Raw genomic sequence first — 68,314 nt, forward strand, 5'->3', positions numbered from 1 at the left:
GGAGCGTACGTGTGAGGGCGCGGGTTAGCGTCAGCGTACGGGTTACGATTAGGGGACGGGAGAGGGTCAGGCTTAGGGGAAGGTTTAGGGTTAGGGTTCGGGCTAGGGTTAGGGTTAGGGGACGGGGACGGTTTAGGGTCCAGGTGCGGGTACGACAACGCTTTAGGGGGAGCGTACGTGTGAGGGCGCGGGTTAGCGTCAGCGTACGGGTTAGGATTAGGGGACGGGTGAGGGTCAGGCTTCGGGGAAGGGTTAGGGTTAGGGTTCGGGCTAGGGTTAGGGTTAGGGGACGGGGACGGTTTAGGGTCCAGGTGAGGGTACGACAACGCTTTAGGGGGAGCGTACGTGTGAGGGCGCGGGTTAGGGTCAGCGTACGGGTTAGGATTAGGGGACAGGTGAGGGTCAGGCTTCGGGGAAGTGTTAGGGTTAGGGTTCGGGCTAGGGTTAGGGTTAGGGGACGGGGACGGTTTAGGGTCCAGGTGAGGGTACGACAACGCTTTAGGGGGAGCGTACGTGTGAGGGCGCGGGTTAGCGTCAGCGTACGGGTTACGATTAGGGGACGGGAGAGGGTCAGGCTTCGGGGAAGGGTTAGGGTTAGGGTTCGGGCTAGGGTTAGGGTTAGGGGACGGGGACGGTTTAGGGTCCAGGTGAGCGTACGACAACGCTTTAGGGGGAGCGTACGTGTGAGGGCGCGGGTTAGCGTCAGCGTACGCGTTAGGATTAGGGGACGGGTGAGGGTCAGGCTTCGGTGAAGGTTTAGGGTTAGGGTTCGGGCTAGGGTTAGGGTTAGGGTTCGGGGACGGTTTAGGCCCCAGGTGAGGGTACGGCAACGCTTTAGGGGGAGCGTACGTGTGAGGGCGCGGGTTAGCGTCAGCGTACGGGTTAGGATTAGGGGACGGATGAGGGTCAGGCTTCGGGGAAGGGTTAGGGTTAGGGTTCGGGCTAGGGTTAGGGTTAGGGGACGGGGACGGTTTAGGGTCCAGATGAGGGTACGACAACGCTTTAGGGGGAGCGTACGTGTGAGGGCGCGGGTTAGTGTCAGCGTACGGGTTAGGATTAGGGGACGGGTGAGGGTCAGGCTTCGGGGAAGGGTTAGGGTTCGGGTTCGGGCTAGGGTTAGGGTTAGGGGACGGGGACGGTTTAGGGTCCAGGTGAGGGTACGACAACGCTTTAGGGGGAGCGTACGTGTGAGGGCGCGGGTTAGTGTCAGCGCACGGGTTAGGATTAGGGGACGGGTGAGGGTCAGGCTTCGGGGAAAGGTTAGGGTTAGGGTTCGGGCTAGGGTTAGGGTTAGGGGACGGGGACGGTTTCGGGTCCAGGTGAGGGTACGACAACGCTTTAGGGGGAGCGTACGTGTGAGGGCGCGGCTTAGTGTCAGCGTACGGGTTAGGATTAGGGGACGGGTGAGGGTCAGGCTTCGGGGAAGGGTTAGGGTTAGGGTTCGGGCTAGGGTTAGGGTTAGGGGACGGGGACGGTTTAGGGTCCAGGTGAGGGTACGACAACGCTTTAGGGGGAGCGTACGTGTGAGGGCGCGGCTTAGTGTCAGCGTACGGGTTAGGATTAGGGGACGGGTGAGGGTCAGGCTTCGGGGAAGGGTTAGGGTTAGGGTTCGGGCTAGGGTTAGGGTTAGGGGACGGGGACGGTTTAGGGTCCAGGTGAGGGTACGACAACGCTTTAGGGGGAGCGTACGTGTGAGGGCGCGGGTTAGGGTCAGCGTACGGGTTAGGATTAGGGGACAGGTGAGGGTCAGGCTTCGGGGAAGTGTTAGGGTTAGGGTTCGGGCTAGGGTTAGGGTTAGGGGACGGGGACGGTTTAGGGTCCAGGTGAGGGTATGACAACGCTTTAGGGGGAGCGTACGTGTGAGGGCGCGGGTTAGCGTCAGCGTACGGGTTACGATTAGGGGACGGGAGAGGGTCAGGCTTCGGGGAAGTGTTAGGTTTAGGGTTCGGGCTAGGGTTAGGGTTAGGGGACGGGGACGGTTTAGGGTCCAGGTGAGCGTACGACAACGCTTTAGGGGGAGCGTACGTGTGAGGGCGCGGGTTAGCGTCAGCGTACGCGTTAGGATTAGGGGACGAGTGAGGGTCAGGCTTCGGGGAAGGGTTAGGGTTAGGGTTCGGGCTAGGGTTAGGGTTAGGGTTCGGGGACGGTTTAGGGCCCAGGTGAGGGTACGGCAACGCTTTAGGGGGAGCGTACGTGTGAGGGCGCGGGTTAGCGTCAGCGTACGGGTTAGGATTAGGGGACGAATGAGGGTCAGGCTTCGGGGAAGGGTTAGGGTTAGGGTTCGGGCTAGGGTTAGGGTTAGGGGACGGGGACGGTTTAGGGTCCAGATGAGGGTACGACAACGCTTTAGGGGGAGCGTACGTGTGAGGGCGCGGGTTAGCGTCAGCGTACGGGTTACGATTAGGGGACGGGAGAGGGTCAGGCTTCGGGGAAGGGTTAGGGTTAGGGTTCGGGCTAGGGTTAGGGTTAGGGGACGGGGACGGTTTAGGGTCCAGGTGAGGGTACGACAACGCTTTAGGGGGAGCGTACGTGTGAGGGCGTGGTTTAGCGTCAGCGTACGGGTTAGGATTAGGGGACGGGTGAGGGTCAGGCTTCGGGGAAGGGTTAGGGTTAGGGTTCGGGCTAGGGTTAGGGTTAGGGGACGGGGACGGTTTAGGGCCCAGGTGAGGGTACGACAACGCTTTAGGGGGAGCGTACGTGTGAGGGTGCAGGTTAGCGTCAGCGTACGGGTTAGGATTAGGGGACGGGTGAGGGTCAGGCTTCGGGGAAGTGTTAGGGTTAGGGTTCGGGCTAGGGTTAGGGTTAGGGGACGGGGACGGTTTAGGGTCCAGGTGAGGGTACGAAAACGCTTTAGGGGGAGCGTACGTGTGAGGGCGCGGGTTAGTGTCAGCGTACGGGTTAGGATTAGGGGACGGGTGAGGGTCAGGCTTCGGGGAAGGGTTAGGGTTAGGGTTCGGGCTAGGGTTAGCGTTAGGGGACGGGGACGGTTTAGGGTCCAGGTGAGGGTACGACAACGCTTTAGGGGGAGCGTACGTGTGAGGGCGCGGGTTAGTGTCAGCGTACGGGTTAGGATTAGTGGACGGGTGAGGGTCAGGCTTCGGGGAAGGGTTAGGGTTCGGGTTCGGGCTAGGGTTAGGGTTAGGGGACGGGGACGGTTTAGGGTCCAGGTGAGGGTACGACAACGCTTCAGGGGGAACGTACGTGTGAGGGCACGGGTTAGTGTCAGCGCACGGGTTAGGATTAGGGGACGGGTGAGGTCAGGCTTCGGGGAAGGGTTAGGGTTAGGGTTCTTGCTAGGGTTAGGGTTAGGGGACGGGGACGGTTTAGGGTCCAGGTGAGGGTACGACAACGCTTTAGGGGGAGCGTACGTGTGAGGGCGCGGGTTAGTGTCAGCGTACGGGTTAGGATTAGGGGACGGGTGAGGGTCAGGCTTCGGGAAAGGGTTAGGGTTAGGGTTCGGGCTAGGGTTAGGGTTAGGGGACGGGGACGGTTTAGGGTCCAGGTGAGGGTACGACAACGCTTTAGGGGGAGCGTACGTGTGAGGGCGCGGCTTAGTGTCAGCGTACGGGTTAGGATTAGGGGACGTGTGAGGGTCAGGCTTCGGGGATGGGTTAGGGTTAGGTTTCGGGCTAGGGTTAGGGTTAGGGGACGGGGACGGTTTAGGGTCCAGGTGAGGGTACGACAACGCTTTAGGGGGAGCGTACGTGTGAGGGCGCGGGTTAGGGTCAGCGTACGGGTTAGGATTAGGGGACGGGTGAGGGTCAGGCTTCGGGGAAGTGTTAGGGTTAGGGTTCGGGCTAGGGTTAGGGTTAGGGGACGGGGACGGTTTAGGGTCCAGGTGAGGGTACAACAACGCTTTAGGGGGAGCGTACGTGTGAGTGCGCGGGTTAGCGTCAGCGTACGGGTTACGATTAGGGGACGGGAGAGGGTCAGGCTTCGGGGAAGGGTTAGGGTTAGGGTTCGGGCTAGGGTTAGGGTTAGGGGACGGGGACGGTTTAGGGTCCAGGTGAGGGTACGACAACGCTTTAGGGGGAGCCTACGTGTGAGGGCGCGGGTTAGCGTCAGCGTACGGGTTAGGATTAGGGGACGGGTGAGGGTCAGGCTTCGGGGAAGGGTTAGGGTTAGGGTTCGGGCTAGGGTTAGGGTTAGGGGACGGGGACGGTTTAGGGTCCAGGTGAGGGTACGACAACGCTTTAGGGGGAGCGTACGTGTGAGGGCGTGGGTTAGGGTCAGCGTACGGGTTAGGATTAGGGGACAGGTGAGGGTCAGGCTTCGGGGAAGTGTTAGGGTTAGGGTTCGGGCTAGGGTTAGGGTTAGGGGACGGGGACGGTTTAGGGTCCAGGTGAGGGTACGACAACGCTTTAGGGGGAGCGTACGTGTGAGGGCGCGGGTTAGCGTCAGCGTACGGGTTACGATTAGGGGACGGGAGAGGGTCAGGCTTCGGGGAAGGGTTAGGTTTAGGGTTCGGGCTAGGGTTAGTGTTAGGGGACGGGGACGGTTTAGGGTCCAGGTGAGCGTACGACAACGCTTTAGGGGGAGCGTACGTGTGAGGGCGCGGGTTAGCGTCAGCGTACGCGTTAGGATTAGGGGACGGGTGAGGGTCAGGCTTCGGGGAAGGGTTAGGGTTAGGGTTCGGGCTAGGGTTAGGGTTAGGGTTCGGGGACGGTTTAGGGCCCAGGTGAGGGTACGGCAACGCTTTAGGGGGAGCGTACGTGTGAGGGCGCGGGTTAGCGTCAGCGTACGTGTTAGGATTAGGGGACGAATGAGGGTCAGGCTTCGGGGAAGGGTTAGGGTTAGGGTTCGGGCTAGGGTTAGGGTTAGGGGACGGGGACGGTTTAGGGTCCAGATGAGGGTACGACAACGCTTTAGGGGGAGCGTACGTGTGAGGGCGCGGGTTAGCGTCAGCGTACGGGTTACGATTAGGGGACGGGTGAGGGTCAGGCTTCGGGGAAGGTTTAGGGTTAGGTTTCGGGCTAGGGTTAGGGTTAGGGGACGGGGACTGTTTAGGGTCCAGGTGAGGGTACGACAACGCTTTAGGGGGAGCGTACGTGTGAGGGCGCGGGTTAGTGTCAGCGTACGGGTTAGGATTAGGGGACGGGTGAGGGTCAGGCTTCAGGGAATGGTTAGGGTTAGGGTTCGGGCTAGGGTTAGGGTTAGGGGACGGGGACGGTTTAGGGTCCAGGTGAGGGAACGACAACGCTTTAGGGGGAGCGTACGTGTGAGGGCGCGGGTTAGGGTCAGCGTACGGGTTAGGATTAGGGGACGGGTGAGGGTCAGGCTTCGGGGAAGGGTTAGGGTTAGGGTTCGGGCTAGGGTTAGGGTTAGGGGACGGGGACGGTTTAGGGTCCAGGTGAGGGTACGACAACGCTTTAGGGGGAGCGTACATGTGAGGGCGCGGTTTAGGGTCAGCGTACGGGTTAGGATTAGGGGACAGGTGAGGGTCAGGCTTCGGGGAAGTGTTAGGGTTAGGGTTCGGGTTAGGGTTAGGGTTAGGGGACGGGGACGGTTTAGGGTCCAGGTGAGGGTACGACAACGCTTTAGGGGGAGCGTACGTGTGAGGGCGCGGGTTAGCGTCAGCGTACGGGTTACGATTAGGGGACGGGAGAGGGTCAGGCTTCGGGGAAGGGTTAGGGTTAGGGTTCGGGCTAGGGTTAGGGTTAGGGGACGGGGACGGTTTAGGGTCCATGTGAGCGTACGACAACGCTTTAGGGGGAGCGTACGTGTGAGGGCGCGGGTTAGCGTCAGCGTACGGGTTAGGATTAGGGGACGGGTGAGGGTCAGGCTTCGGGGAAGTGTTAGGGTTAGGGTTCGGGCTAGGGTTAGGGTTAGGGGACGGGGACGGTTTAGGGCCCAGGTGAGGGTACGGCAACGCTTTAGGGGGAGCGTACGTGTGAGGGGGCGGGTTAGCGTCAGCGTACGGGTTAGGATTAGGGGACGGATGAGGGTCCGGCTTCGGGGAAGGGTTAGGGTTAGGGTTCGGGCTAGGGTTAGGGTTAGGGGACGGGGACGGTTTAGGGTCCAGATGAGGGTACGACAACGCTTTAGGGGGAGCGTACGTGTGAGGGCGCGGGTTAGCGTCAGCGTACGGGTTACGATTAGGGGACGGGAGAGGGTCAGGCTTCGGGGAAGGGTTAGGGTTAGGGTTCGGGCTAGGGTTTGGGTTAGGGGACGGGGACGGTTTAGGGTCCAGGTGAGGGTACGACAACGCTTTAGGGGGAGCGTACGTGTGAGGGCGTGGTTTAGCGTCAGCGTACGGGTTAGGATTAGGGGACGGGTGAGGGTCAGGCTTCGGGGAAGGGTTAGGGTTAGGGTTCGGGCTAGGGTTAGGGTTAGGGGACGGGGACGGTTTAGGGCCCAGGTGAGGGTACGACAACGCTTTAGGGGGAGCGTACGTGTGAGGGCGCGGGTTAGCGTCAGCGTACGGGTTAGGATTAGGGGACGGGTGAGGGTCAGGCTTCGGGGAAGGGTTAGGGTTAGGGTTCGGGCTAGGGTTAGGGTTAGGGGACGGGGACGGTTTAGGGTCCAGGTGAGGGTACGACAACGCTTTAGGGGGAGCGTACGTGTGAGGGCGCGGGTTAGTGTCAGCGTACGGGTTAGGATTAGGGGACGGGTGAGGGTCAGGCTTCGGGGAAGGGTTAGGGTTAGGGTTCGGGCTAGGGTTAGGGTTAGGGGACGGGTGAGGGTCACGCTTCGGGGAAAGGTTAGGGTTAGGGTTCGGGCTAGGGTTAGGGTTAGGGGACGGGGACGGTTTAGGGTCCAGGTGAGGGTACGACAACGCTTTAGGGGGAGCGTACGTGTGAGGGCGCGGGTTAGCGGCAGCGTACGGGTTAGGATTAGGGGACGGGTGAGGGTCAGGCTTCGTGGAAGGGTTAGGGTTAGGTTTCGGGCTAGGGTTAGGATTAGGGGACGGGGACGGTTTAGGGTCCAGGTGAGGGTACGACTACGCTTTAGGGGGAGCGTACGTGTGAGGGCGCGGGTTAGTGTCAGCGTACGGGTTAGGATTAGGGGACGGGTGAGGGTCAGGCTTCGGGGAAGGGTTAGGGTTAGGGTTCGGGCTAGGGTTAGGGTTAGGGGACGGGGACGGTTTAGGGTCCAGGTGACGGTACGACAACGCTTTAGGGGGAGCGTACGTGTGAGGGCGCGGCTTAGTGTCAGCGTACGGGTTAGGATTAGGGGACGGGTGAGGGTCAGGCTTCGGGGAAGGGTTAGGGTTAGGGTTCGGGCTAGGGTTAGGGGACGGGGACGGTTTAGGGTCCAGGTGAGGGTACGACAACGCTTTAGGGGGAGCGTACGTGTGAGGGCGCGGGTTAGTGTCAGCGTACGGGTTAGGATTAGGGGACGGGTGAGGGTCAGGCTTCGGGGAAGCGTTAGGGTTAGGGTTCGGGCTAGGGTTAGGGTTAGGGGACGGGGACGGTTTAGGGTCCAGGTGAGGGTACGACACCGCTTTAGGGGGAGCGTACGTGTGAGGGCGCGGGTTAGCGTCAGCGTACGGGTTAGGATTAGGGGACGGGTGAGGGTCAGGCTTCGGGGAAGGGTTAGGGTTAGGGTTCGGGCTAGGGTTAGGGTTAGGGGACGGGGACGGTTTAGGGTCCAGGTGAGGGTACGACAACGCTTTAGGGGGAGCGTTCCTGTGAGGGCGCGGGTTAGTGTCAGCGTACGGGTTAGGATTAGGGGACGGGTGAGGGTCAGGCTTCGGGGAAGCGTTAGGGTTAGGGTTCGGGCTAGGGTTAGGGTTAGGGGACGGGGACGGTTTAGGGTCCAGGTGAGGGTACGACAACGCTTTAGGGGGAGAGTACGTGTGAGGGCGCGGGTTAGCGTCAGCGTACGGGTTAGGATTAGGGGACGGGTGAGGGTCAGGCTTCGGGGAAGGGTTAGGGTTAGGGTTCGGGCTAGGGTTAGGGTTAGGGGACGGGGACGGTTTAGGGTCCAGGTGAGGGTACGACAACGCTTTAGGGGGAGCGTTCCTGTGAGGGCGCGGGTTAGTGTCAGCGTCCGGGTTAGGATTAGGAGACGGGTGAGGGTCAGGCTTCGGGGAAGGGTTAGGGTTAGGGTTCGGGCTAGGGTTAGGGTTAGGGGACGGGGACGGTTTAGGGTCCAGGTGAGGGTACGACAACGCTTTAGGGGGAGCGTACGTGTGAGGGCGCGGCTTAGTGTCAGCGTACGGGTTAGGATTAGGGGACGGGTGAGGGTCAGGCTTCGGGGAAGGGTTAGGGTTAGTGTTCGGGCTAGGGTTAGGGGACGGGGACGGTTTAGGGTCCAGGTGAGGGTACGACAACGCTTTAGGGGGAGCGTACGTGTGAGGGCGCGGGTTAGTGTCAGCGTACGGGTTAGGATTATGGGACGGGTGAGGGTCAGGCTACGGGGAAGCGTTAGGGTTAGGGTTCGGGCTAGGGTTAGGGTTAGGGGACGGGGACGGTTTAGGGTCCAGGTGAGGGTACGACAACGCTTTAGGGGGAGCGTACGTGTGAGGGCGCTGGTTAGCGTCAGCGTACGGGTTAGGATTAGGGGACGGGTGAGGGTCAGGCTTCGGGGAAGGGTTAGGGTTAGGGTTCGGGCTAGGGTTAGGGTTAGGGGACGGGGACGGTTTAGGGTCCAGGTGAGGGTACGACAACGCTTTAGGGGGAGCGTTCCTGTGAGGGCGCGGGTTAGTGTCAGCGTCCGGGTTAGGATTAGGAGACGGGTGAGGGTCAGGCTTCGGGGAAGGGTTAGGGTTAGGGTTCGGGCTAGGGTTAGGGTTAGGGGACGGGGACGGTTTAGGGTCCAGGTGAGGGTACGACAACGCTTTAGGGGGAGCGTACGTGTGAGGGCGCGGGTTAGTGTCAGCGTACGGGTTAGGATTAGGGGACGGGTGAGGGTCAGGCTTCGGGGAAGGGTTAGGGTTCGGGTTCGGGCTAGGGTTAGGGTTAGGGGACGGGGACGGTTTAGGGTCCAGGTGAGGGTACGACAACGCTTTAGGGGGAGCGTACGTGTGAGGGCGCGGGTTAGTGTCAGCGTACGGGTTAGGATTAGGGGACGGGTGAGGGTCAGGCTTCGGGGAAGGGTTAGGGTTAGGGTTCGGGCTAGGGTTAGGGTTAGGGGACGGGGACGGTTTAGGGTCCAGGTGAGGGTACGACAACGCTTTAGGGGGAGCGTACGTGTGAGGGCGCGGGTTAGCGTCAGCGTACGGGTTAGGATTAGGGGACGGGTGAGGGTCAGGCTTCGGGGAAGGGTTACGGTTAGGGTTCGGGCTAGGGTTAGGGTTAGGGGACGGGGACGGTTTAGGGCCCAGGTGAGGGTACGACAACGCTTTAGGGGGAGCGTACGTGTGAGGGCGCGGGTTAGCGTCAGCGTACGGGTTAGGATTAGGGGACGGGTGAGGGTCAGGCTTCGGGGAAGGTTTAGGGTTAGGGTTCGGGCTAGGGTTAGGGGACGGGGACGGTTTAGGGCCCAGGTGAGGGTACGACAACGCTTTAGAGGGAGCGTACGTGTGACGGCGCGGGTTAGTGTCAGCGTACGGGTTAGGATTAGGGGACGGGTGAGGGTCAGGCTTCGGGGAAGGGTTAGGGTTAGGGTTCGGGCTAGGGTTAGGGTTAGGGGACGGGGACGGTTTAGGGTCCAGGTGAGGGTACGACAACGCTTTAGGGGGAGTGTACGTGTGAGGGCTCGGGTTAGTGTCAGCGTACGGGTTAGGATTAGGTGACGGGTGAGGGTGAGGCTTCGGGGAAGGGTTAGGGTTAGGGTTCGGGCTAGGGTTAGGGTTAGGGGACGGGGACGGTTTAGGGTCCAGGTGAGGGTACGACAACGCTTTAGGGGGAGCGTACGTGTGAGGGCGCGGGTTAGTGTCAGCGTACGGGTTAGGATTAGGGGACGGGTGAGGGTCAGGCTTCCGGGAAGGGTTAGGGTTAGGGTTCGGGCTAGGGTTAGGGTTAGGGGACGGGGACGGTTTAGGGTCCAGGTGAGGGTACGACAACGCTTTAGGGGGAGCGTACGTGTGAGGGCGCGGCTTAGTGTCAGCGTACGGGTTAGGATTAGGGGACGGGTGAGGGTCAGGCTTCGGGGAAGGGTTAGGGTTAGGGTTCGGGCTAGGGTTAGGGTTAGGTGACGGGGACGGTTTAGGTTCCAGGTGAGGGTACGACAACGCTTTAGGGGGAGCGTACGTGTGAGGGCGCGGGTTAGTGTCAGCGTACGGGTTAGGATTAGGGGACGGGTGAGGGTCAGGCTTCGGGGAAGGGTTAGGGTTAGGGTTCGGGCTAGGGTTAGGGTTAGGGGACGGGGACGGTTTAGGGTCCAGGTGAGGGTACGACAACGCTTTAGGGGGAGCGTACGTGTGAGGGCGCGGGTTAGCGTCAGCGTACGTGTTAGGATTAGGGGACGGGTGAGGGTCAGGCTTCGGGGAAGGGTTAGGGTTAGGGTTCGGGCTAGGGTTAGGGTTAGGGGACGGGGACGGTTTAGGGTCCAGGTGAGGGTACGACAACGCTTTAGGGGGAGCGTACGTGTGAGGGCGCGGCTTAGTGTCAGCGTACGGGTTAGGATTAGGGGACGGGTGAGGGTCAGGCTTCGGGGAAGGGTTAGGGTTAGGTTTCGGGCTAGGGTTAGGGTTAGGGGACGGGGACGGTATAGGGTCCAGGTGAGGGTACGACAACGCTTTAGGGGGAGCGTACGTGTGAGGGCGGGGGTAAGCGTCAGCGTACGGGTTAGGATTAGGGGACGGGTGAGGGTCAGGCTTCGGGGAAGGGTTAGGGTTAGGGTTCGGGCTAGGGTTAGGGTTAGGGGACGGGGACGGTTTAGGGTCCAGGTGAGGGTACGACAACGCTATACGGGGAGCGTACGTGTGAGGGCGCGGGTTAGTGTCAGCGTACGGTTTAGGATTAGGGGACAGGTGAGGGTCAGGCTTCGGGGAAGGGTTAGGGTTAGGGTTCGGGCTAGGGTTAGGGTTAGGGGACGGGGACGGTTTAGGGTCCAGGTGAGGGTACGACAACGCTTTAGGGGGAGCGTACGTGTGAGGGCGCGGGTTAGCGTCAGCGTACGGGTTAGGATTAGGGGACGGGTGAGGGTCAGGCTTCGGGGAAGGGTTAGGGTTAGGGTTCGGGCTACGGTTAGGGTTAGGGGACGGGGACGGTTTAGGGTCCAGGTGAGGGTACGACAACGCTTTAGGGGGAGCGTACGTGTGAGGGCGCGGCTTAGTGTCAGCGTACGGGTTAGGATTAGGGGACGAGTGAGGGTCAGGCTTCGGGGAAGGGTTAGGGTTAGGGTTCGGGCTAGGGTTAGGGTTAGGGGACGGGGACGGTTTAGGGTCCAGGTGAAGGTACGACAACGCTATACGGGGAGCGTACGTGTGAGGGCGCGGGTTAGTGTCAGCGTACGGGTTAGGATTAGGGGACAGGTGAGGGTCAGGCTTCGGGGAAGGGTTAGGGTTAGGGTTCGGGCTAGGGTTAGGGTTAGGGGACGGGGACGGTTTAGGGTCCAGGTGAGGGTACGACAACGCTTTAAGGGGAGCGTACGTGTGAGGGCGCGAGGTAGTGTCAGCCTACGGGTTAGGATTAGGGGACGGGTGAGGGTCAGGCTTCGGGGAAGGGTTAGGGTTAGGGTTCGGGCTAGGGTTAAAGTTAGGGGACGGGGACGGTTTAGGGTCCAGGTGAGGGTACGACAACGCTTTAGGGGGAGCGTACGTGTGAGGGCGTGGCTTAGTGTGAGCGTGCGGGTTAGGATTAGGGGACGGGTGAGGGTCAGGCTTCGGGGAAGGGTTAGGGTTAGGGTTCGGGCTAGGGTTAGGGTTAGGGGACGGGGACGGTTTAGGGTCCAGGTGAGGGTACGACAACGCTTTAGGGGGAGCGTACGTGTGAGGGCGCGGCTTAGTGTCAGCGTACGGGTTAGGATTAGGGGACGGGTGAGGGTCAGGCTTCGGGGAAGGGTTAGGGTTAGGGTTCGGGATAGGGTTAGGGTTAGGGGACGGGGACGGTTTAGGGCCCAGGTGAGGGTACGACAACGCTTTAGGGGGAGCGTACGTGTGAGGGCGCGGGTTAGTGTCAGCGTACGGATTAGGATTAGGGGACGGGTGAGGGTCAGGCTTCGGGGAAGTGTTAGGGTTAGGGTTCGGGCTAGGGTTAGGGTTAGGGGACGGGGACGGTTTAGGGTCCAGGTGAGGGTACGACAACGCTTTAGGGGGAGCGTACGTGTGAGGGCGCGGGTTAGTGTCAGCGTACGGGTTAGGATTAGGGGACGGGTGAGGGTCAGGCTTCCGGGAAGGGTTAGGGTTAGGGTTCGGGCTAGGGTTAGGGTTAGGGGACGGGGACGGTTTAGGGTCCAGGTGAGGGTACGACAACGCTTTAGGGGGAGCGTACGTGTGAGGGCGCGGCTTAGTGTCAGCGTACGGGTTAGGATTAGGGGACGGGTGAGGGTCAGGCTTCGGGGAAGGGTTAGGGTTAGGGTTCGGGCTAGGGTTAGGGTTAGGTGACGGGGACGGTTTAGGTTCCAGGTGAGGGTACGACAACGCTTTAGGGGGAGCGTACGTGTGAGGGCGCGGGTTAGTGTCAGCGTACGGGTTAGGATTAGGGGACGGGTGAGGGTCAGGCTTCGGGGAAGGGTTAGGGTTAGGGTTCGGGCTAGGGTTAGGGTTAGGGGACGGGGACGGTTTAGGGTCCAGGTGAGGGTACGACAACGCTTTAGGGGGAGCGTACGTGTGAGGGCGCGGGTTAGCGTCAGCGTACGTGTTAGGATTAGGGGACGGGTGAGGGTCAGGCTTCGGGGAAGGGTTAGGGTTAGGGTTCGGGCTAGGGTTAGGGTTAGGGGACGGGGACGGTTTAGGGTCCAGGTGAGGGTACGACAACGCTTTAGGGGGAGCGTACGTGTGAGGGCGCGGCTTAGTGTCAGCGTACGGGTTAGGATTAGGGGACGGGTGAGGGTCAGGCTTCGGGGAAGGGTTAGGGTTAGGGTTCGGGCTAGGGTTAGGGTTAGGGGACGGGGACGGTATAGGGTCCAGGTGAGGGTACGACAACGCTTTAGGGGGAGCGTACGTGTGAGGGCGGGGGTAAGCGTCAGCGTACGGGTTAGGATTAGGGGACGGGTGAGGGTCAGGCTTCGGGGAAGGGTTAGGGTTAGGGTTCGGGCTAGGGTTAGGGTTAGGGGACGGGGACGGTTTAGGGTCCAGGTGAGGGTACGACAACGCTATACGGGGAGCGTACGTGTGAGGGCGCGGGTTAGTGTCAGCGTACGGTTTAGGATTAGGGGACGGGTGAGGGTCAGGCTTCGGGGAAGGGTTAGGGTTAGGGTTCGGGCTAGGGTTAGGGTTGGGGACGGGGACGGTTTAGGGTCCAGGTGAGGGTACGACAACGCTTTAGGGGGAGCGTACGTGTGAGGGCGCGGCTTAGTGTCAGCGTACGGGTTAGGATTAGGGGACGGGTGAGGGTCAGGCTTCGGGGAAGTGTTAGGGTTAGGGTTCGGGCTAGGGTTAGGGTTAGGTGACGGGGACGGTTTAGGTTCCAGGTGAGGGTACGACAACGCTTTAGGGGGAGCGTACGTGTGAGGGCGCGGGATAGTGTCAGCGTACGGGTTAGGATTAGGGGACGGGTGAGGATCAGGCTTCGGGGAAGGGTTAGTGTTAGGGTTCGGGCTAGGGTTAGGGTTAGGGGACGGGGACGGTTTAGGGTCCAGGTGAGGGTATGACAACGCTTTAGGGGGAGCGTACGTGTGAGGGCGCGGGTTAGCGTCAGCGTACGGGTTAGGATTAGGGGACGGGTGAGGGTCAGGCTTCGGGGAAGGGTTAGGGTTAGGGTTCGGGCTAGGGTTAGGGTTAGGGGACGGGGACGGTTTAGGGTCCAGGTGAGGTACGACAACGCTTTAGGGGGAGCGTACGTGTGAGGGCGCGGCTTAGTGTCAGCGTACGGGTTAGGATTAGGGGACGGGTGAGGGTCAGGCTTCGGGGAAGGGTTAGGGTTAGGGTTCGGGCTAGGGTTAGGTTTAGGGGACGGGGACGGTATAGGGTCCAGGTGAGGGTACGACAACGCTTTAGGGGGAGCGTACGTGTGAGGGCGCGGGTTAGCGTCAGCGTACAGGTTAGGATTAGGGGACGGGTGAGGGTCAGGCTTCGGGGAAGGGTTAGGGTTAGGGTTCGGGCTAGGGTTAGGGTTAGGGGACGGGGACGGTTTAGGGTCCAGGTGAGGGTACGACAACGCTATACGGGGAGCGTACGTGTGAGGGCGTGGGTTAGTGTCAGCGTTCGGGTTAGGATTAGGGGACGGGTGAGGGTCAGGCTTCGGGGAAGGGTTAGGGTTAGGGTTCGGGCTAGGGTTAGGGTTAGGGGACGGGGACGGTTTAGGGTCCAGGTGAGGGTACGACAACGCTTTAGGGGGAGCGTACGTGTGAGGGCGCGAGTTAGTGTCAGCCTACGGGTTAGGATTAGGGGACGGGTGAGGGTCAGGCTTCGGGGAAGGGTTAGGGTTAGGGTTCGGGCTAGGGTTAGGGTTAGGGGACGGGGACGGTTTAGGGTCCAGGTGAGGGTACGACAACGCTTTAGGGGGAGCGTACGTGTGAGGGCGCGGCTTAGTGTCAGCGTACGGGTTAGGATTAGTGGACGGGTGAGGGTCAGGCTTCAGGGAAGGGTTAGGGTTAGGGTTCGGGCTAGGGTAAGGGTTAGGGGACGGGGACGGTTTAGGGTCCAGGTGAGGGTACGACAACGCTTTAGGGGGAGCGTACGTGTGAGGGCGCGGCTTAGTGTCAGCGTACGGGTTAGGATTAGGGGACGGGTGAGGGTCAGGCTTCGGGGAAGGGTTAGGTTTAGGGTTCGGGCTAGGGTTAGGGTTAGGGGACGGGGACGGTTTAGGGCCCAGGTGAGGGTACGACAACGATTTAGGGGGAGCGTACATGTGAGGGCTCGGGTTAGTGTCAGCGTACGGATTAGGATTAGGGGACGGGTGAGGGTCAGGCTTCGGGGAAGGGTTAGGGTTAGGGTTCGGGCTAGGGTTAGGGTTAGGGGACGGGGACGGTTTAGGGTCCAGGTGAGGGTACGACAACGCTTTAGGGGGAGCGTACGTGTGAGGGCGCGGGTTAGTGTCAGCGTACGGGTTAGGATTAGGGGACGGGTGAGGGTCAGGCTTCGGGGAAGGGTTAGGGTTAGGGTTCGGGCTAGGGTTAGGGTTAGGGGACGGGGACGGTTTAGGGTCCAGGTGAGGGTACGACAACGCTTTAGGGGGAGCGTACGTGTGAGGGCGCGGCTTAGTGTCAGTGTACGGGTTAGGATTAGGGGACGGGTGAGGGTCAGGCTTCGGGGAAGGGTTAGGGTTAGGGTTCGGGCTAGGGTTAGGGTTAGGGGACGGGGACGGTATAGGGTCCAGGTGAGGGTACGACAACGCTTTAGGGGGAGCGTACGTGTGAGGGCGCGGGTTAGCGTCAGCGTACAGGTTAGGATTAGGGGACGGGTGAGGGTCAGGCTTCGGGGAAGGGTTAGTGTTAGGGTTCGGGCTAGGGTTAGGGTTAGGGGACAGGGACGGTTTAGGGTCCAGGTGAGGGTACGACAACGCTATACGGGGAGCGTACGTGTGAGGGCGCGGGTTAGTGTCAGCGTACGGGTTAGGATTAGGGGACGGGTGAGGGTCAGGCTTCGGGGAAGGGTTAGGGTTAGGGTTCGGGCTAGGGTAAGGGTTAGGGGACGGGGACGGTTTAGGGTCCAGGTGAGGGTACGACAACGCTTTAGGGGGAGCGTACGTGTGAGGGCGCGAGTTAGTGTCAGCCTACGGGTTAGGATTAGGGGACGGGTGAGGGTCAGGCTTCGGGGAAGGGTTAGGGTTAGGGTTCGGGCTAGGGTTAGGGTTAGGGGACGGGGACGGTTTAGGGTCCAGGTGAGGGTACGACAACGCTTTAGGGGGAGCGTACGTGTGAGGGCGCGGCTTAGTGTCAGCGTACGGGTTAGGTTTAGGGAAAGGGTGAGGGTCAGGCGTCGGGGAAGGGTTAGGGTTAGGGTTCCGGCTAGGGTTAGGGTTAGGGGACGGGGACGGTTTAGGGTCCAGGTGAGGGTACGACAACGCTTTAGGGGGAGCGTACGTGTGAGGGTGCGGCTTAGTGTCAGCGTACGGGTTAGGATTAGGGGACGGGTGAGTGTCAGGCTTCGGGGAAGGGTTAGTGTTAGGGTTCGGGCTAGGGTTAGGGTTAGGGGACGGGGACGGTTTAGGGTCCAGGTGAGGGTACGACAACGCTTTAGGGGGAGCGTACGTGTGAGGGCGCGGGTTAGTGTCAGCGTACGGGTTAGGAATAGGGGACGGGTGAGGGTCAGGCTTCGGGGAAGGGTTAGGGTTAGGGTTCGGGCTAGGGTTAGGGTTAGGGGACGGGGACGGTTTAGGGTCCAGGTGAGGGTACGACAACGCTTTAGGGGGAGTGTACGTGTGAGAGCGTGGGTTAGTGTCAGCGTACGGGTTAGGATTAGGGGACGGGTGAGGGTCAGGCTTCGGGGAAGGGTTAGGGTTAGGGTTCGGGCTAGGGTTAGTGTTAGGGGACGGGGACAGTTTAGGGTCCAGGTGAGGGAACGACAACGCTTTAGGGTGAGCGTACGTGTGAGGGCGTGGGTTAGCGTCAGCGTACGGGTTAGGATTAGGGGACGGGTGAGGGTCAGGCTTCGGGGAAGGGTTAGGGTTAGGGTTCGGGCTAGGGTTAGGGTTAGGGGACGGGGACGGTTTAGGGTCCAGGTGAGGGTACGACAACGCTTTAGGGGGAGCGTACGTGTGAGGTCGCGGGTTAGCGTCATCGTACGGGTTAGGATTAGGGGACGGGTGAGGGTCAGGCTTCGGGGAAGGGTTAGGGTTAGGGTTCGGGCTAGGGTTATGGTTAGGGGACGGGGACGGTTTAGGGTCCAGGTGAGGGTACGACAATGCTTTAGGGGGAGCGTACGTGTGAGGGCGCGGGTTAGTGTCAGCGTACGGGTTAGGATTAGGGGACGGGTCAGGGTCAGGCTTCGGGGAAGGGTTAGGGTTATGGTTCGGGCTAGGGTTAGGGTTAGGGGACGGGGACGGTTTAGGGTCCAGGTGAGGGTACGACAACGCTTTAGGGGGAGCGTACGTGTGAGGGCGCGGGTTAGTGTCAGCGAACGGGTTAGGATTAGGGGACGGGTGAGTGTCAGGCTTCGGGGAAGGGTTAGGGTTAGGGTTCGGGCTAGGGTTAGGGTTAGGGGACGGGGACGGTTTAGGGTCCAGGTGAGGGTACGACAACGCTTTAGGGGGAGCGTACGTGTGAGGGCGCGGGTTAGTGTCAGCGTACGGGTTAGGAATAGGGGACGGGTGAGGGTCAGGCTTCGGGGAAGGGTTAGGGTTCGGGTTCGGGCTAGGGTTAGGGTTAGGGGACGGGGACGGTTTAGGGTCCAGTTGAGGGTACGACAACGCTTTAGGGGGAGCATACGTGTGAGGGCGCGGGTTAGTGTCAGCGTACGGGTTAGGATTAGGGGACGGGTGAGGGTCAGGCTTCGGGGAAGGGTTAGGGTTAGGGTTCGGGCTAGGGTTAGGGTTAGGGGACGGGGACGGTTTAGGGTCCAGGTGAGGGTACGACAACGCTTTAGGGGTAGTATACGTTTGAGAGCGCGGGTTAGTGTCAGCGTACGGGTTAGGATTAGGGGACGGGTGAGGATCAGGCTTCGGGGAAGGGTTAGGGTTAGGGTTCGGGCTAGGGTTAGGGTTAGGGGACGGGGACGGTTTAGGGTCCAGGTGAGGGAACGACAACGCTTTAGGGTGAGCGTACGTGTGAGGGCGCGGGTTAGCGTCAGCGTACGGGTTAGGATTAGGGGACGGGTGAGGGTCAGGCTTCGGGGAAGGGTTAGGGTTAGGGTTCGGGCTAGGGTTAGGGTTAGGGGACGGGGACGGTTTAGGGTACAGATGAGGGTACGACAACGCTTTAGGGGGAGCGTACGTGTGAGGGCGCGGGTTAGCGTCAGCATACGGGTTAGGATTAGGGGACGGGTGAGGGTCAGGCTTCGGGGAAGGGTTAGGGTTAGGGTTCGGGCTAGTGTTAGGGTTAGGGGACGGGGACGGTTTAGGGCCCAGGTGAGGGTACGACAACGCTTTAGGGGGAGCGTACGTGTGAGGGCGTGGGTTAGCGTCAGCGTATGGGTTAGGATTAGGGGACGGGTGAGGGTCAGGCTTCGGGGAAGGGTTAGGGTTAGGGTTCGGGCTAGAGTTAGGGTTAGGGGACGGGGACGGTTTAGGGCCCAGGTGAGGGTACGACAACGCTTTAGGGGGAGCGTACGTGTGAGGGCGCGGGTTAGCGTCAGCGTATTGGTTAGGATTAGGGGACGGGTGAGGGTCTGGCTTCGGGGAAGGGTTAGTGTTAGGGTTCGGGCTAGGGTTTGGGTTAAGGGACGGGGACGGTTTAGGGCACAGGTGAGGGTACGACAACACTTTAGGGGGAGCGTACGTGTGAGGGCGTGGGTTAGCGTCAGCGTACGGGTTAGGATTAGGGGACGGGTGAGGGTCAGGCTTCGGGGAAGGGTTAGGGTTAGGGTTCGGGCTAGAGTTAGGGTTAGGGGACGGGGACGGTTTAGGGCCCAGGTGAGGGTACGACAACGCTTTAGGGGGAGCGTACGTGTGAGGGCGCGGGTTAGCGTCTGCGTACAGGTTAGGATTAGGGGACGGGTGAGGGTCAGGCTTCGGGGAAGGGTTAGGGTTAGGGTTCGGGCTAGGGTTTGGGTTAAGGGACGGGGACGGTTTAGGGCCCAGGTGAGGGTACGACAACGCTTTAGGGGGAGCGTACGTGTGAGGGCGCGGGTTAGCCTCAGCGTACTGGTTAGGATTAGGGGACGGGTGAGGGTCAGGCTTCGGGGAAGGGTTATTGTTAGGGTTCGGGCTAGGGTTTGGGTTAAGGGACGGGGACGGTTTAGGGCACAGGTGAGGGTACGACAACGCTTTAGGGGGAGCGTACGTGTGAGGGCGTGGGTTAGCGTAAGCGTACGGGTTAGGATTAGGGGACGGGTGAGGGTCAGGCTTCGGGGAAGGGTTAGGGTTAGGGTTCGGGCTAGAGTTAGGGTTAGGGGACGGGGACGGTTTAGGGCCCAGGTGAGGGTACGACAACGCTTTAGGGGGAGCATACGTGTCAGGGCGCGGGTTAGTGTCAGCGTACGGGTTAGGATTAGGGGACGGGTGAGGGTCAGGCTTCGGGGAAGGGTTAGGGTTAGGGTTCGGGCTAGGGTTAGGGTTAGGGGACGGGGACGGTTTAGGGTCCAGGTGAGGGTACGACAACGCTTTAGGGGGAGCATACGTGTCAGGGCGCGGCTTAGTGTCAGCGTACGGGTTAGGATTAGGGGACGGGTGAGGGTCAGGCTTCGGGGAAGGGTTAGGGTTAGGGTTCGGGCTAGGGTTAGGGTTAGGGGACGGGGACGGTTTAGGGTCCAGGTGAGGGTACGACAACGCTTTAGGGGGAGCGTACGTGTGAGGGCGCGGCTTAGTGTCAGCGTACGGGTTAGGATTAGGGGACGGGTGAGGGTCAGGCTTCGGGGAAGGGTTAGGGTTAGGGTTCGGGCTAGGGTTAGGGTTAGGGGACGGGGACGGTATAGGGTCCAGGTGAGGGTACGACAACGCTTTAGGGGGAGCGTACGTGTGAGGGCGCGGGTTAGCGTCAGCGTACAGGTTAGGATTAGGGGACGGGTGAGGGTCAGGCTTCGGGGAAGGGTTAGGGTTAGGGTTCGGGCTAGGGTTAGGGTTAGGGGACGGGGACGGTTTAGGGTCCAGGTGAGGGTACGACAACGCTATACGGGGAGCGTACGTGTGAGGGCGCGGGTTAGTGTCAGCGTACGGGTTAGGATTAGGGGACGGGTGAGGGTCAGGCTTCGGGGAAGGGTTAGGGTTAGGGTTCGGGCTAGGGTTAGGGTTAGGGGACGGGGACGGTTTAGGGTCCAGGTGAGGGTACGACAACGCTTTAGGGGGAGCGTACGTGTGAGGGCGCGGGTTAGGGTCAGCGTACGGGTTAGGATTAGGGGACATGTGAGGGTCAGGCTTCGGGGAAGTGTTAGGGTTAGGGTTCGGGCTAGGGTTAGGGTTAGGGGACGGGGACGGTTTAGGGTCCAGGTGAGGGTACGACAACGCTTTAGGGGGAGCGTACGTGTGAGGGCGCGGCTTAGTGTCAGCGTACGGGTTAGGATTAGGGGACGGGTGAGGGTTAGGCTTCGGGGAAGGGTTAGGGTTAGGGTTCGGGCTAGGGTTAGGGTTAGGGGACGGGGACGGTTTAGGGTCCAGGTGAGGGTACGACAACGCTTTAGGGGGAGCGTACGTGTGAGGGCGCGAGTTAGTGTCAGCCTACGGGTTAGGATTAGGGGACGGGTGAGGGTCAGGCTTCGGGGAAGGGTTAGGGTTAGGGTTCGGGCTAGGGTTAGGGTTAGGGGACGGGGACGGTTTAGGGTCCAGGTGAGGGTACGACAACGCTTTAGGGGGAGCGTACGTGTGAGGGCGCGGGTTAGTGTCAGCGTACGGGTTAGGATTAGGGGACGGGTGAGGGTCAGGCTTCGGGGAAGGGTTAGGGTTAGGGTTCGGGCTAGGGTTAGGGTTAGGGGACGGGGACGGTTTAGGGTCCAGGTGAGGGTACGACAACGCTTTAGGGGGAGCGTACGTGTGAGGGCGCGGCTTAGTGTCAGCGTACGGGTTAGGATTAGGGGACGGGTGAGGGTCAGGCTTCGGGGAAGGGTTAGGGTTAGGGTTCGGGCTAGGGTTAGGGTTAGGTGACGGGGACGGTTTAGGGTCCAGGTGAGGGTACGACAACGCTTTAGGGGGAGCGTACGTGTGAGGGCGTGGGTTAGCGTCAGCTTACGGGTTAGGATTAGGGGACGGGTGAGGGTCAGGCTTCGGGGAAGGGTTAGGGTTAGGGTTCGGGCTAGGGTTAGGGTTAGGGGACGGGGACGGTTTAGGGTCCAGGTGAGGGTACGACAACGCTTTAGGGGGAGCGTACGTGTGAGGGCGCGGGTTAGCGTCAGCGTACGGGTTAGGATTAGGGGACGGGTGAGGGTCAGGCTTCGGGGAAGTGTTAGGGTTAGGGTTCGGGCTAGGGTTAGGGTTAGGGGACGGGGACGGTTTAGGGTCCAGGTGAGGGTACGACAACGCTTTAGGGGGAGCGTACGTGTGAGGGCGCGGCTTAGTGTCAGCGTACGGGTTAGGATTAGGGGACGGGTGAGGGTCAGGCTTCGGGGAAGGGTTAGGGTTAGGGTTCGGGCTAGGGTTAGGGTTAGGGGACGGGGACGGTATAGGGTCCAGATGAGGGTACGACAACGCTTTAGGGGGAGCGTACGTGTGAGGGCGCGGGTTAGCGTCAGCGTACAGGTTAGGATTAGGGGACGGGTGAGGGTCAGGCTTCGGGGAAGTGTTAGGGTTAGGGTTCGGGCTAGGGTTAGGGTTAGGGGACGGGGACGGTTTAGGGTCCAGGTGAGGGTACGACAACGCTATACGGGGAGCGTACGTGTGAGGGCGCGGGTTAGTGTCAGCGTACGGGTTAGGATTAGGGGACGGGTGAGGGTCAGGCTTCGGGGAAGGGTTAGGGTTAGGGTTCGGGCTAGGGTTAGGGTTAGGGGACGGGGACGGTTTAGGGTCCAGGTGAGGGTACGACAACGCTTTAGGGGGAGCGTACGTGTGAGGGCGCGGGTTAGGGACAGCGTACGGGTTAGGATTATGGGACATGTGAGGGTCAGGCTTCGGGGAAGTGTTAGGGTTAGGGTTCGGGCTAGGGTTAGGGTTAGGGGACGGGGACGGTTTAGGTTCCAGGTGAGGGTACGACAACGCTTTAGGGGGAGCGTACGTGTGAGGGCGCGGCTTAGTGTCAGCGTACGGGTTAGGATTAGGGGACGGGTGAGGGTCAGGCTTCGGGGAAGGGTTAGGGTTAGGGTTCGGGCTAGGGTTAGGGTTAGGGGACGGGGACGGTTTAGGGTCCAGTTGAGGGTACGACAACGCTTTAGGGGGAGCGTACGTGTGAGGGCGCGGGTTAGTGTCAGCGAACGGGTTAGGATTAGGGGACGGGTGAGGGTCAGGCTTCGGGGAAGGGTTAGGGTTAGGGTTCGGGCTAGGGTTAGGGTTAGGGGACGGGGACGGTTTAGGGTCCAGGTGAGGGTACGACAACGCTTTAGGGGGAGTGTACGTGTGAGAGCGCGGGTTAGTGTCAGCGTACGGGTTAGGATTAGGGGACGGGTGAGGGTCAGGCTTCGGGGAAGGGTTAGGGTTAGGGTTCGGGCTAGGGTTAGGGTTAGGGGACGGGGACGGTTTAGGGTACAGATGAGGGTACGACAACGCTTTAGGGGGAGCGTACGTGTGAGGGCGCGGGTTAGCGTCAGCGTACGGGTTAGGATTAGGGGACGGGTGAGGGTCAGGCTTCGGGGAAGGGTTAGTGTTAGGGTTCGGGCTAGGGTTTGGGTTAAGGGACGGGGACGGTTTAGGGCACAGGTGAGGGTACGACAACGCTTTAGGGGGAGCGTACGTGTGAGGGCGTGGGTTAGCGTCAGCGTACGGGTTAGGATTAGGGGACGGGTGAGGGTCAGGCTTCGGGGAAGGGTTAGGGTTAGGGTTCGGGCTAGAGTTAAGTTTAGGGGACGGGGACGGTTTAGGGCCCAGGTGAGGGTACGACAACGCTTTAGGGGGAGCGTACGTGTGAGGGCGCGGGTTAGCGTCTGCGTACAGGTTAGGATTAGGGGACGGGTGAGGGTCAGGCTTCGGGGAAGGGTTAGGGTTAGGGTTCGGGCTAGGGTTTGGGTTAAGGGACGGGGACGGTTTAGGGCACAGGTGAGGGTACGACAACGCTTTAGGGGGAGCGTACGTGTGAGGGCGCGGGTTAGCGTCAGCGTACGGGTTAGGATTAGGGGACGGTTGAGGGTCAGGCTTCTGGGAAGGGTTAGGGTTAGGGGTCGGGCTAGGGTTAGGGTTAGGGGACGGGGACGGTTTAGGGCCCAGGTGAGGGTACAACAACGCTTTAGGGGGAGCGTACGTGTGAGGGCGCGGGTTAGTGTCAGCGTACGGATTAGGATTAGGGGAAGGGTGAGGGTCAGGCTTCGGGGAAGGGTTAGGGTTAGTGTTCGGGCTAGGGTTAGGGTTAGGGGACGGGGACGGTTTAGGGTCCAGGTGAGGGTACGACAACGCTTTAGGGGGAGCGTATGTGTGAGGGCGCGGGTTAGTGTCAGCGTACGGGTTAGGATTAGGGGACGGGTGAGGGTCAGGCTTCGGGGAAGGGTTAGGGTTAGGGTTCGGGCTAGGGTTAGGGTTAGGGGACGGAGACGGTTTAGGGTCCAGGTGAGGGTACGACAACGCTTTAGGGGGAGCGTACGTGTGAGGGCGTGGGTTAGCGTCAGCGTACGGGTTAGGATTTGGGGACGGGTGAGGGTCAGGCTTCGGGGAAGGGTTAGGGTTAGGGTTCGGGCTAGAGTTAGGGTTAGGGGACGGGGACGGTTTAGGGCCCAGGTGAGGGTACGACAACGCTTTAGGGGGAGCGTACGTGTGAGGGCGCGGGTTAGCGTCTGCGTACAGGTTAGGATTAGGGGACGGGTGAGGGTCAGGCTTCGGGGAAGGGTTAGGGTTAGGGTTCGGGCTAGGGTTTGGGTTAAGGGACGGGGACGGTTTAGGGCACAGGTGAGGGTACGACAACGCTTTAGGGGGAGCGTACGTGTGAGGGCGTGGGTTAGCGTCAGCGTACGGGTTAGGATTAGGGGACGGGTGAGGGTCAGGCTTCGGGGAAGTGTTAGGGTTAGGGTTCGGGCTAGAGTTAGGGTTAGGGGACGGGGACGGTTTAGGGCCCAGGTGAGGGTACGACAACGCTTTAGGGGGAGCGTACGTGTGAGGGTGCGGGTTAGCGTCTGCGTACAGGTTAGGATTAGGGGACGGGTGAGGGTCAGGCTTCGGGGAAGGGTTAGGGTTAGGGTTCGGGCTAGGGTTTGGGTTAAGGGACGGGGACGGTTTAGGGCACAGGTGAGGGTACGACAACGCTTTAGGGGGAGCGTACGTGTGAGGGCGCGGGTTAGCGTCAGCGTACGGGTTAGGATTAGGGGACGGGTGAGGGTCAGGCTTCGGGGAAGGGTTAGGGTTAGGGATCGGGCTAGGGTTAGGGTTAGGGGACGGGGACGGTTTAGGACCCAGGTGAGGGTACGACAACGCTTTAGGGAGAGCGTACGTGTGAGGGTGCGGGTTAGTGTCAGCGTACGGATTAGGATTAGGGGACGGGTGAGGGTCAGGCTTCGGGGAAGGGTTAGGGTTAGGGTTTGGGCTAGGGTTAGGGTTAGGGGACGGGGACGGTTTAGGGTCCAGGTGAGGGTACGACAACGCTTTAGGGGGAGCGTACGTGTGAGGGAGCGGGTTAGTGTCAGCGTACGGGTTAGGATTAGGGGACGGGTGAGGGTCAGGCTTCGGGGAAGTGTTAGGGTTAGGGTTTGGGCTAGGGTTAGGGTTAGGGGACGGGGACGGTTTAGGGTCCAGGTGAGGGTACGACAACGCTTTAGGGGGAGCGTACGTGTGAGGGCGCAGCTTAGTGTCAGCGTACGGGTTAGGATTAGGGGACGGGTGAGGGTCAGGCTTCGGGGAAGGGTTAGGGTTAGGGTTCGGGCTAGGGTTAGGGTTAGGTGACGGGGACGGTTTAGGGTCCAGGTGAGGGTACGACAACGCTTTAGGGGGAGCGTACGTGTGAGGGTGCGGGTTAGTGTCAGAGTACGGGTTAGGATTAGGGGACGGGTGAGGGTCAGGCTTCGGGGAAGGTTTAGGGTTAGGGTTCGGGCTAGGGTTAGGGTTAGGGGACCGGGACGGTTTAGGGTCCAGGTGAGGGTACGACAACGCTTTAGGGGGAGCGTACGTGTGAGGGGGCGGGTTAGCGTCAGCGTACGGGTTAGGATTAGGGGACGGGTGAGGGTCAGGCTTCGGGGAAGGGTTAGGGTTAGGGTTCGGGCTAGGGTTAGGGTTAGGGGACGGGGACGGTTTAGGGTCCAGGTGAGGGTACGACAACGCTTTAGGGGGAGCGTACGTGTGAGGGCGCGGCTTAGTGTCAGCGTACGGGTTAGGATTAGGGGACGGGTGAGGGTCAGGCTTCGGGGAAGGGTTAGGGTTAGGGTTCGGGCTAGGGTTAGGGTTAGGGGACGGGGACGGTATAGGGTCCAGGTGAGGGTACGACAACGCTTTAGGGGGAGTGTACGTGTGAGGGCGCGGGTTAGCGTCAGCGTACAGGTTAGGATTAGGGGACGGGTGAGGGTCAGGCTTCGGGGAAGGGTTAGGGTTAGGGTTCGGGCTAGGGTTAGGGTTAGGGGACAGGGACGGTTTAGGGTCCAGGTGAGGGTACGACAACGCTATACGGGGAGCGTACGTGTGAGGGCGCGGGTTAGTGTCAGCGTACGGGTTAGGATTAGGGGACGGGTGAGGGTCAGGCTTCGGGGAAGTGTTAGGGTTAGGGTTCGGGCTAGGGTTAGGGTTAGGGGACGGGGACGGTTTAGGGTCCAGGTGAGGGTACGACAACGCTTTAGGGGGAGCGTACGTGTGAGGGCGCGAGTTAGTGTCAGCCTACGGGTTAGGATTAGGGGACGGGTGAGGGTCAGGCTTCGGGGAAGGGTTAGGGTTAGGGTTCGGGCTAGGGTTAGGGTTAGGGGACGGGGACGGTTTAGGGTCCAGGTGAGGGTACGACAACGCTTTAGGGGGAGCGTACGTGTGAGGGCGCGGCTTAGTGTCAGCGTACGGGTTAGGATTAGGGGACGGGTGAGGGTCAGGCTTCGGGGAAGGGTTAGGGTTAGGGTTCGGGCTAGGGTTAGGGTTAGGGGACGGGGACGGTTTAGGGTCCAAGTGAGGGTACGACAACGCTTTAGGGGGAGCGTACGTGTGAGGGCGCGGGTTAGTGTCAGCGTACGGGTTAGGATTAGGGGACGGGTGAGTGTCAGGCTTCGAGGAAGGGTTAGGGTTAGGGTTCGGGCTAGGGTTAGGGTTAGGGGACGGGGACGGTTTAGGGTCCAGGTGAGGGTACGACAACGCTTTAGGGGGAGCGTACGTGTGAGGTCGCGGGTTAGCGTCATCGTACGGGTTAGGATTAGGGGACGGGTGAGGGTCAGGCTTCGGGGAAGGGTTAGGGTTAGGGTTCGAGCTAGGGTTAGGGTTAGGGGACGGGGACGGTTTAGGGTCCAGGTGAGGGTACGACAATGCTTTAGGGGGAGCGTACGTGTGAGGGCGCGGCTTAGTGTCAGCGTACGGGTTAGGATTAGGGGACGGGTCAGGGTCAGGCTTCGGGGAAGGGTTAGGGTTAGGGTTCGGGCTAGGGTTAGGGTTAGGGGACGGGGACGGTTTAGGGTCCAGGTGAGTGTACGACAACGCTTTAGGGGGAGCGTACGTGTGAGGGCGCGGGTTAGTGTCAGCGAACGGGTTAGGATTAGGGGACGGGTGAGGGTCAGGCTTCGGGGAAGGGTTAGGGTTAGGGTTCGGGCTAGGGTTAGGGTTAGGGGACGGGGACGGTTTAGGGTCCAGGTGAGGGTACGACAACGCTTTAGGGGGAGCGTACGTGTGAGGGCGCGGGTTAGTGTCAGCGTACGGGTTAGGAATAGGGGACGGGTGAGGGTCAGGCTTCGGGGAAGGGTTAGGGTTAGGGTTCGGGCTAGGGTTAGGGTTAGGGGACGGGGACGGTTTAGGGTCCAGGTGAGGGTACGACAACGCTTTAGGGGGAGCGTACGTGTGAGGGCGCGGGTTAGTGTCAGCGTACGGGTTAGGATTAGGGGACGGGTGAGGGTCAGGCTTCGGGGAAGTGTTAGGGTTAGGGTTTGGGCTAGGGTTAGGGTTAGGGGACGGGGACGGTTTAGGGTCCAGGTGAGGGTACGACAACGCTTTAGGGGGAGTGTACGTGTGAGAGCGCGGGTTAGTGTCAGCGTACGGGTTAGGATTAGGGGACGGGTGAGGGTCAGGCTTCGGGGAAGGGTTAGTGTTAGGGTTCGGGCTAGGGTTAGTGTTAGGGGACGGGGACAGTTTAGGGTCCAGGTGAGGAAACGACAACGCTTTAGGGTGAGCGTACGTGTGAGGGCGCGGGTTAGCGTCAGCGTACGGGTTAGGATTAGGGGACGGGTGAGGGTCAGGCTTCGGGGAAGGGTTAGGGTCAGGGTTCGGGCTAGGGTTAGGGTTAGGGGACGGGGACGGTTTAGGGTACAGATGAGGGTACGACAACGCTTTAGGGGGAGTGTACGTGTGAGGGCGCGGGTTAGCGTCAGCGTACGGGTTAGGATTAGGGGACGGGTGAGGGTCAGGCTTCGGGGAAGGGTTAGTGTTAGGGTTCGGGCTAGTGTTAGTGTTAGGGGACGGGGACGGTTTAGGGCCCAGGTGAGGGTACGACAACGCTTTAGGGGGAGCGTACGTGTGAGGGCGTGGGTTAGCGTCAGTGTACGGGTTAGGATTAGGGGACGGGTGAGTGTCAGGCTTCGGGTAAGGGTTAGGGTTAGGGTTCGGGCTAGGGTTAGGGTTAGGGGACGGGGACGGTTTAGGGTCCAGGTGAGGGTACGACAACGCTTTAGGGGGAGCGTACGTGTGAGGTCGCGGGTTAGCGTCATCGTACGGGTTAGGATTAGGGGACGGGTGAGGGTCAGGCTTCGGGGAAGGGTTAGGTTTAGGGTTCGGGCTAGGGTTAGGGTTAGGGGACGGGGACGGTTTAGGGTCCAGGTGAGGGTACGACAATGCTTTAGGGGGAGCGTACTTGTGAGGGCGCGGGTTAGTGTCAGCGTACGGGTTAGGATTAGGGGACGGGTCAGGGTCAGGCTTCGGGGAAGGGTTAGGGTTAGGGTTCGGGCTAGGGTTAGGGTTAGGGGACGGGGACGGTTTAGGGTCCAGGTGAGGGTACGACAACACTTTAGGGGGATCGTACGTGTGAGGGCGCGGGTTAGTGTCAGCGAACGGGTTAGGATTAGGGGACGGGTGAGGGTCAGGCTTCGGGGAAGGGTTAGGGTTAGGGTTCGGGCTAGGGTTAGGGTTAGGGGACGGGGACGGTTTAGGGTCCAGGTGAGGGTACAACAACGCTTTAGGGGGAGCGTACGTGTGAGGGCGCGGGTTAGTGTCAGCGTACGGGTTAGGAATAGGGGACGGGTGAGGGTCAGGCTTCGGGGAAGTGTTAGGGTTAGGGTTCGGGCTAGGGTTAGGGTTAGGGGACGGGGACGGTTTAGGGTCCAGGTGAGGGTACGACAACGCTTTAGGGGGAGCGTACGTGTGAGGGCGCGGCTTAGTGTCAGCGTACGGGTTAGGATTAGGGGACGGGTGAGGGTCAGGCTTCGGGGAAGGGTTAGGGTTAGGGTTCGGGCTAGGGTTAGGGTTAGGGGACGGGGACGGTTTAGGGTCCAGGTGAGGGTACGACAACGCTTTAGGGGGAGCGTACGTGTGAGGGCGCGGGTTAGTGTCAGCGTACGGGTTAGGATTAGGGGACGGGTGAGGGTTAGGCTTCGGGGAAGGGTTAGGGTTAGGGTTCGGGCTAGGGTTAGGGTTAGGGGACGGGGACGGTTTAGGGTCCAGGTGAGGGTACGACAACGCTTTAGGGGGAGCGTACGTGTGAGGGCGCGAGTTAGTGTCAGCCTACGGGTTAGGATTAGGGGACGGGTGAGGGTCAGGCTTCGGGGAAGGGTTAGGGTTAGGGTTCGGGTTAGGGTTAGGGTTAGGGGACGGGGACGGTTTAGGGTCCAGGTGAGGGTACGACAACGCTTTAGGGGGAGCGTACGTGTGAGGGCGCGGGTTAGTGTCAGCGTACGGGTTAGGATTAGGGGACGGGTGAGGGTCAGGCTTCGGGGAAGGGTTAGGGTTAGGGTTCGGGCTAGGGTTAGGGTTAGGGGACGGGGACGGTTTAGGGTCCAGGTGAGGGTACGACAACGCTTTAGGGGGAGCGTACGTGTGAGGGCGCGGCTTAGTGTCAGCGTACGGGTTAGGATTAGGGGACGGGTGAGGGTCAGGCTTCGGGGAAGGGTTAGGGTTAGGGTTCGGGCTAGGGTTAGGGTTAGGTGACGGGGACGGTTTAGGGTCCAGGTGAGGGTACGACAACGCTTTAGGGGGAGCGTACGTGTGAGGGCGTGGGTTAGCGTCAGCTTACGGGTTAGGATTAGGGGACGGGTGAGGGTCAGGCTTCGGGGAAGGGTTAGGGTTAGGGTTCGGGCTAGGGTTAGGGTTAGGGGACGGGGACGGTTTAGGGTCCAGGTGAGGGTACGACAACGCTTTAGGGGGAGCGTACGTGTGAGGGCGCGGGTTAGCGTCAGCGTACGGGTTAGGATTAGGGGACGGGTGAGGGTCAGGCTTCGGGGAAGTGTTAGGGTTAGGGTTCGGGCTAGGGTTAGGGTTAGGGGACGGGGACGGTTTAGGGTCCAGGTGAGGGTACGACAACGCTTTAGGGGGAGCGTACGTGTGAGGGCGCGGCTTAGTGTCAGCGTACGGGTTAGGATTAGGGGACGGGTGAGGGTCAGGCTTCGGGGAAGGGTTAGGGTTAGGGTTCGGGCTAGGGTTAGGGTTAGGGGACGGGGACGGTATAGGGTCCAGATGAGGGTACGACAACGCTTTAGGGGGAGCGTACGTGTGAGGGCGCGGGTTAGCGTCAGCGTACAGGTTAGGATTAGGGGACGGGTGAGGGTCAGGCTTCGGGGAAGTGTTAGGGTTAGGGTTCGGGCTAGGGTTAGGGTTAGGGGACGGGGACGGTTTAGGGTCCAGGTGAGGGTACGACAACGCTATACGGGGAGCGTACGTGTGAGGGCGCGGGTTAGTGTCAGCGTACGGGTTAGGATTAGGGGACGGGTGAGGGTCAGGCTTCGGGGAAGGGTTAGGGTTAGGGTTCGGGCTAGGGTTAGGGTTAGGGGACGGGGACGGTTTAGGGTCCAGGTGAGGGTACGACAACGCTTTAGGGGGAGCGTACGTGTGAGGGCGCGGGTTAGGGACAGCGTACGGGTTAGGATTATGGGACATGTGAGGGTCAGGCTTCGGGGAAGTGTTAGGGTTAGGGTTCGGGCTAGGGTTAGGGTTAGGGGACGGGGACGGTTTAGGTTCCAGGTGAGGGTACGACAACGCTTTAGGGGGAGCGTACGTGTGAGGGCGCGGCTTAGTGTCAGCGTACGGGTTAGGATTAGGGGACGGGTGAGGGTCAGGCTTCGGGGAAGAGTTAGGGTTAGGGTTCGGGCTAGGGTTAGGGTTAGGGGACGGGGACGGTTTAGGGTCCAGTTGAGGGTACGACAACGCTTTAGGGGGAGCGTACGTGTGAGGGCGCGGGTTAGTGTCAGCGAATGGGTTAGGATTAGGGGACGGGTGAGGGTCAGGCTTCGGGGAAGGGTTAGGGTTAGGGTTCGGGCTAGGGTTAGGGTTAGGGGACGGGGACGGTTTAGGGTCCAGGTGAGGGTACGACAACGCTTTAGGGGGAGTGTACGTGTGAGAGCGCGGGTTAGTGTCAGCGTACGGGTTAGGATTAGGGGACGGGTGAGGGTCAGGCTTCGGGGAAGGGTTAGGGTTAGGGTTCGGGCTAGGGTTAGGGTTAGGGGACGGGGACGGTTTAGGGTACAGATGAGGGTACGACAACGCTTTAGGGGGAGCGTACGTGTGAGGGCGCGGGTTAGCGTCAGCGTACGGGTTAGGATTAGGGGACGGGTGAGGGTCAGGCTTCGGGGAAGGGTTAGTGTTAGGGTTCGGGCTAGGGTTTGGGTTAAGGGACGGGGACGGTTTAGGGCACAGGTGAGGGTACGACAACGCTTTAGGGGGAGCGTACGTGTGAGGGCGTGGGTTAGCGTCAGCGTACGGGTTAGGATTAGGGGACGGGTGAGGGTCAGGCTTCGGGGAAGGGTTAGGGTTAGGGTTCGGGCTAGAGTTAAGTTTAGGGGACGGGGACGGTTTAGGGCCCAGGTGAGGGTACGACAACGCTTTAGGGGGAGCGTACGTGTGAGGGCGCGGGTTAGCGTCTGCGTACAGGTTAGGATTAGGGGACGGGTGAGGGTCAGGCTTCGGGGAAGGGTTAGGGTTAGGGTTCGGGCTAGGGTTTGGGTTAAGGGACGGGGACGGTTTAGGGCACAGGTGAGGGTACGACAACGCTTTAGGGGGAGCGTACGTGTGAGGGCGCGGGTTAGCGTCAGCGTACGGGTTAGGATTAGGGGACGGTTGAGGGTCAGGCTTCTGGGAAGGGTTAGGGTTAGGGGTCGGGCTAGGGTTAGGGTTAGGGGACGGGGACGGTTTAGGGCCCAGGTGAGGGTACAACAACGCTTTAGGGGGAGCGTACGTGTGAGGGCGCGGGTTAGTGTCAGCGTACGGATTAGGATTAGGGGAAGGGTGAGGGTCAGGCTTCGGGGAAGGGTTAGGGTTAGTGTTCGGGCTAGGGTTAGGGTTAGGGGACGGGGACGGTTTAGGGTCCAGGTGAGGGTACGACAACGCTTTAGGGGGAGCGTATGTGTGAGGGCGCGGGTTAGTGTCAGCGTACGGGTTAGGATTAGGGGACGGGTGAGGGTCAGGCTTCGGGGAAGGGTTAGGGTTAGGGTTCGGGCTAGGGTTAGGGTTAGGGGACGGAGACGGTTTAGGGTCCAGGTGAGGGTACGACAACGCTTTAGGGGGAGCGTACGTGTGAGGGCGTGGGTTAGCGTCAGCGTACGGGTTAGGATTTGGGGACGGGTGAGGGTCAGGCTTCGGGGAAGGGTTAGGGTTAGGGTTCGGGCTAGAGTTAGGGTTAGGGGACGGGGACGGTTTAGGGCCCAGGTGAGGGTACGACAACGCTTTAGGGGGAGCGTACGTGTGAGGGCGCGGGTTAGCGTCTGCGTACAGGTTAGGATTAGGGGACGGGTGAGGGTCAGGCTTCGGGGAAGGGTTAGGGTTAGGGTTCGGGCTAGGGTTTGGGTTAAGGGACGGGGACGGTTTAGGGCACAGGTGAGGGTACGACAACGCTTTAGGGGGAGCGTACGTGTGAGGGCGTGGGTTAGCGTCAGCGTACGGGTTAGGATTAGGGGACGGGTGAGGGTCAGGCTTCGGGGAAGTGTTAGGGTTAGGGTTCGGGCTAGAGTTAGGGTTAGGGGACGGGGACGGTTTAGGGCCCAGGTGAGGGTACGACAACGCTTTAGGGGGAGCGTACGTGTGAGGGTGCGGGTTAGCGTCTGCGTACAGGATAGGATTAGGGGACGGGTGAGGGTCAGGCTTCGGGGAAGGGTTAGGGTTAGGGTTCGGGCTAGGGTTTGGGTTAAGGGACGGGGACGGTTTAGGGCACAGGTGAGGGTACGACAACGCTTTAGGGGGAGCGTACGTGTGAGGGCGCGGGTTAGCGTCAGCGTACGGGTTAGGATTAGGGGACGGGTGAGGGTCAGGCTTCGGGGAAGGGTTAGGGTTAGGGATCGGGCTAGGGTTAGGGTTAGGGGACGGGGACGGTTTAGGACCCAGGTGAGGGTACGACAACGCTTTAGGGAGAGCGTACGTGTGAGGGTGCGGGTTAGTGTCAGCGTACGGATTAGGATTAGGGGACGGGTGAGGGTCAGGCTTCGGGGAAGGGTTAGGGTTAGGGTTTGGGCTAGGGTTAGGGTTAGGGGACGGGGACGGTTTAGGGTCCAGGTGAGGGTACGACAACGCTTTAGGGGGAGCGTACGTGTGAGGGAGCGGGTTAGTGTCAGCGTACGGGTTAGGATTAGGGGACGGGTGAGGGTCAGGCTTCGGGGAAGTGTTAGGGTTAGGGTTTGGGCTAGGGTTAGGGTTAGGGGACGGGGACGGTTTAGGGTCCAGGTGAGGGTACGACAACGCTTTAGGGGGAGCGTACGTGTGAGGGCGCAGCTTAGTGTCAGCGTACGGGTTAGGATTAGGGGACGGGTGAGGGTCAGGCTTCGGGGAAGGGTTAGGGTTAGGGTTCGGGCTAGGGTTAGGGTTAGGTGACGGGGACGGTTTAGGGTCCAGGTGAGGGTACGACAACGCTTTAGGGGGAGCGTACGTGTGAGGGTGCGGGTTAGTGTCAGAGTACGGGTTAGGATTAGGGGACGGGTGAGGGTCAGGCTTCGGGGAAGGTTTAGGGTTAGGGTTCGGGCTAGGGTTAGGGTTAGGGGACGGGGACGGTTTAGGGTCCAGGTGAGGGTACGACAACGCTTTAGGGGGAGCGTACGTGTGAGGGCGCGGGTTAGCGTCAGCGTACGGGTTAGGATTAGGGGACGGGTGAGGGTCAGGCTTCGGGGAAGGGTTAGGGTTAGGGTTCGGGCTAGGGTTAGGGTTAGGGGACGGGGACGGTTTAGGGTCCAGGTGAGGGTACGACAACGCTTTAGGGGGAGCGTACGTGTGAGGGCGCGGCTTAGTGTCAGCGTACGGGTTAGGATTAGGGGACGGGTGAGGGTCAGGCTTCGGGGAAGGGTTAGGGTTAGGGTTCGGGCTAGGGTTAGGGTTAGGGGACGGGGACGGTATAGGGTCCAGGTGAGGGTACGACAACGCTTTAGGGGGAGTGTACGTGTGAGGGCGCGGGTTAGCGTCAGCGTACAGGTTAGGATTAGGGGACGGGTGAGGGTCAGGCTTCGGGGAAGGGTTAGGGTTAGGGTTCGGGCTAGGGTTAGGGTTAGGGGACAGGGACGGTTTAGGGTCCAGGTGAGGGTACGACAACGCTATACGGGGAGCGTACGTGTGAGGGCGCGGGTTAGTGTCAGCGTACGGGTTAGGATTAGTGGACGGGTGAGGGTCAGGCTTCGGGGAAGTGTTAGGGTTAGGGTTCGGGCTAGGGTTAGGGTTAGGGGACGGGGACGGTTTAGGGTCCAGGTGAGGGTACGACAACGCTTTAGGGGGAGCGTACGTGTGAGGGCGCGAGTTAGTGTCAGCCTACGGGTTAGGATTAGGGGACGGGTGAGGGTCAGGCTTCGGGGAAGGGTTAGGGTTAGGGTTCGGGCTAGGGTTAGGGTTAGGGGACGGGGACGGTTTAGGGTCCAGGTGAGGGTACGACAACGCTTTAGGGGGAGCGTACGTGTGAGGGCGCGGCTTAGTGTCAGCGTACGGGTTAGGATTAGGGGACGGGTGAGGGTCAGGCTTCGGGGAAGGGTTAGGGTTAGGGTTCGGGCTAGGGTTAGGGTTAGGGGACGGGGACGGTTTAGGGTCCAGGTGAGGGTACGACAACGCTTTAGGGGGAGCGTACGTGTGAGGGCGCGGGTTAGTGTCAGCGTACGGGTTAGGATTAGGGGACGGGTGAGTGTCAGGCTTCGAGGAAGGGTTAGGGTTAGGGTTCGGGCTAGGGTTAGGATTAGGGGACGGGGACGGTTTAGGGTCCAGGTGAGGGTACGACAACGCTTTAGGGGGAGCGTACGTGTGAGGTCGCGGGTTAGCGTCATCGTACGGGTTAGGATTAGGGGACGGGTGAGGGTCAGGCTTCGGGGAAGGGTTAGGGTTAGGGTTCGAGCTAGGGTTAGGGTTAGGGGACGGGGACGGTTTAGGGTCCAGGTGAGGGTACGACAATGCTTTAGGGGGAGCGTACGTGTGAGGGCGCGGCTTAGTGTCAGCGTACGGGTTAGGATTAGGGGACGGGTCAGGGTCAGGCTTCGGGGAAGGGTTAGGGTTAGGGTTCGGGCTAGGGTTAGGGTTAGGGGACGGGGACGGTTTAGGGTCCAGGTGAGTGTACGACAACGCTTTAGGGGGAGCGTACGTGTGAGGGCGCGGGTTAGTGTCAGCGAACGGGTTAGGATTAGGGGACGGGTGAGGGTCAGGCTTCGGGGAAGGGTTAGGGTTAGGGTTCGGGCTAGGGTTAGGGTTAGGGGACGGGGACGGTTTAGGGTCCAGGTGAGGGTACGACAACGCTTTAGGGGGAGCGTACGTGTGAGGGCGCGGGTTAGTGTCAGCGTACGGGTTAGGAATAGGGGACGGGTGAGGGTCAGGCTTCGGGGAAGGGTTAGGGTTAGGGTTCGGGCTAGGGTTAGGGTTAGGGGACGGGGACGGTTTAGGGTCCAGGTGAGGGTACGACAACGCTTTAGGGGGAGCGTACGTGTGAGGGCGCGGGTTAGTGTCAGCGTACGGGTTAGGATTAGGGGACGGGTGAGGGTCAGGCTTCGGGGAAGTGTTAGGGTTAGGGTTTGGGCTAGGGTTAGGGTTAGGGGACGGGGACGGTTTAGGGTCCAGGTGAGGGTACGACAACGCTTTAGGGGGAGTGTACGTGTGAGAGCGCGGGTTAGTGTCAGCGTACGGGTTAGGATTAGGGGACGGGTGAGGGTCAGGCTTCGGGGAAGGGTTAGTGTTAGGGTTCGGGCTAGGGTTAGTGTTAGGGGACGGGGACAGTTTAGGGTCCAGGTGAGGGAACGACAACGCTTTAGGGTGAGCGTACGTGTGAGGGCGCGGGTTAGCGTCAGCGTACGGGTTAGGATTAGGGGACGGGTGAGGGTCAGGCTTCGGGGAAGGGTTAGGGTCAGGGTTCGGGCTAGGGTTAGGGTTAGGGGACGGGGACGGTTTAGGGTACAGATGAGGGTACGACAACGCTTTAGGGGGAGTGTACGTGTGAGGGCGCGGGTTAGCGTCAGCGTACGGGTTAGGATTAGGGGACGGGTGAGGGTCAGGCTTCGGGGAAGGGTTAGTGTTAGGGTTCGGGCTAGTGTTAGTGTTAGGGGACGGGGACGGTTTAGGGCCCAGGTGAGGGTACGACAACGCTTTAGGGGGAGCGTACGTGTGAGGGCGTGGGTTAGCGTCAGTGTACGGGTTAGGATTAGGGGACGGGTGAGTGTCAGGCTTCGGGTAAGGGTTAGGGTTAGGGTTCGCGCTAGGGTTAGGGTTAGGGGACGGGGACGGTTTAGGGTCCAGGTGAGGGTACGACAACGCTTTAGGGGGAGCGTACGTGTGAGGTCGCGGGTTAGCGTCATCGTACGGGTTAGGATTAGGGGACGGGTGAGGGTCAGGCTTCGGGGAAGGGTTAGGTTTAGGGTTCGGGCTAGGGTTAGGGTTAGGGGACGGGGACGGTTTAGGGTCCAGGTGAGGGTACGACAATGCTTTAGGGGGAGCGTACTTGTGAGGGCGCGGGTTAGTGTCAGCGTACGGGTTAGGATTAGGGGACGGGTCAGGGTCAGGCTTCGGGGAAGGGTTAGGGTTAGGGTTCGGGCTAGGGTTAGGGTTAGGGGACGGGGACGGTTTAGGGTCCAGGTGAGGGTACGACAACACTTTAGGGGGATCGTACGTGTGAGGGCGCGGGTTAGTGTCAGCGAACGGGTTAGGATTAGGGGACGGGTGAGGGTCAGGCTTCGGGGAAGGGTTAGGGTTAGGGTTCGGGCTAGGGTTAGGGTTAGGGGACGGGGACGGTTTAGGGTCCAGGTGAGGGTACAACAACGCTTTAGGGGGAGCGTACGTGTGAGGGCGCGGGTTAGTGTCAGCGTACGGGTTAGGAATAGGGGACGGGTGAGGGTCAGGCTTCGGGGAAGTGTTAGGGTTAGGGTTCGGGCTAGGGTTAGGGTTAGGGGACGGGGACGGTTTAGGGTCCAGGTGAGGGTACGACAACGCTTTAGGGGGAGCATACGTGTGAGGGCGCGGGTTAGTGTCAGCGTACGGGTTAGGATTAGGGGACGGGTGAGGGTCAGGCTTCGGGGAAGGGTTAGGGTTAGTGTTCGGGCTAGGGTTAGGGTTAGGGGACGGGGACGGTTTAGGGTCCAGGTGAGGGTACGACAACGCTTTAGGGGGAGTGTACATGTGAGAGCGCGGGTTAGTGTCAGCGTACGGGTTAGGATTAGGGGACGGGTGAGGGTCAGGCTTCGGGGAAGGGTTAGGGTTAGGGTTCGGTCTAGGGTTAGGGTTAGGGGACGGGGACAGTTTAGGGTCCAGGTGAGGGAACGACAACGCTTTAGGGTGAGCGTACGTGTGAGGGCGCGGGTTAGCGTCAGCGTACGGGTTAGGATTTGGGGACGGGTGAGGGTCAGGCTTCGGGGAAGGGTTAGGGTTAGGGTTAGGGCTAGGGTTAGGGTTAGGGGACGGGGACGGTTTAGGGTACAGATGAGGGTACGACAACGCTTTAGGGGGAGCGTACGTGTGAGGGCGCGGGTTAGCGTCAGGGTACGGGTTAGGATTAGGGGACGGGTGAGGGTCAGGCTTCGGGGAAGGGTTAGGGTTAGGGTTCGGGCTAGTGTTAGGGTTAGGGGACGGGGACGGTTTAGGGCCCAGGTGAGGGTACGACAACACTTTAGGGGGAGCGTACGTGTGAGGGCGTGGGTTAGCGTCAGCGTACGGGTTAGGATTAGGGGACGGGTGAGGGTCAGGCTTCGGGGAAGGGTTAGGGTTAGGGTTCGGGCTAGAGTTAGGGTTAGGGGACGGGGACGGTTTAGGGCCCAGGTGAGGGTACGACAACGCTTTAGGGGGAGCGTACGTGTGAGGGCGCGGGTTAGCGTCAGCGTACTGGTTAGGATTAGGGGACGGGTGAGGGTCAGGCTTCGGGGAAGGGTTAGTGTTAGGGTTCGGGCTAGGGTTTGGGTTAAGGGACGGGGACGGTTTAGGGCACAGGTGAGGTTACGACAACGCTTTAGGGGGAGCGTACGTGTGAGGGCGTGGGTTAGCGTCAGCGTACGGGTTAGGATTAGGGGACGGGTGAGGGTCAGGCTTCGGGGAAGGGTTAGGGTTAGGGTTCGGGCTAGAGTTAGGGTTAGGGGACGGGGACGGTTTAGGGCCCAGGTGAGGGTACGACAACGCTTTAGGGGGAGCGTACGTGTGAGGGCGCGGGTTAGCGTCTGCGTACAGGTTAGGATTAGGGGACGGGTGAGGGTCAGGCTTCGGGGAAGGGTTAGGGTTAGGGTTCGGGCTAGGGTTTGGGTTAAGGGACGGGGACGGTTTAGGGCACAGGTGAGGGTACGACAACGCTTTAGGGGGAGCGTACGTGTGAGGGCGCGGGTTAGCGTCAGCGTACGGGTTAGGATTAGGGGACGGGTGAGGGTCAGGCTTCGGGGAAGGGTTAGGGTTAGGGTTCGGACTAGAGTTAGGGTTAGGGGACGGGGACGGTTTAGGGCCCAGGTGAGGGTACGACAACGCTTTAAGGGGAGCGTACGTGTGAGGGCGCGGGTTAGCCTCAGCGTACTGGTTAGGATTAGGGGACGGGTGAGGGTCAGGCTTCGGGGAAGGGTTAGTGTTAGGGTTCGGGCTAGGGTTTGGGTTAAGGGACGGGGACGGTTTAGGGCACAGGTGAGGGTACGATAACGCTTTAGGGGGAGCGTACGTGTGAGGGCGCGGGTTAGTGTCAGCGTACGGGTTAGGATTATGGGACGGGTGAGGGTCAGGCTTCGGGGAAGGGTTAGGGTTAGGGTTCGGGCTAGGGTTAGGGTTAGGGGACGGGGACGGTTTAGGGTCCAGGTGAGGGTACGACAACGCTTTAGGGGGAGCGTACGTGTGAGGGCGCGGCTTAGTGTCAGCGTACGGGTTAGGATTATGGGACGGGTGAGGGTCAGGCTTCGGGGAAGGGTTAGGGTTAGGGTTCGGGCTAGGGTTAGGGTTAAGGGACGGGGACGGTTTAGGGTCCAGGTGAGGGTACGACAACGCTTTAGGGGGAGCGTACGTGTGAGGGCGTGGGTTAGCGTCAGCTTACGGGTTAGGATTAGGGGACGGGTGAGGGTCAGGCTTCGGGGAAGGGTTAGGGTTAGGGTTCGGGCTAGAGTTAGGGTTAGGGGACGGGGACGGTTTAGGGCCCAGGTGAGGTTACGACAACGCTTTAGGGGGAGCGTACGTGTGAGGGCGCGGGTTAGCGTCTGCGTACAGGTTAGGATTAGGGGACGGGTGAGGGTCAGGCTTCGGGGAAGGGTTAGGGTTAGGGTTCGGGCTAGGGTTAGGGTTAGGGGATGGGGACGGTTTAGGGTCCAGGTGAGGGTACGACAACGCTTTAGGGGGAGCGTACGTGTGAGGGCGCGGGTTAGTGTCAGCGTACGGGTTAGGATTAGGGGACGGGTGAGTGTAAGGCTTCGGGGAAGGGTTAGGGTTAGGGTTCGGGCTAGGGTTAGGGTTAGGGGACGGGGACGGTTTAGGGTCCAGGTGAGGGTACGACAACGCTTTAGGGGGAGCGTACGTGTGAGGTCGCGGGTTAGCGTCATCGTACGGGTTAGGATTAGGGGACGGGTGAGGGTCAGGCTTCGGGGAAGGGTTAGGGTTAGGGTTCGGGCTAGGGTTAGGGTTAGGGGACGGGGACGGTTTAGGGTCCAGGTGAGGGTACGACAATGCTTTAGGGGGAGCATACGTGTGAGGGCGCGGGTTAGTGTCAGCGTACGGGTTAGGATTAGGGGACGGGTCAGGGTCAGGCTTCGGGGAAGGGTTAGGGTTAGGGTTCGGGCTAGGGTTAGGGTTAGGGGACGGGGACGGTTTAGGGTCCAGGTGAGGGTACGACAACGCTTTAGGGAGAGCGTACGTGTGAGGGCGCGGGTTAGCGTCAGCGTACGGGTTAGGATTAGGGGACAGGTGAGGGTCAGGCTTCGGGGAAGTGTTAGGGTTAGGGTTCGGGCTAGGGTTAGGGATAGGGGACGGGGACGGTTTAGGGTCCAGGTGAGGGTACGACAACGCTTTAGGGGGAGCGTACATGTGAGGGCGTGGGTTAGTGTCATCATACGGGTTAGGATTAGGGGACGGGTGAGGGTCAGGCTTCGGGGAAGGGTTAGGGTTAGGGTTCGGGCTAGGGATAGGGTTAGGGGACGGGGACGGTTTAGGGTCCAGGTGAGGGTACGACAACGCTTTAGGGGGAGCGTACGTGTGAGGGCGCGGGTTAGTGTCAGCGAACGGGTTAGGATTAGGGGACGGGTGAGGGTCAGGCTTCGGGGAAGGGTTAGGGTTAGGGTTCGGGCTAGGGTTAGGGTTAGGGGACGGGGACGGTTTAGGGTCCAGGTGAGGGTACGACAACGCTTTAGGGGGAGCGTACGTGTGAGGGGGTGGGTTAGTGTCAGCGTACGGGTTAGGAATAGGGGACGGGTGAGGGTCAGGCTTCGGGGAAGTGTTAGGGTTAGGGTTCGGGCTAGGGTTAGGGGACGGGGACGGTTTAGGGTCCAGGTGAGGGTACGACAACGCTTTAGGGGGAGCATACGTGTGAGGGCGTGGGTTAGTGTCAGCGTAAGGGTTAGGATTAGGGGACGGGTAAGGGTCAGGCTTCGGGGAAGGGTTAGGGTTAGGGTTCGGGCTAGGGTTAGGGTTAGGGGACGGGGACGGTTTAGGGTCCAGGTGAGGGTACGACAACGCTTTAGGGGGAGTGTACGTGTGAGAGCGCGGCTTAGTGTCAGCGTACGGGTTAGGATTAGGGGACGGGTGAGGGTCAGGCTTCGGGGAAGGGTTAGGGTTAGGGTTCGGGCTAGGGTTAGGGTTAGGGGACGGGGACAGTTTAGGGTCCAGGTGAGGGTACGACAACGCTTTAGGGTGAGCGTACGTGTGAGGGCGCGGGTTAGCGTCAGCGTACGGGTTAGGATTAGGGGACGGGTGAGGGTCAGGCTTCGGGGAAGGGTTAGGGTTAGGGTTCGGGCTAGGGTTAGGGTTAGGGGACGGGGACAGTTTAGGGTCCAGGTGAGGGTACGACAACGCTTTAGGGTGAGCGTACGTGTGAGGGCGCGGGTTAGCGTCAGCGTACGGGTTAGGATTAGGGGACGGGTGAGGGTCAGGCTTCGGGGAAGGGTTAGGGTTAGGGTTCGGGCTAGGGTTAGGGTTAGGGGACGGGGACGGTTTAGGGTCCAGGTGAGGGTACGACAACGCTTTAGGGGGAGCGTACGTGTGAGGGCGCAGCTTAGTGTCAGCGTACGGGTTAGGATTAGGGGACGGGTGAGGGTCAGGCTTCGGGGAAGGGTTAGGGTTAGGGTTCGGGCTAGGGTTAGGGTTAGGTGACGGGGACGGTTTAGGGTCCAGGTGAGGGTACGACAACGCTTTAGGGGGAGCGTACGTGTGAGGGTGCGGGTTAGTGTCAGAGTACGGGTTAGGATTAGGGGACGGGTGAGGGTCAGGCTTCGGGGAAGGTTTAGGGTTAGGGTTCGGGCTAGGGTTAGGGTTAGGGGACGGGGACGGTTTAGGGTCCAGGTGAGGGTACGACAACGCTTTAGGGGGAGCGTACGTGTGAGGGCGCGGGTTAGCGTCAGCGTACGGGTTAGGATTAGGGGACGGGTGAGGGTCAGGCTTCGGGGAAGGGTTAGGGTTAGGGTTCGGGCTAGGGTTAGGGTTAGGGGACGGGGACGGTTTAGGGTCCAGGTGAGGGTACGACAACGCTTTAGGGGGAGCGTACGTGTGAGGGCGCGGCTTAGTGTCAGCGTACGGGTTAGGATTAGGGGACGGGTGAGGGTCAGGCTTCGGGGAAGGGTTAGGGTTAGGGTTCGGGCTAGGGTTAGGGTTAGGGGACGGGGACGGTATAGGGTCCAGGTGAGGGTACGACAACGCTTTAGGGGGAGTGTACGTGTGAGGGCGCGGGTTAGCGTCAGCGTACAGGTTAGGATTAGGGGACGGGTGAGGGTCAGGCTTCGGGGAAGGGTTAGGGTTAGGGTTCGGGCTAGGGTTAGGGTTAGGGGACAGGGACGGTTTAGGGTCCAGGTGAGGGTACGACAACGCTATACGGGGAGCGTACGTGTGAGGGCGCGGGTTAGTGTCAGCGTACGGGTTAGGATTAGGGGACGGGTGAGGGTCAGGCTTCGGGGAAGTGTTAGGGTTAGGGTTCGGGCTAGGGTTAGGGTTAGGGGACGGGGACGGTTTAGGGTCCAGGTGAGGGTACGACAACGCTTTAGGGGGAGCGTACGTGTGAGGGCGCGAGTTAGTGTCAGCCTACGGGTTAGGATTAGGGGACGGGTGAGGGTCAGGCTTCGGGGAAGGGTTAGGGTTAGGGTTCGGGCTAGGGTTAGGGTTAGGGGACGGGGACGGTTTAGGGTCCAGGTGAGGGTACGACAACGCTTTAGGGGGAGCGTACGTGTGAGGGCGCGGCTTAGTGTCAGCGTACGGGTTAGGATTAGGGGACGGGTGAGGGTCAGGCTTCGGGGAAGGGTTAGGGTTAGGGTTCGGGCTAGGGTTAGGGTTAGGGGACGGGGACGGTTTAGGGTCCAGGTGAGGGTACGACAACGCTTTAGGGGGAGCGTACGTGTGAGGGCGCGGGTTAGTGTCAGCGTACGGGTTAGGATTAGGGGACGGGTGAGTGTCAGGCTTCGAGGAAGGGTTAGGGTTAGGGTTCGGGCTAGGGTTAGGATTAGGGGACGGGGACGGTTTAGGGTCCAGGTGAGGGTACGACAACGCTTTAGGGGGAGCGTACGTGTGAGGTCGCGGGTTAGCGTCATCGTACGGGTTAGGATTAGGGGACGGGTGAGGGTCAGGCTTCGGGGAAGGGTTAGGGTTAGGGTTCGAGCTAGGGTTAGGGTTAGGGGACGGGGACGGTTTAGGGTCCAGGTGAGGGTACGACAATGCTTTAGGGGGAGCGTACGTGTGAGGGCGCGGCTTAGTGTCAGCGTACGGGTTAGGATTAGGGGACGGGTCAGGGTCAGGCTTCGGGGAAGGGTTAGGGTTAGGGTTCGGGCTAGGGTTAGGGTTAGGGGACGGGGACGGTTTAGGGTCCAGGTGAGTGTACGACAACGCTTTAGGGGGAGCGTACGTGTGAGGGCGCGGGTTAGTGTCAGCGAACGGGTTAGGATTAGGGGACGGGTGAGGGTCAGGCTTCGGGGAAGGGTTAGGGTTAGGGTTCGGGCTAGGGTTAGGGTTAGGGGACGGGGACGGTTTAGGGTCCAGGTGAGGGTACGACAACGCTTTAGGGGGAGCGTACGTGTGAGGGCGCGGGTTAGTGTCAGCGTACGGGTTAGGAATAGGGGACGGGTGAGGGTCAGGCTTCGGGGAAGGGTTAGGGTTAGGGTTCGGGCTAGGGTTAGGGTTAGGGGACGGGGACGGTTTAGGGTCCAGGTGAGGGTACGACAACGCTTTAGGGGGAGCGTACGTGTGAGGGCGCGGGTTAGTGTCAGCGTACGGGTTAGGATTAGGGGACGGGTGAGGGTCAGGCTTCGGGGAAGTGTTAGGGTTAGGGTTTGGGCTAGGGTTAGGGTTAGGGGACGGGGACGGTTTAGGGTCCAGGTGAGGGTACGACAACGCTTTAGGGGGAGTGTACGTGTGAGAGCGCGGGTTAGTGTCAGCGTACGGGTTAGGATTAGGGGACGGGTGAGGGTCAGGCTTCGGGGAAGGGTTAGTGTTAGGGTTCGGGCTAGGGTTAGTGTTAGGGGACGGGGACAGTTTAGGGTCCAGGTGAGGGAACGACAACGCTTTAGGGTGAGCGTACGTGTGAGGGCGCGGGTTAGCGTCAGCGTACGGGTTAGGATTAGGGGACGGGTGAGGGTCAGGCTTCGGGGAAGGGTTAGGGTCAGGGTTCGGGCTAGGGTTAGGGTTAGGGGACGGGGACGGTTTAGGGTACAGATGAGGGTACGACAACGCTTTAGGGGGAGTGTACGTGTGAGGGCGCGGGTTAGCGTCAGCGTACGGGTTAGGATTAGGGGACGGGTGAGGGTCAGGCTTCGGGGAAGGGTTAGTGTTAGGGTTCGGGCTAGTGTTAGTGTTAGGGGACGGGGACGGTTTAGGGCCCAGGTGAGGGTACGACAACGCTTTAGGGGGAGCGTACGTGTGAGGGCGTGGGTTAGCGTCAGTGTACGGGTTAGGATTAGGGGACGGGTGAGTGTCAGGCTTCGGGTAAGGGTTAGGGTTAGGGTTCGGGCTAGGGTTAGGGTTAGGGGACGGGGACGGTTTAGGGTCCAGGTGAGGGTACGACAACGCTTTAGGGGGAGCGTACGTGTGAGGTCGCGGGTTAGCGTCATCGTACGGGTTAGGATTAGGGGACGGGTGAGGGTCAGGCTTCGGGGAAGGGTTAGGTTTAGGGTTCGGGCTAGGGTTAGGGTTAGGGGACGGGGACGGTTTAGGGTCCAGGTGAGGGTACGACAATGCTTTAGGGGGAGCGTACTTGTGAGGGCGCGGGTTAGTGTCAGCGTACGGGTTAGGATTAGGGGACGGGTCAGGGTCAGGCTTCGGGGAAGGGTTAGGGTTAGGGTTCGGGCTAGGGTTAGGGTTAGGGGACGGGGACGGTTTAGGGTCCAGGTGAGGGTACGACAACACTTTAGGGGGATCGTACGTGTGAGGGCGCGGGTTAGTGTCAGCGAACGGGTTAGGATTAGGGGACGGGTGAGGGTCAGGCTTCGGGGAAGGGTTAGGGTTAGGGTTCGGGCTAGGGTTAGGGTTAGGGGACGGGGACGGTTTAGGGTCCAGGTGAGGGTACAACAACGCTTTAGGGGGAGCGTACGTGTGAGGGCGCGGGTTAGTGTCAGCGTACGGGTTAGGAATAGGGGACGGGTGAGGGTCAGGCTTCGGGGAAGTGTTAGGGTTAGGGTTCGGGCTAGGGTTAGGGTTAGGGGACGGGGACGGTTTAGGGTCCAGGTGAGGGTACGACAACGCTTTAGGGGGAGCATACGTGTGAGGGCGCGGGTTAGTGTCAGCGTACGGGTTAGGATTAGGGGACGGGTGAGGGTCAGGCTTCGGGGAAGGGTTAGGGTTAGTGTTCGGGCTAGGGTTAGGGTTAGGGGACGGGGACGGTTTAGGGTCCAGGTGAGGGTACGACAACGCTTTAGGGGGAGTGTACATGTGAGAGCGCGGGTTAGTGTCAGCGTACGGGTTAGGATTAGGGGACGGGTGAGGGTCAGGCTTCGGGGAAGGGTTAGGGTTAGGGTTCGGTCTAGGGTTAGGGTTAGGGGACGGGGACAGTTTAGGGTCCAGGTGAGGGAACGACAACGCTTTAGGGTGAGCGTACGTGTGAGGGCGCGGGTTAGCGTCAGCGTACGGGTTAGGATTTGGGGACGGGTGAGGGTCAGGCTTCGGGGAAGGGTTAGGGTTAGGGTTAGGGCTAGGGTTAGGGTTAGGGGACGGGGACGGTTTAGGGTACAGATGAGGGTACGACAACGCTTTAGGGGGAGCGTACGTGTGAGGGCGCGGGTTAGCGTCAGGGTACGGGTTAGGATTAGGGGACGGGTGAGGGTCAGGCTTCGGGGAAGGGTTAGGGTTAGGGTTCGGGCTAGTGTTAGGGTTAGGGGACGGGGACGGTTTAGGGCCCAGGTGAGGGTACGACAACACTTTAGGGGGAGCGTACGTGTGAGGGCGTGGGTTAGCGTCAGCGTACGGGTTAGGATTAGGGGACGGGTGAGGGTCAGGCTTCGGGGAAGGGTTAGGGTTAGGGTTCGGGCTAGAGTTAGGGTTAGGGGACGGGGACGGTTTAGGGCCCAGGTGAGGGTACGACAACGCTTTAGGGGGAGCGTACGTGTGAGGGCGCGGGTTAGCGTCAGCGTACTGGTTAGGATTAGGGGACGGGTGAGGGTCAGGCTTCGGGGAAGGGTTAGTGTTAGGGTTCGGGCTAGGGTTTGGGTTAAGGGACGGGGACGGTTTAGGGCACAGGTGAGGTTACGACAACGCTTTAGGGGGAGCGTACGTGTGAGGGCGTGGGTTAGCGTCAGCGTACGGGTTAGGATTAGGGGACGGGTGAGGGTCAGGCTTCGGGGAAGGGTTAGGGTTAGGGTTCGGGCTAGAGTTAGGGTTAGGGGACGGGGACGGTTTAGGGCCCAGGTGAGGGTACGACAACGCTTTAGGGGGAGCGTACGTGTGAGGGCGCGGGTTAGCGTCTGCGTACAGGTTAGGATTAGGGGACGGGTGAGGGTCAGGCTTCGGGGAAGGGTTAGGGTTAGGGTTCGGGCTAGGGTTTGGGTTAAGGGACGGGGACGGTTTAGGGCACAGGTGAGGGTACGACAACGCTTTAGGGGGAGCGTACGTGTGAGGGCGCGGGTTAGCGTCAGCGTACGGGTTAGGATTAGGGGACGGGTGAGGGTCAGGCTTCGGGGAAGGGTTAGGGTTAGGGTTCGGACTAGAGTTAGGGTTAGGGGACGGGGACGGTTTAGGGCCCAGGTGAGGGTACGACAACGCTTTAAGGGGAGCGTACGTGTGAGGGCGCGGGTTAGCCTCAGCGTACTGGTTAGGATTAGGGGACGGGTGAGGGTCAGGCTTCGGGGAAGGGTTAGTGTTAGGGTTCGGGCTAGGGTTTGGGTTAAGGGACGGGGACGGTTTAGGGCACAGGTGAGGGTACGATAACGCTTTAGGGGGAGCGTACGTGTGAGGGCGCGGGTTAGTGTCAGCGTACGGGTTAGGATCATGGGACGGGTGAGGGTCAGGCTTCGGGGAAGGGTTAGGGTTAGGGTTCGGGCTAGGGTTAGGGTTAGGGGACGGGGACGGTTTAGGGTCTAGGTGAGGGTACGACAACGCTTTAGGGGGAGCGTACGTGTGAGGGCGCGGCTTAGTGTCAGCGTACGGGTTAGGATTATGGGACGGGTGAGGGTCAGGCTTCGGGGAAGGGTTAGGGTTAGGGTTCGGGCTAGGGTTAGGGTTAGGTGACGGGGACGGTTTAGGGTCCAGGTGAGGGTACGACAACGCTTTAGGGGGAGCGTACGTGTGAGGGCGTGGGTTAGCGTCAGCTTACGGGTTAGGATTAGGGGACGGGTGAGGGTCAGGCTTCGGGGAAGGGTTAGGGTTAGGGTTCGGGCTAGAGTTAGGGTTAGGGGACGGGGACGGTTTAGGGCCCAGGTGAGGTTACGACAACGCTTTAGGGGGAGCGTACGTGTGAGGGCGCGGGTTAGCGTCTGCGTACAGGTTAGGATTAGGGGACGGGTGAGGGTCAGGCTTCGGGGAAGGGTTAGGGTTAGGGTTCGGGCTAGGGTTAGGGTTAGGGGATGGGGACGGTTTAGGGTCCAGGTGAGGGTACGACAACGCTTTAGGGGGAGCGTACGTGTGAGGGCGCGGGTTAGTGTCAGCGTACGGGTTAGGATTAGGGGACGGGTGAGTGTAAGGCTTCGGGGAAGGGTTAGGGTTAGGGTTCGGGCTAGGGTTAGGGTTAGGGGACGGGGACGGTTTAGGGTCCAGGTGAGGGTACGACAACGCTTTAGGGGGAGCGTACGTGTGAGGTCGCGGGTTAGCGTCATCGTACGGGTTAGGATTAGGGGACGGGTGAGGGTCAGGCTTCGGGGAAGGGTTAGGGTTAGGGTTCGGGCTAGGGTTAGGGTTAGGGGACGGGGACGGTTTAGGGTCCAGGTGAGGGTACGACAATGCTTTAGGGGGAGCATACGTGTGAGGGCGCGGGTTAGTGTCAGCGTACGGGTTAGGATTAGGGGACGGGTCAGGGTCAGGCTTCGGGGAAGGGTTAGGGTTAGGGTTCGGGCTAGGGTTAGGGTTAGGGGACGGGGACGGTTTAGGGTCCAGGTGAGGGTACGACAACGCTTTAGGGAGAGCGTACGTGTGAGGGCGCGGGTTAGCGTCAGCGTACGGGTTAGGATTAGGGGACAGGTGAGGGTCAGGCTTCGGGGAAGTGTTAGGGTTAGGGTTCGGGCTAGGGTTAGGGATAGGGGACGGGGACGGTTTAGGGTCCAGGTGAGGGTACGACAACGCTTTAGGGGGAGCGTACATGTGAGGGCGTGGGTTAGTGTCATCATACGGGTTAGGATTAGGGGACGGGTGAGGGTCAGGCTTCGGGGAAGGGTTAGGGTTAGGGTTCGGGCTAGGGATAGGGTTAGGGGACGGGGACGGTTTAGGGTCCAGGTGAGGGTACGACAACGCTTTAGGGGGAGCGTACGTGTGAGGGCGCGGGTTAGTGTCAGCGAACGGGTTAGGATTAGGGGACGGGTGAGGGTCAGGCTTCGGGGAAGGTTTAGGGTTAGGGTTCGGGCTAGGGTTAGGGTTAGGGGACGGGGACGGTTTAGGGTCCAGGTGAGGGTACGACAACGCTTTAGGGGGAGCGTACGTGTGAGGGGGTGGGTTAGTGTCAGCGTACGGGTTAGGAATAGGGGACGGGTGAGGGTCAGGCTTCGGGGAAGTGTTAGGGTTAGGGTTCGGGCTAGGGTTAGGGGACGGGGACGGTTTAGGGTCCAGGTGAGGGTACGACAACGCTTTAGGGGGAGCATACGTGTGAGGGCGTGGGTTAGTGTCAGCGTAAGGGTTAGGATTAGGGGACGGGTAAGGGTCAGGCTTCGGGGAAGGGTTAGGGTTAGGGTTCGGGCTAGGGTTAGGGTTAGGGGACGGGGACGGTTTAGGGTCCAGGTGAGGGTACGACAACGCTTTAGGGGGAGTGTACGTGTGAGAGCGCGGCTTAGTGTCAGCGTACGGGTTAGGATTAGGGGACGGGTGAGGGTCAGGCTTCGGGGAAGGGTTAGGGTTAGGGTTCGGGCTAGGGTTAGGGTTAGGGGACGGGGACAGTTTAGGGTCCAGGTGAGGGTACGACAACGCTTTAGGGTGAGCGTACGTGTGAGGGCGCGGGTTAGCGTCAGCGTACGGGTTAGGATTAGGGGACGGGTGAGGGTCAGGCTTCGGGGAAGGGTTAGGGTTAGGGTTCGGGCTAGGGTTAGGGTTAGGGGACGGGGACGGTTTAGGGTACAGATGAGGGTACGACAACGCTTTAGGGGGAGCGTACGTGTGAGGGCGTGGGTTAGCGTCAGCGTACGGGTTAGGATTAGGGGACGGGTGAGGGTCAGGCTTCGGGGAAGTGTTAGTGTTAGGGTTCGGGCTAGGGTTTGGGTTAAGGGACGGGGACGGTTTAGGGCACAGGTGAGGGTACGACAACGCTTTAGGGGGAGCGTACGTGTGAGGGCGTGGGTTAGCGTCAGCGTACGGGTTAGGATTAGGGGACGGGTGAGGGTCAGGCTTCGGGGAAGGGTTAGGGTTAGGGTTCGGGCTAGAGTTAGGGTTAGGGGACGGGGACGGTTTAGGGCCCAGGTGAGGGTACGACAACGCTTTAGGGGGAGCGTACGTGTGAGGGCGCGGGTTAGCGTCTGCGTACAGGTTAGGATTAGGGGACGGGTGAGGGTCAGGCTTCGGGGAAGGTTTAGGGTTAGGGTTCAGGCTAGGGTTTGGGTTAAGGGACGGGGACGGTTTAGGGCACAGGTGAGGGTACGACAACGCTTTAGGGGGAGCGTACGTGTGAGGGCGCGGGTTAGCGTCAGCGTACGGGTTAGGATTAGGGGACGGGTGAGGGTCAGGCTTCGGGGAAGGGTTAGGGTTAGGGGTCGGGCTAGGGTTAGGGTTAGGGGACGGGGACGGTTTAGGGCCCAGGTGAGGGTACGACAACGCTTTAGGGGGAGCGTACGTGTGAGGGCGCGGGTTAGTGTCAGTGTACGGATTAGGATTAGGGGACGGGTGAGGGTCAGGCTTCGGGGAAGGGTTAGGGTTAGGGTTCGGGCTAGGGTTAGGGTTAGGGGACGGGGACAGTTTAGGGTCCAGGTGAGGGTACGACAACGCTTTAGGGTGAGCGTACGTGTGAGGGCGCGGGTTAGCGTCAGCGTACGGGTTAGGATTAGGGGACGGGTGAGGGTCAGGCTTCTGGGAAGGGTTAGTGTTAGGGTTCGGGCTAGGGTTTGGGTTAAGGGACGGGGACGGTTTAGGGCACAGGTGAGGGTACGACAACGCTTTAGGGGGAGCGTACGTGTGAGGGCGTGGGTTAGCGTCAGCGTACGGGTTAGGATTAGGGGACGGGTGAGGGTCAGGCTTCGGGGAAGGGTTAGGGTTAGGGTTCGGGCTAGAGTTAGGGTTAGGGGACGGGGACGGTTTAGGGCCCAGGTGAGGGTACGACAACGCTTTAGGGGGAGCGTACGTGTGAGGGCGCGGGTTAGTGTCAGTGTACGGATTAGGATTAGGGGACGGGTGAGGGTCAGGCTTCGGGGAAGGGTTAGGGTTAGGGTTCGGGCTAGGGTTAGGGTTAGGGGACGGGGACAGTTTAGGGTCCAGGTGAGGGTACGACAACGCTTTAGGGTGAGCGTACGTGTGAGGGCGCGGGTTAGCGTCAGCGTACGGTTTAGGATTAGGGGACGGGTGAGGGTCAGGCTTCTGGGAAGGGTTAGTGTTAGGGTTCGGGCTAGGGTTTGGGTTAAGGGACGGGGACGGTTTAGGGCACAGGTGAGGGTACGACAACGCTTTAGGGGGAGCGTACGTGTGAGGGCGTGGGTTAGCGTCAGCGTACGGGTTAGGATTAGGGGACGGGTGAGGGTCAGGCTTCGGGGAAGGGTTAGGGTTAGGGTTCGGGCTAGAGTTAGGGTTAGGGGACGGGGACGGTTTAGGGCCCAGGTGAGGGTACGACAACGCTTTAGGGGGAGCGTACGTGTGAGGGCGCGGGTTAGCGTCTGCGTACAGGTTAGGATTAGGGGACGGGTGAGGGTCAGGCTTCCGGGAAGGGTTAGGGTTAGAGTTCGGGCTAGGGTTTGGGTTAAGGGACGGGGACGGTTTAGGGCACAGGTGAGGGTACGACAACGCTTTAGGGGGAGCGTACGTGTGAGGGCGCGGGTTAGCGTCAGCCTACGGGTTAGGATTAGGGGACGGGTGAGGGTCAGGCTTCGGGGAAGGGTTAGGGTTAGGGTTCGGGCTAGAGTTAGGGTTAGGGGACGGGGATGGTTTAGGGCCCAGGTGAGGGTACGACAACGCTTTAGGGGGAGCGTACGTGTGAGGGCGCGGGTTAGCGTCAGCGTACTGGTTAGGATTAGGGGACGGGTGAGGGTCAGGCTTCGGGGAAGTTTTAGTGTTAGGGTTCGGGCTAGGGTTTGGGTTAAGGGACGGGGACGGTTTAGGGCACAGGTGAGGGTACGACAACGCTTTAGGGGGATCGTACGTGTGAGGGCGTGGGTTAGCGTCAGCGTACGGGTTAGGATTAGGGGACGGGTGAGGGTCAGGCTTCGGGGAAGGGTTAGGGTTAGGGTTCGGGCTAGAGTTAGGGTTAGGGGACGGGGACGGTTTAGGGCCGAGGTGAGGGTACGACAACGCTTTAGGGGGAGCGTACGTGTGAGGGCGCGGGTTAGCGTCTGCGTACAGGTTAGGATTAGGGGACGGGTGAGGGTCAGGCTTCGGGGAAGGTTTAGGGTTAGGGTTCGGGCTAGGGTTTGGGTTAAGGGACTGGGACGGTTTAGGGCACAGGTGAGGGTACGACAACGCTTTAGGGGGAGCGTACGTGTGAGGGCGCGGGTTAGCGTCAGCGTACGGGTTAGGATTAGGGGACGGGTGAGGGTCAGGCTTCGGGGAAGGGTTAGGGTTAGGGGTCGGGCTAGGGTTAGGGTTAGGGGACGGGGACGGTTTAGGGCCCAGGTGAGGGTACGACAACGCTTTAGGGGGAGCGTACGTGTGAGGGCGCGGGTTAGTGTCAGCGTACGGATTAGGATTAGGGGACGGGTGAGGGTCAGGCTTCGGGGAAGTGTTAGGGTTAGGGTTCGGGCTAGGGTTAGAGTTAGGGGACGGGGACGGTTTAGGGTCCAGGTGAGGGTACGACAACGCTTTAGGGAGAGCGTACGTGTGAGGGCGCGGGTTAGGGTCAGCGTACGGGTTAGGATTAGGGGACAGGTGAGGGTCAGGCTTCGGGGAAGTGTTAGGGTTAGGGTTCGGGCTAGGGTTAAGGATATCGGACGGGGACGGTTTAGGGTCCAGGTGAGGGTACGACAACGCTTCAGGGGGAGCATACGTGTGAGGGCGTGGGTTAGTGTCAGCGTAAGGGTTAGGATTAGGGGACGGGTAAGGGTCAGGCTTCGGGGAAGGGTAAGGGTTAGGGTTCGGGCTAGGGTTAGGGTTAGGGGACGGGGACGGTTTAGGGTCCAGGTGAGGGTACGACAACGCTTTAGGGGGAGTGTACGTGTGAGAGCGCGGCTTAGTGTCAGCGTACGGGTTAGGATTAGGGGACGGGTGAGGGTCAGGCTTCGGGGAAGGGTTAGGGTTAGGGTTCGGGCTAGGGTTAGGGTTAGGGCACGGGGACGGTTTAGGGTCCAGGTGAGGGTACGACAACGCTTTAGGGGGAGCGTACGTGTGAGGGCGCGGGTTAGCGTCAGCGTACGGGTTAGGATTAGGGGACGGGTGAGGGTCAGGCTTCGGGGAAGGTTTAGGGTTAGGGTTCAGGCTAGGGTTTGGGTTAAGGGACGGGGACGGTTTAGGGCACAGGTGAGGGTACGACAACGCTTTAGGGGGAGCGTACGTGTGAGGGCGCGGGTTAGCGTCAGCGTACGGGTTAGGATTAGGGGACGGGTGAGGGTCAGGCTTCGGGGAAGGGTTAGGGTTAGGGGTCGGGCTAGGGTTAGGGTTAGGGTACGGGGACTGTTTAGGGCCCAGGTGAGGGTACGACAACGCTTTAGGGGGAGCGTACGTGTGAGGGCGCGGGTTAGTGTCAGTGTACGGATTAGGATTAGGGGACGGGTGAGGGTCAGGCTTCGGGGAAGGGTTAGGGTTAGGGTTCGGGCTAGGGTTAGGGTTAGGGGACGGGGACAGTTTAGGGTCCAGGTGAGGGTACGACAACGCTTTAGGGTGAGCGTACGTGTGAGGGCGCGGGTTAGCGTCAGCGTACGGGTTAGGATTAGGGGACGGGTGAGGGTCAGGCTTCTGGGAAGGGTTAGTGTTAGGGTTCGGGCTAGGGTTTGGGTTAAGGGACGGGGACGGTTTAGGGCACAGGTGAGGGTACGACAACGCTTTAGGGGGAGCGTACGTGTGAGGGCGTGGGTTAGCGTCAGCGTACGGGTTAGGATTAGGGGACGGGTGAGGGTCAGGCTTCGGGGAAGGGTTAGGGTTAGGGTTCGGGCTAGAGTTAGGGTTAGGGGACGGGGACGGTTTAGGGCCCAGGTGAGGGTACGACAACGCTTTAGGGGGAGCGTACGTGTGAGGGCGCGGGTTAGTGTCAGTGTACGGATTAGGATTAGGGGACGGGTGAGGGTCAGGCTTCGGGGAAGGGTTAGGGTTAGGGTTCGGGCTAGGGTTAGGGTTAGGGGACGGGGACTGTTTAGGGTCCAGGTGAGGGTACGACAACGCTTTAGGGTGAGCGTACGTGTGAGGGCGCGGGTTAGCGTCAGCGTACGGGTTAGGATTAGGGGACGGGTGAGGGTCAGGCTTCTGGGAAGGGTTAGTGTTAGGGTTCGGGCTAGGGTTTGGGTTAAGGGACGGGGACGGTTTAGGGCACAGGTGAGGGTACGACAACGCTTTAGGGGGAGCGTACGTGTGAGGGCGTGGGTTAGCGTCAGCGTACGGGTTAGGATTAGGGGACGGGTGAGGGTCAGGCTTCGGGGAAGGGTTAGGGTTAGGGTTCGGGCTAGAGTTAGGGTTAGGGGACGGGGACGGTTTAGGGCCCAGGTGAGGGTACGACAACGCTTTAGGGGGAGCGTACGTGTGAGGGCGCGGGTTAGCGTCTGCGTACAGGTTAGGATTAGGGGACGGGTGAGGGTCAGGCTTCCGGGAAGGGTTAGGGTTAGAGTTCGGGCTAGGGTTTGGGTTAAGGGACGGGGACGGTTTAGGGCACAGGTGAGGGTACGACAACGCTTTAGGGGGAGCGTACGTGTGAGGGCGCGGGTTAGCGTCAGCCTACGGGTTAGGATTAGGGGACGGGTGAGGGTCAGGCTTCGGGGAAGGGTTAGGGTTAGGGTTCGGGCTAGAGTTAGGGTTAGGGGACGGGGATGGTTTAGGGCCCAGGTGAGGGTACGACAACGCTTTAGGGGGAGCGTACGTGTGAGGGCGCGGGTTAGCGTCAGCGTACTGGTTAGGATTAGGGGACGGGTGAGGGTCAGGCTTCGGGGAAGTTTTAGTGTTAGGGTTCGGGCTAGGGTTTGGGTTAAGGGACGGGGACGGTTTAGGGCACAGGTGAGGGTACGACAACGCTTTAGGGGGATCGTACGTGTGAGGGCGTGGGTTAGCGTCAGCGTACGGGTTAGGATTAGGGGACGGGTGAGGGTCAGGCTTCGGGGAAGGGTTAGGGTTAGGGTTCGGGCTAGAGTTAGGGTTAGGGGACGGGGACGGTTTAGGGCCCAGGTGAGGGTACGACAACGCTTTAGGGGGAGCGTACGTGTGAGGGCGCGGGTTAGCGTCTGCGTACAGGTTAGGATTAGGGGACGGGTGAGGGTCAGGCTTCGGGGAAGGTTTAGGGTTAGGGTTCGGGCTAGGGTTTGGGTTAAGGGACTGGGACGGTTTAGGGCACAGGTGAGGGTACGACAACGCTTTAGGGGGAGCGTACGTGTGAGGGCGCGGGTTAGCGTCAGCGTACGGGTTAGGATTAGGGGACGGGTGAGGGTCAGGCTTCGGGGAAGGGTTAGGGTTAGGGGTCGGGCTAGGGTTAGGGTTAGGGGACGGGGACGGTTTAGGGCCCAGGTGAGGGTACGACAACGCTTTAGGGGGAGCGTACGTGTGAGGGCGCGGGTTAGTGTCAGCGTACGGATTAGGATTAGGGGACGGGTGAGGGTCAGGCTTCGGGGAAGTGTTAGGGTTAGGGTTCGGGCTAGGGTTAGAGTTAGGGGACGGGGACGGTTTAGGGTCCAGGTGAGGGTACGACAACGCTTTAGGGAGAGCGTACGTGTGAGGGCGCGGGTTAGGGTCAGCGTACGGGTTAGGATTAGGGGACAGGTGAGGGTCAGGCTTCGGGGAAGTGTTAGGGTTAGGGTTCGGGCTAGGGTTAAGGATATCGGACGGGGACGGTTTAGGGTCCAGGTGAGGGTACGACAACGCTTTAGGGGGAGCGTACATGTGAGGGCGTGGGTTAGTGTCATCGTACGGGTTAGGATTAGGGGACGGGTGAGGGTCACGCTTCGGGGAAGGATTAGGGTTAGGGTTCGGGCTAGGGTTAGGGTTAGGGGACGGGGACGGTTTAGGGTCCAGGTGAGGGTACGACAACGCTTTAGGGGGAGCGTACGTGTGAGGCCGCGGGTTAGTGTCAGCGAACGGGTTAGGATTAGGGGACGGGTGAGGGTCAGGCTTCGGGGAAGGGTTAGGGTTAGGGTTCGGGCTAGGGTTAGGGTTAGGGGACGGGGACGGTTTAGGGTCCAGGTGAGGGTACGACAACGCTTTAGGGGGAGCGTACGTGTGAGGGCGCGGGTTAGTGTCAGCGTACGGGTTAGGAATAGGGGACGGGTGAGGGTCAGGCTTCGGGGAAGGTTTAGGGTTAGGGTTCGGGCTAGGGTTAGGGTTAGGGGACGGGGACGGTTTAGGGTCCAGGTGAGGGTACGACAACGCTTCAGGGGGAGCATACGTGTGAGGGCGTGTGTTAGTGTCAGCGTAAGGGTTAGGATTAGGGGACGGGTAAGGGTCAGGCTTCGGGGAAGGGTAAGGGTTAGGGTTCGGGCTAGGGTTAGGGTTAGGGGACGGGGACGGTTTAGGGTCCAGGTGAGGGTACGACAACGCTTTAGGGGGAGTGTACGTGTGAGAGCGCGGCTTAGTGTCAGCGTACGGGTTAGGATTAGGGGACGGGTGAGGGTCAGGCTTCGGGGAAGGGTTAGGGTTAGGGTTCGGGCTAGGGTTAGGGTTAGGGCACGGGGACAGTTTAGGGTCCAGGTGAGGGTACGACAACGCTTTAGGGGGAGCGTACGTGTGAGGGCGCGGGTTAGCGTCAGCGTACGGGTTAGGATTAGGGGACGGGTGAGGGTCAGGCTTCGGGGAAGGGTTAGGGTTAGGGTTCGGGCTAGAGTTAGTGTTAAGGGACGGGGACGGTTTAGGGCCCAGGTGAGGGTACGACAACGCTTTAGGGGGAGCGTACGTGTGAGGGCGCGGGTTAGTGTCAGCGTACGGATTAGGATTAGGGGACGGGTGAGGGTCAGGCTTCGGGGAAGGGTTAGGGTTAGGGTTCGGGCTAGGGTTAGGGTTAGGGGACGGGGACGGTTTAGGGTCCAGGTGAGGGTACGACAACGCTTTAGGGGGAGCGTACGTGTGAGGGCGCGTGTTAGTGTCAGCGTACGGGTTAGGATTAGGGGACGGGTGAGGGTCAGGCTTCGGGGAAGGGTTAGGGTTAGGGTTCGGGCTAGGGTTAGGGTTAGGGGACGGGGACGGTTTAGGGTCCAGGTGAGGGTACCACAACGCTTTAGGGGGAGCGTACGTGTGAGGGCGCGGCTTAGTGTCAGCGTACGGGTTAGGATTAGGGGACGGGTGAGGGTCAGGCTTCGGGGAAGGGTTAGGGTTAGGGTTCGGGCTAGGGTTAGGGTTAGGTGACGGGGACGGTTTAGGGTCCAGGTGAGGGTACGACAACGCTTTAGGGGGAGCGTACGTGTGAGGGCGTGGGTTAGCGTCAGCGTACGGGTTAGGATTAGGGGACGGGTGAGGGTCAGGCTTCGGGGAAGGGTTAGGGCTAGGGTTCGGGCTAGAGTTAGGGTTAGGGGACGGGGACGGTTTAGGGCCCAGGTGAGGGTACGACAACGCTTTAGGGGGAGCGTACGTGTGAGGGCGCGGGTTAGCGTCTGCGTACAGGTTAGGATTATGGGACGGGTGAGGGTCAGGCTTCGGGGAAGGGTTAGGGTTAGGGTTCGGGCTAGGGTTTGGGTTAAGGGACGGGGACGGTTTAGGGCACAGGTGAGGGTACGACAACGCTTTAGGGGGAGCGTACGTGTGAGGGCGCGGGTTAGCGTCAGCGTACGGGTTAGGATTAGGGGACGGGTGAGGGTCAGGCTTCGGGGAAGGGTTAGGGTTAGGGTTCGGGCTAGAGTTAGGGTTAGGGGACGGGGACGGTTTAGGGCCCAGGTGAGGGTACTACAACGCTTTAGGGGGAGCGTACGTGTGAGGGCGCGGGTTAGCGTCTGCGTACAGGTTAGGATTAGGGGACGGGTGAGGGTCAGGCTTCGGGGAAGGGTTAGGGTTAGGGTTCGGGCTAGGGTTTGGGTTAAGGGACGGGGACGGTTTAGGGCACAGGTGAGGGTACGACAACGCTTTAGGGGGAGCGTACGTGTGAGGGCGCGGGTTAGTGTCAGCGTACGGGTTAGGATTAGGGGACGGGTGAGGGTCAGGCTTCGGGGAAGGGTTAGGGTTAGGGTTCGGTCTAGGGTTAGGGTTAGGGGACGGGGACAGTTTAGGGTCCAGGTGAGGGAACGACAACGCTTTAGGGTGAGCGTACGTGTGAGGGCGCGGGTTAGCGTCAGCGTACGGGTTAGGATTTGGGGACGGGTGAGGGTCAGGCTTCGGGGAAGGGTTAGGGTTAGGGTTCGGGCTAGGGTTAGGGTTAGGGGACGGGGACGGTTTAGGGTACAGATGAGGGTACGACAACGCTTTAGGGGGAGCGTACGTGTGAGGGCGCGGGTTAGCGTCAGGGTACGGGTTAGGATTAGGGGACGGGTGAGGGTCAGGCTTCGGGGAAGGGTTAGGGTTAGGGTTCGGGCTAGTGTTAGGGTTAGGGGACGGGGACGGTTTAGGGCCCAGGTGAGGGTACGACAACGCTTTAGGGGGAGCGTACGTGTGAGGGCGTGGGTTAACGTCAGCGTACGGGTTAGGATTAGGGGACGGGTGAGGGTCAGGCTTCGGGGAAGGGTTAGGGTTAGGGTTCGGGCTAGAGTTAGGGTTAGGGGACGGGGACGGTTTAGGGCCCAGGTGAGGGTACGACAACGCTTTAGGGGGAGCGTACGTGTGAGGGCGCGGGTTAGCGTCAGCGTACTGGTTAGGATTAGGGGACGGGTGAGGGTCAGGCTTCGGGGAAGGGTTAGGGTTAGGGTTCGGGCTAGGGTTTGGGTTAAGGGACGGGGACGGTTTAGGGCACAGGTGAGGTTACGACAACGCTTTAGGGGGAGCGTACGTGTGAGGGCGTGGGTTAGCGTCAGCGTACGGGTTAGGATTAGGGGACGGGTGAGGGTCAGGCTTCGGGGAAGGGTTAGGGTTAGGGTTCGGGCTAGAGTTAGGGTTAGGGGACGGGGACGGTTTAGGGCCCAGGTGAGGGTACGACAACGCTTTAGGGGGAGCGTACGTGTGAGGGCGCGGGTTAGCGTCTGCGTACAGGTTAGGATTAGGGGACGGGTGAGGGTCAGGCTTCGGGGAAGTGTTAGGGTTAGGGTTCGGGCTAGGGTTTGGGTTAAGGGACGGGGACGGTTTAGGGCACAGGTGAGGGTACGACAACGCTTTAGGGGGAGCGTACGTGTGAGGGCGCGGGTTAGCGTCAGCGTACGGGTTAGGATTAGGGGACGGGTGAGGGTCAGGCTTCGGGGAAGGGTTAGGGTTAGGGTTCGGACTAGAGTTAGGGTTAGGGGACGGGGACGGTTTAGGGCCCAGGTGAGGGTACGACAACGCTTTAGGGGGAGCGTACGTGTGAGGGCGCGGGTTAGCCTCAGCGTACTGGTTAGGATTAGGGGACGGGTGAGGGTCAGGCTTCGGGGAAGGGTTAGTGTTAGGGTTCGGGCTAGGGTTTGGGTTAAGGGACGGGGACGGTTTAGGGCACAGGTGAGGGTACGATAACGCTTTAGGGGGAGCGTACGTGTGAGGGCGCGGGTTAGTGTCAGCGTACGGGTTAGGATTATGGGACGGGTGAGGGTCAGGCTTCGGGGAAGGGTTAGGGTTAGGGTTCGGGCTAGGGTTAGGGTTAGGGGACGGGGACGGTTTAGGGTCCAGGTGAGGGTACGACAACGCTTTAGGGGGAGCGTACGTGTGAGGGCGCGGCTTAGTGTCAGCGTACGGGTTAGGATTATGGGACGGGTGAGGGTCAGGCTTCGGGGAAGTGTTAGGGTTAGGGTTCGGGCTAGGGTTAGGGTTAGGTGACGGGGACGGTTTAGGGTCCAGGTGAGGGTACGACAACGCTTTAGTGGGAGCGTACGTGTGAGGGCGTGGGTTAGCGTCAGCTTACGGGTTAGGATTAGGGGACGGGTGAGGGTCAGGCTTCGGGGAAGGGTTAGGGTTAGGGTTCGGGCTAGAGTTAGGGTTAGGGGACGGGGACGGTTTAGGGCCCAGGTGAGGTTACGACAACGCTTTAGGGGGAGCGTACGTGTGAGGGCGCGGGTTAGCGTCTGCGTACAGGTTAGGATTAGGGGACGGGTGAGGGTCAGGCTTCGGGGAAGGGTTAGGGTTAGGGTTCGGGCTAGGGTTAGGGTTAGGGGATGGGGACGGTTTAGGGTCCAGGTGAGGGTACGACAACGCTTTAGGGGGAGCGTACGTGTGAGGGCGCGGGTTAGTGTCAGCGTACGGGTTAGGATTAGGGGACGGGTGAGTGTCAGGCTTCGGGGAAGGGTTAGGGTTAGGGTTCGGGCTAGGGTTAGGGTTAGGGGACGGGGACGGTTTAGGGTCCAGGTGAGGGTACGACAACGCTTTAGGGGGAGCGTACGTGTGAGGTCGCGGGTTAGCGTCATCGTACGGGTTAGGATTAGCGGACGGGTGAGGGTCAGGCTTCGGGGAAGGGTTAGGGTTAGGGTTCGGGCTAGGGTTAGGGTTAGGGGACGGGGACGGTTTAGGGTCCAGGTGAGGGTACGACAATGCTTTAGGGGGAGCATACGTGTGAGGGCGCGGGTTAGTGTCAGCGTACGGGTTAGGATTAGGGGACGGGTCAGGGTCAGGCTTCGGGGAAGGGTTAGGGTTAGGGTTCGGGCTAGGGTTAGGGTTAGGGGACGGGGACGGTTTAGGGTCCAGGTGAGGGTACGACAACGCTTTAGGGAGAGCGTACGTGTGAGGGCGCGGGTTAGCGTCAGCGTACGGGTTAGGATTAGGGGACAGGTGAGGGTCAGGCTTCGGGGAAGTGTTAGGGTTAGGGTTCGGGCTAGGGTTAGGGATAGGGGACGGGGACGGTTTAGGGTCCAGGTGAGGGTACGACAACGCTTTAGGGGGAGCGTACATGTGAGGGCGTGGGTTAGTGTCATCATACGGGTTAGGATTAGGGGACGGGTGAGGGTCAGGCTTCGGGGAAGGGTTAGGGTTAGGGTTCGGGCTAGGGATAGGGTTAGGGGACGGGGACGGTTTAGGGTCCAGGTGAGGGTACGACAACGCTTTAGGGGGAGCGTACGTGTGAGGGCGCGGGTTAGTGTCAGCGAACGGGTTAGGATTAGGGGACGTGTGAGGGTCAGGCTTCGGGGAAGGGTTAGGGTTAGGGTTCGGGCTAGGGTTAGGGTTAGGGGACGGGGACGGTTTAGGGTCCAGGTGAGGGTACGACAACGCTTTAGGGGGAGCGTACGTGTGAGGGGGTGGGTTAGTGTCAGCGTACGGGTTAGGAATAGGGGACGGGTGAGGGTCAGGCTTCGGGGAAGGGTTAGGGTTAGGGTTCGGGCTAGGGTTAGGGGACGGGGACGGTTTAGGGTCCAGGTGAGGGTACGACAACGCTTTAGGGGGAGCATACGTGTGAGGGCGTGGGTTAGTGTCAGCGTAAGGGTTAGGATTAGGGGACGGGTAAGGGTCAGGCTTCGGGGAAGGGTTAGGGTTAGGGTTCGGGCTAGGGTTAGGGTTAGGGGACGGGGACGGTTTAGGGTCCAGGTGAGGGTACGACAACGCTTTAGGGGGAGTGTACGTGTGAGAGCGCGGCTTAGTGTCAGCGTACGGGTTAGGATTAGGGGACGGGTGAGGGTCAGGCTTCGGGGAAGTGTTAGGGTTAGGGTTCGGGCTAGGGTTAGGGTTAGGGGACGGGGACAGTTTAGGGTCCAGGTGAGGGTACGACAACGCTTTAGGGTGAGCGTACGTGTGAGGGCGCGGGTTAGCGTCAGCGTACGGGTTAGGATTAGGGGACGGGTGAGGGTCAGGCTTCGGGGAAGGGTTAGGGTTAGGGTTCGGGCTAGGGTTAGGGTTAGGGGACGGGGACGGTTTAGGGTACAGATGAGGGTACGACAACGCTTTAGGGGGAGCGTACGTGTGAGGGCGCGGGTTAGCGTCAGCGTACGGGTTAGGATTAGGGGACGGGTGAGGGTCAGGCTTCGGGGAAGGGTTAGGGTTAGGGTTCGGGCTAGAGTTAGGGTTAGGGGACGGGGACGGTTTAGGGACCAGGTGAGGGTACGACAACGCTTTAGGGGGAGCGTACGTGTGAGGGCGCGGGTTAGCGTCAGCGTACTGGTTAGGATTAGGGGACGGGTGAGGGTCAGGCTTCGGGGAAGTGTTAGTGTTAGGGTTCGGGCTAGGGTTTGGGTTAAGGGACGGGGACGGTTTAGGGCACAGGTGAGGGTACGACAACGCTTTAGGGGGAGCGTACGTGTGAGGGCGTGGGTTAGCGTCAGCGTACGGGTTAGGATTAGGGGACGGGTGAGGGTCAGGCTTCGGGGAAGGGTTAGGGTTAGGGTTCGGGCTAGAGTTAGGGTTAGGGGACGGGGACGGTTTAGGGCCAAGGTGAGGGTACGACAACGCTTTAGGGGGAGCGTACGTGTGAGGGCGCGGGTTAGCGTCTGCGTACAGGTTAGGATTAGGGGACGGGTGAGGGTCAGGCTTCGGGGAAGGTTTAGGGTTAGGGTTCAGGCTAGGGTTTGGGTTAAGGGACGGGGACGGTTTAGGGCACAGGTGAGGGTACGACAACGCTTTAGGGGGAGCGTACGTGTGAGGGCGCGGGTTAGCGTCAGCGTACGGGTTAGGATTAGGGGACGGGTGAGGGTCAGGCTTCGGGGAAGGGTTAGGGTTAGGGGTCGGGCTAGGGTTAGGGTTAGGGGACGGGGACGGTTTAGGGCCCAGGTGAGGGTACGACAACGCTTTAGGGGGAGCGTACGTGTGAGGGCGCGGGTTAGTGTCAGTGTACGGATTAGGATTAGGGGACGGGTGAGGGTCAGGCTTCGGGGAAGGGTTAGGGTTAGGGTTCGGGCTAGGATTAGGGTTAGGGGACGGGGACAGTTTAGGGTCCAGGTGAGGGTACGACAACGCTTTAGGGTGAGCGTACGTGTGAGGGCGCGGGTTAGCGTCAGCGTACGGGTTAGGATTAGGGGACGGGTGAGGGTCAGGCTTCGGGGAAGGGTTAGGGTTAGGGTTCGGGCTAGGGTTAGGGTTAGGGGACGGGGACGGTTTAGGATACAGATGAGGGTACGACAACGCTTTAGGGGGAGCGTACGTGTGAGGGCGCGGGTTAGCGTCAGCGTACGGGTTAGGATTAGGGGACGGGTGAGGGTCAGGCTTCGGGGAAGTGTTAGGGTTAGGGTTCGGGCTAGTGTTAGGGTTAGGGGACGGGGACGGTTTAGGGTCCAGGTGAGGGTACGACAACGCTTTAGGGGGAGCGTACGTGTGAGGGCGTGTGTTAGCGTCAGCGTACGGGTTAGGATTAGGGGACGGGTGAGGGTCAGGCTTCGGGGAAGGTTTAGGGTTAGGGTTCGGGCTAGGGTTAGGGTTAGGGGACGGGGACGGTTTAGGGCCCAGGTGAGGGTACGACAACGCTTTAGGGGGAGCGTACGTGTGAGGGCGCGGGTTAGCGTCAGCGTACAGGTTAGGATTAGGGGACGGGTGAGGGTCAGGCTTCCGGGAAGGGTTAGGGTTAGAGTTCGGGCTAGGGTTTGGGTTAAGGGACGGGGACGGTTTAGGGCACAGGTGAGGGTACGACAACGCTTTAGGGGGAGCGTACGTGTGAGGGCGCGGGTTAGCGTCAGCCTACGGGTTAGGATTAGGGGACGGGTGAGGGTCAGGCTTCGGGGAAGGGTTAGGGTTAGGGTTCGGGCTAGAGTTAGGGTTAGGGGACGGGGATGGTTTAGGGCCCAGGTGAGGGTACGACAACGCTTTAGGGGGAGCGTACGTGTGAGGGCGCGGGTTAGCGTCAGCGTACTGGTTAGGATTAGGGGACGGGTGAGGGTCAGGCTTCGGGGAAGTTTTAGTGTTAGGGTTCGGGCTAGGGTTTGGGTTAAGGGACGGGGACGGTTTAGGGCACAGGTGAGAGTACGACAACGCTTTAGGGGGATCGTACGTGTGAGGGCGTGGGTTAGCGTCAGCGTACGGGTTAGGATTAGGGGACGGGTGAGGGTCAGGCTTCGGGGAAGGGTTAGGGTTAGGGTTCGGGCTAGAGTTAGGGTTAGGGGACGGGGACGGTTTAGGGCCCAGGTGAGGGTACGACAACGCTTTAGGGGGAGCGTACGTGTGAGGGCGCGGGTTAGCGTCTGCGTACAGGTTAGGATTAGGGGACGGGTGAGGGTCAGGCTTCGGGGAAGGTTTAGGGTTAGGGTTCGGGCTAGGGTTTGGGTTAAGGGACTGGGACGGTTTAGGGCACAGGTGAGGGTACGACAACGCTTTAGGGGGAGCGTACGTGTGAGGGCGCGGGTTAGCGTCAGCGTACGGGTTAGGATTAGGGGACGGGTGAGGGTCAGGCTTCGGGGAAGGGTTAGGGTTAGGGGTCGGGCTAGGGTTAGGGTTAGGGGACGGGGACGGTTTAGGGCCCAGGTGAGGGTACGACAACGCTTTAGGGGGAGCGTACGTGTGAGGGCGCGGGTTAGTGTCAGCGTACGGATTAGGATTAGGGGACGGGTGAGGGTCAGGCTTCGGGGAAGTGTTAGGGTTAGGGTTCGGGCTAGGGTTAGAGTTAGGGGACGGGGACGGTTTAGGGTCCAGGTGAGGGTACGACAACGCTTTAGGGAGAGCGTACGTGTGAGGGCGCGGGTTAGGGTCAGCGTACGGGTTAGGATTAGGGGACAGGTGAGGGTCAGGCTTCGGGGAAGTGTTAGGGTTAGGGTTCGGGCTAGGGTTAGGGATATCGGACGGGGACGGTTTAGGGTCCAGGTGAGGGTACGACAACGCTTTAGGGGGAGCGTACATGTGAGGGCGTGGGTTAGTGTCATCGTACGGGTTAGGATTAGGGGACGGGTGAGGGTCACGCTTCGGGGAAGGGTTAGGGTTAGGGTTCGGGCTAGGGTTAGGGTTAGGGGACGGGGACGGTTTAGGGTCCAGGTGAGGGTACGACAACGCTTTAGGGGGAGCGTACGTGTGAGGGCGCGGGTTAGTGTCAGCGAACGGGTTAGGATTAGAGGACGGGTGAGGGTCAGGCTTCGGGGAAGGGTTAGGGTTAGGGTTCGGGCTAGGGTTAGGGTTAGGGGACGGGGACGGTTTAGGGTCCAGGTGAGGGTACGACAACGCTTTAGGGGGAGCGTACGTGTGAGGGCGCGGGTTAGTGTCAGCGTACGGGTTAGGAATAGGGGACGGGTGAGGGTCAGGCTTCGGGGAAGGGTTAGGGTTAGGGTTCGGGCTAGGGTTAGGGTTAGGGGACGGGGACGGTTTAGGGTCCAGGTGAGGGTACGACAACGCTTTAGGGGGAGCATACGTGTGAGGGCGTGGGTTAGTGTCAGCGTAAGGGTTAGGATTAGGGGACGGGTAAGGGTCAGGCTTCGGGGAAGGGTAAGGGTTAGGGTTCGGGCTAGGGTTAGGGTTAGGGGACGGGGACGGTTTAGGGTCCAGGTGAGGGTACGACAACGCTTTAGGGGGAGTGTACGTGTGAGAGCGCGGCTTAGTGTCAGCGTACGGGTTAGGATTAGGGGACGGGTGAGGGTCAGGCTTCGGGGAAGGGTTAGGGTTAGGGTTCGGGCTAGGGTTAGGGTTAGGGCACGGGGACAGTTTAGGGTCCAGGTGAGGGTACGACAACGCTTTAGGGGGAGCGTACGTGTGAGGGCGCGGGTTAGCGTCAGCGTACGGGTTAGGATTAGGGGACGGGTGAGGGTCAGGCTTCGGGGAAGGGTTAGGGTTAGGGTTCGGGCTAGGGTTAGGGTTAGGGGACGGGGACGGTTTTGGGTACAGATGAGGGTACGACAACGCTTTAGGGGGAGCGTACGTGTGAGGGCGCGGGTTAGTGTCAGCGTACGGGTTAGGAATAGGGGACGGGTGAGGGTCAGGCTTCGGGGAAGTGTTAGGGTTAGGGTTCGGGCTAGGGTTAGAGTTAGGGGACGGGGACGGTTTAGGGTCCAGGTGAGGGTACGACAACGCTTTAGGGAGAGCGTACGTGTGAGGGCGCGGGTTAGGGTCAGCGTACGGGTTAGGATTAGGGGACAGGTGAGGGTCAGGCTTCGGGGAAGTGTTAGGGTTAGGGTTCGGGCTAGGGTTAGGGATATCGGACGGGGACGGTTTAGGGTCCAGGTGAGGGTACGACAACGCTTTAGGGGGAGCGTACATGTGAGGGCGTGGGTTAGTGTCATCGTACGGGTTAGGATTAGGGGACGGGTGAGGGTCACGCTTCGGGGAAGGGTTAGGGTTAGGGTTCGGGCTAGGGTTAGGGTTAGGGGACGGGGACGGTTTAGGGTCCAGGTGAGGGTACGACAACGCTTTAGGGGGAGCGTACGTGTGAGGGCGCGGGTTAGTGTCAGCGAACGGGTTAGGATTAGAGGACGGGTGAGGGTCAGGCTTCGGGGAAGGGTTAGGGTTAGGGTTCGGGCTAGGGTTAGGGTTAGGGGACGGGGACGGTTTAGGGTCCAGGTGAGGGTACGACAACGCTTTAGGGGGAGCGTACGTGTGAGGGCGCGGGTTAGTGTCAGCGTACGGGTTAGGAATAGGGGACGGGTGAGGGTCAGGCTTCGGGGAAGGGTTAGGGTTAGGGTTCGGGCTAGGGTTAGGGTTAGGGGACGGGGACGGTTTAGGGTCCAGGTGAGGGTACGACAACGCTTTAGGGGGAGCATACGTGTGAGGGCGTGGGTTAGTGTCAGCGTAAGGGTTAGGATTAGGGGACGGGTAAGGGTCAGGCTTCGGGGAAGGGTAAGGGTTAGGGTTCGGGCTAGGGTTAGGGTTAGGGGACGGGGACGGTTTAGGGTCCAGGTGAGGGTACGACAACGCTTTAGGGGGAGTGTACGTGTGAGAGCGCGGCTTAGTGTCAGCGTACGGGTTAGGATTAGGGGACGGGTGAGGGTCAGGCTTCGGGGAAGGGTTAGGTTTAGGGTTCGGGCTAGGGTTAGGGTTAGGGCACGGGGACAGTTTAGGGTCCAGGTGAGGGTACGACAACGCTTTAGGGGGAGCGTACGTGTGAGGGCGCGGGTTAGCGTCAGCGTACGGGTTAGGATTAGGGGACGGGTGAGGGTCAGGCTTCGGGGAAGGGTTAGGGTTAGGGTTCGGGCTAGGGTTAGGGTTAGGGGACGGGGACGGTTTTGGGTACAGATGAGGGTACGACAACGCTTTAGGGGGAGCGTACGTGTGAGGGCGCGGGTTAGCATCAGCGTACGGGTTAGGATTAGGGGACGGGTGAGGGTCAGGCTTCGGGGAAGGGTTAGGGTTAGGGTTCGGGCTAGTGTTAGGGTTAGGGGACGGGGACGGTTTAGGGCCCAGGTGAGGGTACGACAACGCTTTAGGGGGAGCGTACGTGTGAGGGCGTGGGTTAGCGTCAGCGTACGGGTTAGGATTAGGGGACGGGTGAGGGTCAGGCTTCGGGGAAGGTTTAGGGTTAGGGTTCGGGCTAGGGTTAGGGTTAGGGGACGGGGACGGTTTAGGGCCCAGGTGAGGGTACGACAACGCTTTAGGGGGAGCGTACGTGTGAGGGCGCGGGTTAGCGTCAGCGTACTGGTTAGGATTAGGGGACGGGTGAGGGTCAGGCGTCTGGGAAGGGTTAGTGTTAGGGTTCGGGCTAGGGTTTGGGTTAAGGGACGGGGACGGTTTAGGGCACAGGTGAGGGTACGACAACGCTTTAGAGGGAGCGTACGTGTGAGGGCGTGGGTTAGCGTCAGCGTACGGGTTAGGATTAGGGGACGGGTGAGGGTCAGGCTTCGGGGAAGGGTTAGGGTTAGGGTTCGGGCTAGAGTTAGGGTTAGGGGACGGGGACGGTTTAGGGCCCAGGTGAGGGTACGACAACGCTTTAGGGGGAGCGTACGTGTGAGGGCGCGGGTTAGCGTCTGCGTACAGGTTAGGATTAGGGGACGGGTGAGGGTCAGGCTTCGGGGAAGGGTTAGGGTTAGAGTTCGGGCTAGGGTTTGGGTTAAGGGACGGGGACGGTTTAGGGCACAGGTGAGGGTACGACAACGCTTTAGGGGGAGCGTACGTGTTAGGGCGCGGGTTAGCGTCAGCGTACGGGTTAGGATTAGGGGACGGGTGAGGGTCAGGCTTCGGGGAAGGGTTAGGGTTAGGGTTCGGGCTAGAGTTAGTGTTAAGGGACGGGGACGGTTTAGGGCCCAGGTGAGGGTACGACAACGCTTTAGGGGGAGCGTACGTGTGAGGGCGCGGGTTAGTGTCAGCGTACGGATTAGGATTAGGGGACGGGTGAGGGTCAGGCTTCGGGGAAGGGTTAGGGTTAGGGTTCGGGCTAGGGTTAGGGTTAGGGGACGGGGACGGTTTAGGGTCCAGGTGAGGGTACGACAACGCTTTAGGGGGAGCGTACGTGTGAGGGCGCGTGTTAGTGTCAGCGTACGGGTTAGGATTAGGGGACGGGTGAGGGTCAGGCTTCGGGGAAGGGTTAGGGTTAGGGTTCGGGCTAGGGTTAGGGTTAGGGGACGGGGACGGTTTAGGGTCCAGGTGAGGGTACCACAACGCTTTAGGGGGAGCGTACGTGTGAGGGCGCGGCTTAGTGTCAGCGTACGGGTTAGGATTAGGGGACGGGTGAGGGTCAGGCTTCGGGGAAGGGTTAGGGCTAGGGTTCGGGCTAGGGTTAGGGTTAGGGGACGGGGACGGTTTAGGGCCCAGGTGAGGGTACGACAACGCTTTAGGGGGAGCGTACGTGTGAGGGCGCGGGTTAGCGTCTGCGTACAGGTTAGGATTAGGGGACGGGTGAGGGTCAGGCTTCGGGGAAGGGTTAGGGTTAGGGTTCGGGCTAGGGTTTGGGTTAAGGGACGGGGACGGTTTAGGGCACAGGTGAGGGTACGACAACGCTTTAGGGGGAGCGTACGTGTGAGGGCGCGGGTTAGCGTCAGCGTACGGGTTAGGATTAGGGGACGGGTGAGGGTCAGGCTTCGGGGAAGTGTTAGGGTTAGGGTTCGGGCTAGAGTTAGGGTTAGGGGACGGGGACGGTTTAGGGCCCAGGTGAGGATACTACAACGCTTTAGGGGGAGCGTACGTGTGAGGGCGCGGTTTAGCGTCTGCGTACAGGTTAGGATTAGGGGACGGGTGAGGGTCAGGCTTCGGGGAAGGGTTAGGGTTAGGGTTCGGGCTAGGGTTTGGGTTAAGGGACGGGGACGGTTTAGGGCACAGGTGAGGGTACGACAACGCTTTAGGGGGAGCGTACGTGTGAGGGCGCGGGTTAGCGTCAGCGTACGGGTTAGGATTAGGGGACGGGTGAGGGTCAGGCTTCGGGGAAGGGTTAGGGTTAGGGGTCGGGCTAGGGTTAGGGTTAGGGGACGGGGACGGTATAGGGTCCAGGTGAGCGTACGACAACGCTTTAGGGGGAGCGTACGTGTGAGGGCGCGGGTTAGCGTCAGCGTACAGGTGAGGATTAGGGGACGGGTGAGGGTCAGGCTTCGGGGAAGCGTTAGGGTTAGGGTTCGGGCTAGGGTTTGGGTTAAGGGACGGGGACGGTTTAGGGCACAGGTGAGGGTACGACAACGCTTTAGGGGGAGCGTACGTGTGAGGGCGCGGGTTAGCGTCAGCGTACGGGTTAGGATTAGGGGACGGGTGAGGGTCAGGCTTCGGGGAAGGGTTAGGGTTAGGGTTCGGGCTAGAGTTAGGGTTAGGGGACGGGGACGGTTTAGGGCCCAGGTGAGGGTACGACAACGCTTTAGGGGGAGCGTACGTGTGAGGGCGCGGCTTAGTGTCAGCGTACGGGTTAGGATTAGGGGACGGGTGAGGGTCAGGCTTCGGGGAAGGTTTAGGGTTAGGGTTCGGGCTAGGGTTAGGGTTAGGGTACGGGGACGGTTTAGGGTCCAGGTGAGGGTACGACAACGCTTTAGGGGGAGCGTACGTGTGAGGGCGCGGGTTAGTGTCAGCGTACGGGTTAGGATTAGGGGACGGGTGAGGGTCAGGCTTCGGGG

This window comes from Globicephala melas, chromosome 10 (assembly GCF_963455315.2).
Source record: "Globicephala melas chromosome 10, mGloMel1.2, whole genome shotgun sequence".
Lineage (NCBI taxonomy): Eukaryota > Metazoa > Chordata > Mammalia > Artiodactyla > Delphinidae > Globicephala > Globicephala melas.